The 72,089-nt window shown below is 40.0% G+C and overlaps 1 protein-coding gene across 1 annotated transcript; it reads left to right on the top strand.

The window, feature by feature from the left end:
- Positions 1–21,703: 21,703 nt before the first annotated feature.
- On the top strand, positions 21,704–54,729 carry CLPP5 (nuclear encoded CLP protease 5). Its single transcript, XM_087667632.1, has 9 exons — positions 21,704–21,920; positions 22,376–22,498; positions 22,588–22,705; positions 22,802–22,894; positions 53,434–53,479; positions 53,576–53,648; positions 53,737–53,771; positions 53,904–53,992; positions 54,144–54,729. The coding sequence occupies exons 1-9, from the start codon at positions 21,796–21,798 to the stop codon at positions 54,363–54,365; spliced, it is 924 nt and encodes a 307-aa protein (XP_087523758.1). The 5' UTR covers positions 21,704–21,795; the 3' UTR covers positions 54,366–54,729.
- The last annotated feature ends 17,360 nt before the right edge of the window (positions 54,730–72,089 follow it).

Here is a 72,089-nt window from a genome sequence, read left to right as displayed (position 1 = left end):
CATGAGGTGACAAGGGTAAGGTGATGATGATAGGGGATGGAGAAGAACTGGTATAGGAATTTGGGTTTACTTTAGTGTAGGCGGATGGGGTGAAGAGAGTGGCAAGATAATTCACAAGGAGGTCAAGGCGAACCAATTGATATTGATTCTTGAACCAAGTTCACATTCTTAATCAATTTCTCACTCTCCTTCTCTAACTCCCTCCTCTCTCTATCTCTCTCATTGTGGCTTCCTATCTATTTTTGTATATGTATATATAAATGTAATTAAAACTCTCTCTTCCTCTCTATCTTCTCACTCCATCCTTCCATCTCTCTCTCTCTCTCTCTCTCTCTCTCTCTCTCTCTCTCTCTCTCTCTCTCTCTCTCTCTCTCTCTCTCTCTCTCTCTCTCTCTCTCTCTCTCTCTCTCTCTCTCTCTCTCTCATCGCAATAAAATCAATAGCTTTTAGCCTCACTAGCTAAGGCTTATGTAGCCTTTGGATTGCTTCACTACTCACAACATGCTTTGCATACCGTGATTTGACCTTTCTCCTCACTATTCATGACCGATCAATCTAATGATCTTATCAATATGTTTTTCACCTTGAACTAACTAGTCGAATTGATCGTCATGGCTTTGTGAAATTGAATCAGTAGCACCATAGATTTTGATTGATTTGGGGACGTTATTTCAATGATTAGATTTGTTCCTTTCACAAGTGTGATGATGATGGAAGTGACGATGGTCATGATGAGATAGATGACCAATGATCAAACAATAGTTAGCTAAAGATTTAAGCGCAACAAAAATTCTTAAGGTTTATCATTTCAAGGTCAAGCCATTACATGTGCAAGGTAGCTATATAGCTTACTCATCTAGTGGGAAACTTGGGCATTGCCACAAGAGAGGTGCCTACATTACATTGTGATAGTTTGAGTGCCATTTGATTGATACAGAACCTTGTCTTTCATGTAAAACAAAACACATTGGGGTGAAGTATCACTTAATAAAGGAGGTTCTTGAGGATAAGGACATTGAGCTTGTCAAGATAGATCCACATAGATGATAACCTTGGAGATCTTCTCATGAAGAGTTTACTTTTTGAGTGTTTTGCACACTATAAAGTGCGACGAGAGTGGGATAGTATCTTCACTTTCTTCTTATACTCCCATAAACTTGCATTGCCCTTTAAGTGGTAGGTTATTGGGATAAAGGCCAATGGCCAATATTTGAGCAAGCATCCATCGTATAAGTACACATTATATAGTCATATATGAGTGAATATAACAAAGAATAAGGGTACAACCCATGGTATCTACTAAACTCTCTTATGTACTTCTATCTCTCAACCCTCTTTCACTGCATAGCTTCCATTTTGTACACCATCATTGCTTCCCTCTCAAATCAAAGGTAGATGGAGTGCTAGGATAGCATCCCACTTGTCTTTTCTCAAGTTTAGGAGATTATAGCTAAATTTGATTTGTCAAGGGAGGAGAAGAATTGTGTTTGTATGACTTGTGATTGGCTTAAAGACTAATGACACACATCTTACGTTAAGAATAAGTTAAACAAGGACTTTGGAAGGTAGAGATGCACCATCTATTTGAGGATGTGGGAAGCCTAGAGGTGTTGGCATACTTTCCTTGCACGAACTGAATGACTTGAAAATCTGAGCTCAAGAAAATCAGATCTACCACTCCCTTGTATCAAAGAAAGCTCTTCTTACTACGGAGAGTTCTAAATATGAGACTACCCACCAAAGGTAAGCTATCAAAGTATTTTTATGAGATCTCTACTCTTCTTGCCTTGTGTGAAAAAGAGGAGGAAAGTATGACACACATCATTTGGAAATGTAAAGAAGAGGCCCAACTACTAGCTATATATGAAATGGATGGTGGTGGTGGGCTTTGATGGATGAAGGATTGCTCATTTTTATGATCAAGGAAAGCTTCATAGGAGACTTGCAAGTTGTGGAACCTCTAATGAGGTTTGACAATTAGATCCATCTAGTCATCAAGGACCTATAAAGTCCACTCTTAATAGTGATGCAAAGTTCTTAGGCATAGTTTTGTTTCTCTCCAAAAGGAGACATTATTGATGTGTAATAGACTTAATTGTAAGTTGTTTGTCTTGAGAGTTGCTTCCAAGAGGTTGGCTAAGTTTATGTAGTAATGGCATGAGTAGTAGTAAGAGCCACCCAACTTTGTTGAGTCGAGGTGATGTGCATATTTACTTACTTCTTAATACATTTTGCATTTTTTGAAAAAAATGAAATGAGAAACCAAAAAGGAGAGACTAAAGGGGCGAGGTATGAAATCACCATACATATGTTCGTAGCATAACCTTTCGCAAGAACTTTAGTGTCCTCCCTTATATGCATGATATGTTGAATCATGTCACACTCCTATATACATATGCAATAAGGAAAATATTTAAGTAATAATAAGATTGCCTCTCAATGAACCCTCTTGAATTTTCTTTCATTCTATTCTACTACATGTGCTCTTAATAGATTCACATGTTCACATGCACACCCCCCCCCCCAAATGCATATATATAAGCATGCACATGCAAGCACTCATATGTGCACGTGCACACACACACACACACACACACACACACACTCTCTCTCTCTCTCTCTCTCTCTCTCTCTCTCTCTCTCTCTCTCTCTCTTTGTGGGCTAAAAAATAGTGTGTATATCTACTCATTCTGCAAATGTTATTTTAAGACAAACAACACTAAGCCTATATGTGCATCAAAAAGGGCTAAAGCATTTGTTTTTTCAATCATGACAAACGTTTCTAAATAGTATATTATAAAACAACTTGTTGCAAAATGAAATCTCCCTAAGGAGAATTGGTTCCAAACACAAATACTTGGCATACCAACCGTGAAAGTTGATCGAAAAAAATGCACAAGTGATTAAGCACGCCCCTAACATACATTTTCTTCGTAGATCCACACACACTTATGTTCACATAAAATATAAGTATGCTTTTTCCACATTTTAGACAACTTAAGAGATAAAGACTTTCTTATTCAATCACCCTCTCCCTTTTTTCTCACATGTCTACACCAAAACTAAAACCAATAAATACATCACAACACAAAATGAATGGATGAGAAACAGCTTAGTCCTCTCTCTCTCTCTCTCTCTCTCTCTCTCTCTCTCTCTCTCTCTCTCTCTCTCTCTCTCTCTCTCTCTCTCTCTCTCTCTCTCTCTCTCTCTCTCTCTCTCTCTCTCTCTCTCTCTCTCTCTCTCTCTCTCTCCGCGTATGAGATTGTAGGACTTGGACCAACAAGTAATTAAAACACACATCAACTAAATGTTAGATCGTCATTTCTCTCCTCTTTGCAGACTCATATTGCATTATAAATTCTACATAAATGTGAATGTAAAATTATGTTTACATTCAACTTTGTATGTTGAAGAAAATATGTATATATGTGTTAACATTATAAGGAAGGAGGGCTGCAGATGAGCAACTAGACATATTTTTTGAACTTTTAAAAGAACCTATATGTGTTTTTTCATACAATGCAACATATGTATCTAGAGACTCCTATGTTAAACTAAGTGTAAGCCTTACAACCCTATGCTAGGTATAAGTGTAGCTTTTGCATATGTGTCCTTCACTAGGCATATATGTTAAGCTCTAACTTATGTGCTAGCCTATAAAGACATAGATTCATATCACCATGTGTATATCCTTGTAAAAGCATGAAAGCATCAAACTTGGGGTACCATCTCCTAGGAGCTTGCTTAAGGCCATAATAGCTCTTTCTCAACTTGCACACTGAGTGTTCCCTTCCTTTTTGTTCAAAGCCCTTAGCCTAGTGCATATAATCCTTATCATGCAAATTAGAATGTAAGAAAGCCATATTTACATCCATCTGATAAAGGTTCAGATCTAACTACATAACCAAAGCCAACACCAAGTGTAGGGTGGTTATCTTGACTACAAGAGAGAAGACCCCATCAAAGTCAACACCATGGTCCTACTTAAAGCCCTTTGCAACCAATCTGGCCTTATATGCTAGCTTCGGGTGTCTAGGGGTATTCTTCAACTTGTACATCCACTTGCATAGCAAAGCACGCTTTCCACTAGGCAAAGGAACCAAATCCCACCTTTGATTTTTCTGCAATGAGTCATACTTTGACTACATGGCCCTCTCCCAAGAGTGACTATTATCTTTGTGTATAATCTCATCGCATAGGTAAGAGGCTCACTAGCATCTATCACCATAACATAGTCCATGGAGGGTGTAAACTGATCAGGTTGATGTCTATCTCTAGTAAATTGTTGTAAAACAAGCTATGGGGCATGTGCATCTTATTCAACATCATGATCACGGGCTACTGGAACATCAGTTACTACAAGTTGTCTAGCTAGTTGTACGATAATAGGAGGCTCCTCCTAAAATATCACTTTACGTACCTCAACTAATTGCTCAAGCTACTTGTGCATCTTCTCCTCATGGAAAACAACATAATGGCTACGAATGACTTTCCTAGCTTGCGGATTCCATAGGCAATAGCCCATCTCACATGCATCCCCATAACCAAGAAATATGCATTTTACTAATTTAGGATCCAACTTATTGTGTTTATCCTTGGGAACATGGCAAAAAGCTTCACATCCAAAGATACACAAATGAGCATATGACAGAGGTTTTCCAGTCAATGCTTCCACTGCAACTTGACATCCAATAGCAATGCATGGGGATCTGTTTATCAAGTGTATGGCAGTAGTAACTGCCTCATCCCAATAATGTTGTGGTAAGTCTACTTGGATAAGCATACTATGGACTCTCTCAATCATCTTATTCATGTGCTATGCAACACCATTCTGGGGTGAGGTGTAAGGGGCAGTCAACTGATACTTAATATCCCCCTCATTGAAAAACAACTCAAATGCTTTACATACATATTTGTCCCCATTATCTGACCTGAGATATTATTATCATAAAGATTACATATATTCTCCCATAACTACCAAGCATTATCTTCAAGTACCACAACATTGAAATAAACATGTTTTGATAATGACAATATAATAGTGGATTTGCATAGCTTATCCAACTCATCCCAAGTATCATGATCAATGCCTTCAAGCTTTACACTCTAAGTTTTCAAAGGCCCAACGTGCTTCTTTTGAACCAATACCTGTCATATCTACGTCTTTCAACAAGTGAAGTTTGTGCCAACAAGCTTTTCAATATTAAAAATAGCACTATCATTCAAAGAACCGGCCATAATGACAATATACCAATGTAAAATCCAAGAGAATGGGTTGTTGTAAATGATTGCAAATCAAAGGCAAAACAAGAGGGAATATCAAAGTATAAAGTTGTCCACCAACTACAGGCAATAGATTGCCAAAGTGCAACAACTGCTCTTTAAGACAATGCTAAAAACTATAATTATGTGGCAATGCTAAAATAAAGATAGTTATATATGACAGTCCAACGATGGGCAAATAGCCAAGAAAGCAAGCTTCCACTACGAGGGATATCGGAGTAGCAACTAGGATATAAGGAATAAACCAGTAGTGACTAAGCATAGACCACTAGTACCAAAGACTATCACAAACTCAAATTGTCAATAAGCCATACATCCCATAAGCATATACATCATTGATAAATTGTAGACAAAGGTAAGTATTTATGTCCAAAGCATACAAATTCAAATCAGGCCACAAACAAAGGTAACTACATCCAATAACATATAAGAGAGCATATACATGAACCAAGAATCTCACTGTCTCAAAGAACCAAGCACCATTGAGTAAATACAAGCATCTCCCACTAGAAGCAAATCCAAAATGCAAATTGAGCAAGAAAAGTTCAAGATATATACATCAAAGCATCTGAGAAGCCCAAGCGCATCATAAATATATCCAAGAGCATAAGTGTCAAATGAAGCTTCAATGCCCGTAAGTGAATAAGTAAAGCCAAACACATCAAATTTAGCTCAAATCCAAGTATCAAAGTATGTTATAACCATATATGGGCTTATACATCAATACTAGGCATCATCATAGACATGTAGCATACCCAAAATACCATGTAGACATAAGAACCATTTAAAGCATGAAGCTCACTATTGTATGCTTGCTCTCCAAACTATTATGATAGCAATAAACCTCTATAAAATTGAGGTAATCAAGCTCTAAAGAATCCAAATAGCATCGTAAATTTATGACCATACCATCATGGCACCAAAATAGCATCCCCGAAATATCAAACATGAAATGCAAAATTTGTTGTTTACTGTCCAAACTAGAACTAATTTGTTATTGTGAAATAAATAATAGAGAACTTCATAGAATCAACTCTATGAGTGCTCAAATTTGTATGTCTCATCGCACTCTTTGTTTCTAGCTATAGGACGCTAGAATGCAATACCGTAATCAAAAGTTATGGCCAAAATATGACAGTAATGTAAAGTTGTCATAGCTATCCACAACTTCTACATCATGCTTTGTATCAACTCAAAATGGATAGAATGGCTGCTCCTCATCTCAATAAGCACTCAACGAGGCTCAACTAAGCCCTAGGAAACTCCTTGACAAGCTGAGACCAAGTTGGAACAAGCTAAATGAAGGAAAGACTCAATGCATATCTTAGGAGGAAGAATCAATGACTGGCACAAAACCTTGAGTTGAAGCTTTGAATCCAAGATGAAGCAAAGGATGAAGAAACTTCTCAAATTGTTAGCTTTGATACCAATTAAAAGGTAGAGTCCAAGTGGAAGCACACAAATGAAAATAAGAGCTATGGCAGATGGAGCAAGAGAGCAAGAAAAAGTGTGACCGGTCTTCCCTTATTCAATAGTCACTAAAATAATAAATAATAAAGTGACAATGATGGGTGCTTATCATTTGCAGTAAACAGAGGTGTGTGAAGTAAATGTAGGGTGGCATAACCACATGCACCTGTACTCCCAATTAAAACTAGTAGTAAAAACATTTTATCCTTTATTAGGAGACAAAAACACCCTTCGAATAGCACTATCATAGCCTCCTTTTATAGCAGTGCCATCTAAAAATCCTTAAATTCTTTGGTATTTGATGGCATTGGATAATTCCTAAGAGTCTCTGTATTATGTGGATGATTAATACACAGAATCAAGAATTGCAATGCTCTTCTACCATCTTTGCTCCTAACACAAGCATATGAAGACCCATCATCAATCACCTTCTTCTCCATCATTGTTGCCACAATGTATGGCTATTGAAAGATAAATCGAATAATTGCAAGTATCTTATGTGAAGTAATGTTGGTCATACTATACATCTCCAATAGTCACTCATACATTGGGGCATGCACCATAAAGTTCACCAGGTGAGTTATTAATTACTTACATTCTCCAACCATGGTCTACATCCATTGGCCAACCACCATTCTCATACAAATTGCGTATCAAAATATTGATTTTAGACCTATGATCCAATAATGCAATACGTAGAGTTTCCCTTCACGTATCTTCACAATTTTAGTTGTAGCTCTTGCCTATTGTGTGCATGAATAATGACTTCTATGAATCAAACTACCTTTCTCTTCTTTATGAGAATGATGTTGCATAACATCTCTATGAGTAGTGCTACTCACAATGACATTTTCAGCCAATACATCACTCTTGCTATCCTTGTGGTCACTTGAGAGTTTCAAAAATTGTTGTGATTTTGCATGTTATTTGGGAAAAAATGGAAGGCATTTGCTGTAATCGCCTCAAACAAAGTCTAAGCTTACAGAGGTGAAGGAGGGGTTTGAAGAACTACACTCATTTCCAAACTATTGTTGTGCAATTGATGTGACCAACCTCCTAATGGATCTATCTCCCCTTGAAAAAAGTATTGATTGGTGCAATTGGTATGGATACTGTAGCATGATTATCTAAGGGATTGTGAATGCAAGGATGCATTTTCTTAATGTCAACATAGGTTGGCCAAGCTATGCTCAAGCCAGAAGAGTGCTCTATAACTTCACTTTCTTTAAGGTCTACCACCCACAGCCAAATATGACTAGTAAGCACTCCATTCAAATTTGGTTATCTCCAAATAAGGGAATGCATCATGGACAATGGAGGGTATCCTCTTCTTCCATGGTTGATTACTCCATTCCAACATGACAAGCTCACTGAGGATTTCAGGCGCAACTACAACTACATGTAGTCTTCCACAAGGATCGTGGTTGAACATGCTTTCAATAGGTTAAAGCGATCGTGGCTTTACCTTGACAAACCATTCAAAACCCTGACTTGCATCCCTTACCCAAAGTTGTAAATGCATGTTGCATCTTCCACAATATACTCATAGACCATGATGAAGAGGAGGTGGAGGCCCATGAGTAGGTGGACTTGAATGATCCACTTGTTGATATCATCCCATTTTCATATTCAGTTTGCTTTATGGTAGCAATGGAATCATCAGTAGATTCCCAATGAATGCCTTACAAATCCATTTCCTCATCAACATACATCAATGCTCACAAGGCTCTCCCACAAACCGTCATTTTCTTATAATGATATCAATTATTTCATCATGAAATTCACGCTTAGCAATGCCAAGTACCTTGCCAAGCATAAACTCAACCCTATTACTAAGGATGCACTCCTCAAGCACCTTTTTAATTTATGTAGCAATCTCAATATCGATCTATAACTTATACCCAAGTTACTTCCCTTTTTCCCTTCCATCCAAATTTTGATCGTGCACTACATCTTTCATAGTGTTTAGGAACGACTTTTTAGTAGCCTTTTGTTGCTTCATTTTACTTCATGTCATGCACTTTGAAGTACTTACAATTTCATCATCTCTTCTCCTCGTTTCCTCTTTAATACCATCCATATTTTGCACTTTTTCCAAATATGCATAGGCTATAAATGAATCCACTAGAGCATCCATCATGTCATACTCTATATATTTTGACTAGCACATGACAATTTAGCCTTAGTTGTCTTTCACTTCTCTGCATAATTCAAAGCATAAGACCAAACTTTACATTTCATGGCAATCTTGTATGTACCGAGAGAACCGAGAGATTCTTTAATTTGCAACCCATATGTAATAGCATCTATGGCTACAAATGCATTTCTTGTTGTTTCCAATTTCTCAAATTGCTTTTGCATACCCCCTGTACCAAAAAACTTTTCAAGAGGCAACCTTGTCTCTCTTGCATGGATTCTACCATATTTTCAAATGACCAAATTTTTGGCTTACGCATCACTATAAGCCACACAATCATGCTTTTCATGCCAAATACTATCACACCATATACATTTGTGTTTCAATATTTCTCTAATAGGCCTTTGGGTTGCTACCCACCATCCCCTTTCCTCCACTTTTTCATCAAATTTTGCAACATTCAGACTAAGATTACACAATCCCTTCAGTAATTTGTCCATTACATCCTCTTTGACAAATGAACTAGCAAGCATAATTGGCAGATTAGATGTAGAAACAGTTGGCTTTGCTACAATTTCCAATGCTTTCATAGAGATAGCAGACACAGTCCCTAAACCTAACCTCAATTTCATTCTTTCTCTCTTTACAATCATATTTACAACTTCTATTACATGTACCCAATCAGTTTGTGTCTCATTTCTAATATCTCATCTTCCAAATGGTCAATCAATTTCTCTTGCAATATTGGATCTATGACTTTCAAGAACAATTCAAATTTCTGGCTCTCTACTGACTACTGGTCTCATCAACATCCAACAATGCATATTAGCTTTCAAATTCGAAGTGTAAAGGTATAATTGCAAGCCTTTATTGGGTCTACCTACCCAATTTGTGAAAGTTTTATGTGTTAGCAAAACAATATCTTCAAGGAAAAACTCTTCTTTGAGAGCTTTCTTAAAGGCAATCCAATCCGGATCCTTTCTATACAAATCTACAAGTTGCTTTTTCAATGCTTGCACAACAAGACGAGCAACTCCATGCATACTAGGGAACCCCATAAAAATCCATTTTCAATGCATATACCCCTACATACGCTAATACATTCTACCCATTAATTACTTCATCATCTCTTGTTCAATTGCCTACAAAGCATTCATAGCTTTGTAGCCTCAAGCTTCTTAGAAACCTACCTTCTTTATTATTGTTGTCATTGATGTTGTTATTGTTGATATTGTTGTTACTACATTTGATACAACATAGATTCAAATGTTGAGTCACTTGTTGCCATACACCACCCACACCTGATCTTGAAGCTCTTGAAGAATCATCCATCTTGACACTCCTTCCACCAACCTTCACATCAGGTTCACCATGTTAGAGCATGTAAGATAGAAGGTCTACCATAGAGGTATGAGACATAAGGTTTTAGAGAATGTGAAATTGGGAACAAAAAGAAAGGAAAAGTATTGTGTTTAGATAAAGTGAAAGAAAATGACAGAGACCCAACATAGTGACTCTATTCCATATATGGTCTAGCAATATAACTCATATATAACCATATAAGATGCCCAGATCCTAGGCATGCAAACACACTTGAGATGATTGCCCAACACACAATCTAAGACTATAGCTTAGAAAACCTTTGATATGCATCAAGACCTCTATTGTACATAGATTAAGATCCTTGGGTAGCACCTCAAAATCTCATGCATACATTAAGATTTTTATGATAGATGATTGATAACATCCACCGAACACAAGATCAATCAATGGATTGCACTAGAACCTGTGATTACCCTCTATGGGCCTTCAAAATCCACTTCATCCTTGTAAGACAGTTTTATTACAATAAGAAGATAATACTCCTTACTACCCATAGATATAATAAAAACTCGATCTTTGATGTTTTTACAATGGTTGCCAATGGTATAGAACAAGAATCAAGCATTTGAACACTTGGGAATCCCTATTTTAGCCTCAAAATCCTATGAACAGCTTCATGCCCTATTTCTTCCCATTGTATATACTTCAAAACAGCCCATAAACTCTCCTCTTCCCCTCTCAATGCATAAACCACAATACCCCTCACTATCCTTGGATGTAAGAGCACCTTTCTTCTGATTGTTTTTCTCTAGTTGCATACTTGAATCTTCAACATTGTAGCCACATTGTGCAAAAGGTCCATTTAGTCTAGGTTGCATCAAAAAAATGTGCTAATTGCTCCTTGTTCTCCTCGTGCTTTTCTTCCCCACCACTACAAACTTCATTTAGCCACTTAAATGACTATACAAGCCATTACTCTAGGCCACGCATCAAGGTGACTTCCTAGACTCCATCTTGCTTGATTAAGTTAAGCCTTTCACAAGTAAATTGTTAAGTCAAGTTTGCTGGAAGACCAACACTACTTGTCCTGTAATGTATTTAGGTACAAGTACCATGCTTAACAAAACCAAAACACATAGAAGTGATGCTAACTTTATTCTTTCAACAAACATCCTCCTTCCAAGATTTTTCAAGAGTGAATGCATAGTGTCACAACAACATCCACCGCCTTTGAACCTATGCATCCTTTGGATGTGCCAACCTTTAATCATCCATGGGTTTAGAGTTTTCATCTCCATCCTTTATTTCAACCATCCCTAGCCTTCCTAGTGTATAGGCAATAATTAGTCTCACTTCTAATGTACCCCTAAGACCACATAAAGGCATTGAACTTATGCTAACATTCCTTGGGAGCTTGTTTCAAACCATATAAGCTCTTATGCAGCTTATATACCAATTGCTCCTTACTTTCCATAACAAACTATATAAGCTCTTTTGTAACTTATACACCAATTGCTCCTACCTTCCACAACAAACCCATTAGGTTGCTACATATAAATATCCTCATGCAAGTCCCCATGCAATAAAGTAGTCTTTACATTCATCTAAACTAATCCTACATCCTCTCTAGCAACCAAAACAAGGAGCATACAAAGAGTGTTCACCTTGACTACTGGTAGTGAGAATATCTCATCAAAGTCAATTGCCTTCTTCTGCTTGAATCCTTTGGCCACCAATCTTGCCTTATACTTAGGCAATGCATCACATGGAGATACATTCAATTTGTAGATCCACTTATATGGTAGTGCATGTTTGCCTTTGGGCATTCTTTTCCAAAAATTTCATATTTGATTGCATAGCCCCCTTCCACTCATGAGTGTCATCCCTAGTCATAGCATTTGCATTACAAAAAGGCTCCCCACAATCCATGCCATGACATGGTCTATAGATAAAGTATATCTATCTGGTTGTCTAAAAGTGAGCTAAATCCCCTCATAGACTTGTGTAAAAGTAGCTCAATAGGAGCCTCTAGTTGTCTCACATGTCTATCCTATAAGATACGAGGATATTTGCCATCCCATGCACTCCCATCTTAGCATTTTTTGGTTGTCCAAGACATACATCACGTGGAACAAGTTGTATTATCTACTTATATGTTGGTTGCACATCCTCTTGAAACACCACTCTATGGATCTCAATTGTTTTGATAGGCTACTTATGCATCATATCCTCATTAAATATGATATCATGGTTGCATGATACCTTCTTTGATTCAGGATCCCACAAGAAATAGCCCATTTCACTTGATTCTCCATAACTAAGGAAAATGCATTTTTTAGACTTAGGATCAAGCTTACACCACTTATCCTTAGATATATGTATAAATGTCTCACAACCAAAAACATGCAAGTGATCATAACTAGGTTCCTTACCACACCATATTCCCTCTAGTATATTGCCATCCAATGGCTTGCTAAGAGACCTATTGATCATATGCATTGTTGTCTTTATAGCCTTGACCCAAAATCCATTAGTCAAACCAGCATTGGAGAGTGTACTATGAACCCTTTCCTAAACAGTCATATTTATATTCTCAGTCGCACCATTTTGAGCAAGATTCTCAAGAGCTATCAAGTCTCTCTTGATACCATGACTTGCACAAAAGTTTGTAAAGGCATGCAAGGTGTACTCTCCATAATTATTAGTCCTCAAGCACTTAATCTTCTACTTGACTAATTCTCTTACAATTGCCAAGAACGTTTAAAATGCATCCAACACCACTCTTCTTGTGAAGAGGATAAGCAAAAACCTTCGTTGTGGCATCATCTATAAAGGTGACAAAGTATAAAGCTCCATCCAATGAAAACATGGGTATTGGCCCACACAAATCATTATGAACCAAATCAAGATATTCTAATCTTCTACTCCCATTACATCTCTTATGTTACATTTTTATTTGGTTTTGAAATATATAATGCTCACAAAAGGCAAGATTTAAAAAATATAGACAATGATTGAACTAATCAACAAAAGCTAAGAACGAAAAAATTTAAACAAGGAAGATAGAGTAAATAGCATAAAGATTTCGTTCATGTGATTAACATGTGCCCCAAATGATGATGGAATAAATAAATGGGTGGTGATTTAGTGATATACCTACAACATGGCCTTTAATGCCAAAACCATAGAAAGGATACAAAGTACTATATTTTGGTCCTTTGGCCACAACAAGTGATCCCTTGCAAATCTTCCACACATGATCACCAAAGATCACTCTTTAACCATAATTGTCAATATATCTTATACTAATCAAACTTTTTGTCAAGCTTGGAACATGTTGTATATACCACAAGACAAAAGAAGAACCATTTGATAATGACAAATGTATATCCCCCCAATGCTAACTATGTTGCATGCATAGTTGTTTCCAAGATAGACACTTCCTCTCTTTCTAGCATCATAAGTAAAGGATCACTCAGTATGTGGACTAACATGCAATGATGCTCTAGAGCCTATAAGCTAGCTTTGAGACATACCATTATCCATGGCAACCAAAAAAGCATCACCATAAGAGGACACAAATAAAACATCACTATTATCAATGCCATGTGCATTAATTTCCTTAGTCTTTGCCTTGCTTTTCTCTTTGGTATCATCCTTATTTTGATTTTTTCCTTTTTGTTTGTTCTTCCATGTGTAGTAGTCCTCTTTAATGTATTCTTTTTGTTATAAAAGTAACTGTCTACATCCTTTTTGCTCGTGACTTGCCTCTCTCATGTTGGCATTTGACCTTCCTCTCACCATAAGTGCATGAGAGTGTTAACATAATAATACAGTGCGTCAGCTTGTCCACTTCTTCCCATACATCAACGTCCATATCTTCAAGCTTAATCATACTACATTTGCTCAGCTTCATTTTCATTCTGATCAACCAATACATTGTAGATTTACTTATTTCAATATGGAAAGTTCATGCCATCAAGGTTTTCAATATTCAAAAATATATTCTCTGAACTCAATGAAGAAGCCATAATGACAAAAGTATGTCTATACATTGAAAATAGCAAGGAATACCCAACTATAAGCTCAATATGGACCAACAGATTACAAACTAAGTGCCTTGCAAAAACCAAGAAACAGCTATCCAAATATCAAAGAAGCATAAAATTGATGCAAAAATGATATTTCAATATTCCCAAAGGCATATGAATTTTCTACAAGCTTTCCCAAGCAAGCATAAAACAACCATTAGAGACCAAGTACATGCAATTTGCCTTCACAAATTAATTTCAATCGCACAATCTCTATAAAATGAGCATAAATTAGCATGACAAATCCTCAAAAATAACAAATCTATCAAAATATAAGTGCAATTTAAAGCTTGGAGTACTTTGGGAGCCTTTGAGTATCACCAAAAGTATTGTTCAAATCAAAACTATATTATTCTGTAAACTAGGGTAAGAGTCATAGAGGTGACACTAAGGTTGCACCAGACAGGTGAACCATAAGACCTCCTTGCAAGCCTCAATAGTTGCAATGTTCTCAACCTTGGTAGTAGTAGATAAGATAGTGTATTTTTACACCCTTGACATCTAAGAAATAGTACCTCTAGCAAAGGTGAATACATAGCTCAATACATAGCCAAAGGTGAACTTCCTTACATCTGTATGTCCTACATAATATGAGTCAATGTGGCCCACGACTCTAGTATCCTAGATATCATAGTAAATGCACATCTATAGTGCCCTTAAGGTATCTCATGATACCCTTAATAGCATCCCACTATCACCGACCAAGTGTCACCACAATGAGCCACAACTCCCTCTACTAATCTTATGTTAGGTCTAGTGGCTATCATAGCATATATTAAGTTTCCCATTGTAGATGCATATGGAATCTCGGTCATCTTGGCCTTCTCATCATTTGATTAGGGACAATCTAATTGACTAACCTTCACATGAGAAAGTAATGGGCTTACCACCCTACATATGGAACTGCTCAAGGATTTTGTAAATGTACTCCTACTACAAGTAGAGGAGTCCCTTAGAACAATTGTGTATAATACACATAACTAAGTATATAATAAGCATGTCCCATATTTTTCATCCCAAAGATCTACTTGAGCTGAGTCTTCAAAGTATCTAGGTCATCGTGAGCACTTCCAACGATTAGCATATCGTTGACTTAGAGTATCAAAATAATAAGACTACCATCATGGGCCTTCTTTGTGGAGAGACATGGATCCATAGTGCTATGAGAGTAAGACTATGAATGCATAAAAATATGAAACTTATGAAATCATTTCCTAGGTGCCTACTTAACTCCTTGGAGACTCTTTCTCTTGCACGCTAGGTGTTCCTCACCCTTTTCCACAAAACCCTTAGGCTGTTGTATATGAATGTCCTCATGTAGGTCTCCATGTAAAAAAATAGTCTTAATATCCATCTAATGCAAGAATAGATCTAATTGTGCAACAAAGGCCAAAACCAAGCAAAGGGTAGTCATATTGACCATAGCAGATAAGATCTCAACAAATCAACTCCATTATCCTATTTAAAACCCTTTGCAACCAAACAGACCTTATATACTAGCTTAGGGCGATGAGGATTACTCTTAAACTTATGCATCCACTTACATTGCAATTCATGTTTTCCACTAGAAAGGAAAGTAAGTCCCAAATATGACTTTTTTGCAGTGAGTCAAACTGAAATTGCATAGCCCTCTCCCAATAACAACTTTCACCTCTGTGCATAGCCTCCTTACAAGTAAGGGGCTCATTAGAATCTATGTCACCATGACATAATGGATAAAGAGCTCATAAATGATCAAGAGGGTGTGCGACTTTAGTAGAGCATTGGAAAATTGGCTTGTGAGCCAGTACAACTTATCCTCTCTATCCATTATCAGCATGATCCTACTTAACAAGTGGGTCCTGGGCCACCAGAGCATCAACAATGGAGGCTATCTAACAAGGGCTAATAGTATAGCAACAAGAGGTTCCTCTTGGAAGATCACCTTTTGCACCTCAATTATCATGGCTATCGATAACGTTCCTAGCATGTGGATCCTAGAGATAATAGCCTCTCACCTGTATCACCATATTCAACAAATACACATTTGACAAACTTTGGATCCAACTTGTTGCACTTGTCTTTTAGAAGATGGTAGAATGCCTCACACCCAAAGACTCTCAAATGTGCATATGAAGGAGGTTTATTAGATACCTCCTTTGTAACTCTATCACCGAGAGCAATACATGGCGATCTATTAATCAAATGAACTATAGTAGTAACTGCCTTAACCCAAAATATATTGGGGTAAGTTTTCATGTCTGAGTAGACTATGGACCCTTTTCTAAATGGACCTATTCATGCGCCTTTTGCAACATCGTGATGGGGTGGGGTGTAAGGGGTAGTTGACTTGACGCTTCATGTCCCAATTATCACAAAATTACTAAAAAGTGTGCGAGACATGCTCACCTCCATTATGTGATCTTAGGCATTTTAGCCTATGCTCAACGGACTCATTCTCAACCAAAGCAACAAAGCATTGAAAAGTGGTTGAAACCTTATATTTCTACTTTATAGTACATGCCTAAAGTTTGTGTGAAAATTCATCAATAGATATGACCAAATACTTAGCACCACCCAAAGACTGATAGGACATGGGACCACAAATATTAGAATGAACAAGAGCCAACGGTTCACCCATATGCATAGAGTCACACTTCTTATGAGCATTACAAGTCTGCTTGCCATATAAACAATGATCACAATAATTGAAAAAAGAATAGTCTAGAAGATCAAGAGATACAACAAACAAGTCAAAACTTTAATCCCTACATGTGCCCAAGGTGAGGACGCCATAGAGATACACAAGGAAGATACTTGATGGTGGCCAATACATGATAAGATAAGCAAATGATAAAGGCTACCAATTTTGGAACCTCTACCAAAAATAAGGTTGCCACATATGATTTTCCAAGTAGAATTTCCAAAAGAAATACGATAACTAGCATCATCCAACTATCCAATAGAGATATGGTTTTTTGTCAAAGCTAAGATATGATGGACATCATGCATGACAAAAAAAGAACATGTAGGAAACTAAAAGCATACATCTCACGAATGCCAATAATATCACATATATGGTCATCTCCCAGTTGTTCAAAACTAGAAATGGTACGGTAAATATAAAACCAATTATGATGCAAGGTCACATGGAAGGAAGCCTTTGAATCAAGTAACCAACACTAAGAGAATGAAGACTAACTATTAGTCAATTGTTTGGTACTGAGTAAAAAAGCTGTGTGAATATGTAATCATCTCAACTATACTTTGATACATTAATCTCTTCAATCTTGATGACTATGGATTTAGCGATGCATTGATCATTCAATGATTTAGGATTATCCTACACTTTCCATTCTCTTTATCATGCCTATCCTAGTGCATCTTATGGCACTATGGCCATATATGTCCTTGCTCCCCGTAATAATGACATGTAAGAGAATACTTAAGACCACAGGAGTTCCTGTGAGCCTACCCATGAGATCTAGACGCGTTCTCTTATGGGTCTCTACCATGACAATCATAACTACCTCTAGCATCATTCATGTCTCTAACTAATATGAGAGCATGATAGGTGTAGGCTCCATCAACATTCTTCTTGTTAACCTCTTCACTAAGTAAAGCTCCCTCTATATCTGAGCATTTCAAGCCAACCTTAGGAGCATTAGTTCTAATGGTAGTAGGAAAGGTATCCCATGATTCAGAAAGAGTGACAAGCCAAAACATAGGCTTCATATTGTCATCAAATATAATATTCTTTGATAGAAGCTAGCGACAATTAAAGTAAAACTCATTCAAATAGTAGGTATAAAAGTGCATTTTTTCATATAAAGGTCCATAAGCTTCTGTGAAGCTGGGGTTTTCTTATCATAAAGATTGCATATTTTCTGCCATAACTGCCATGCACAATACTCTCAATGACACTAAAATATACTTGATAAAAGCAAATACAGAATGATAATGGACTTATGTACCTCATCAACTCCTCCCAAACATCAATATCCATATATTTTGGCTTTATGCATTTGCATTTCAATGGCTTGACTTGCTTCTTTTGGACCAAGACTTGCCAAATATGGGTCTTTCGGTAATTAAAGTTATTGCTATCCAACTTGTCAATGTTAAAGATAGCACTATCCCTAGAAACATTAGAAGCACCTGCCACAACGACTATAAAATAAAGAGGTAATGTTATCCACAAAAATAAAAGTACTGAAGTGACCAAGACAAGTGTATGTCCTTAAGAAAATAGCTCAAAGGTAAATTACAATAGTGCTATCCATAAAACTAAAGTAAATGAGAGGTCAATGGTGGGAAAATATCCAATATAAAATGCTCCCATTGCTAGGGAAGTCTAGATAGCAACACGACTTGCAATGCAACTTAGCAGTGGACCAATGAAGAGCATGCAACTCTAAGTACCAAATACTAACAAAGAACCAAAAGTGTCAGAGACATAGATGCATCTTGAACTAAGGGGTAACCAAGTACATAAGCTAACTGTGTATAAGAGATCTCCAAGCAACAGTGAGATCTAGAAAGCTTCTGCCAACTCAGTACTCATGAACAATGAAGCCCAGTACATAACAAAGCATGTATCCACAAAATTGACAAGCTACCTGACAGGTGGAAGTTTCAGATAACCAAATATCAAATGAAGATAAGCCACGATGATCAATAACCAAGAATATAGTGTATACATAAACCAATAAGCATATATGAGAGATCCCATGTTCTCTAAAAGCTAAGCTCCACAATAAAATCTGAAAGTACTCCCAGTGGAAGAAAATCAAAGTATCCAAGAGAAAAAGAAGCTCAATACCTATATTTCATAACATTTGAAAGGCCAAAGATACCAATTAATATATTTGGGAGCATATAAATGATATAAGTATAAATAGTAGATCAATAATCAATGCAAATCTCTACCAAATATGAACATAAAAGATTTAAATTTAAAGTTCAAAGCTTAAAGAAGAGCATATCTAGCATAAATAGAACCATTTGAAAGGGGTAAGTAGGAATGAGGGTGAGACGAGCAAAAGCAAAAGCAAGAGCAATGGCTATGGAGGTTTAAACTCAAGAGTGTAAGGCTTGTGAGAGGAGCTTCAACAATCATAATGTGTGACTTGCCTTCCCTTTATTATTCTATCATAATGAAGATATCAAGACTAAAGACGACAGTGATGGATGGTTGCCGCTTGTAATGTATAAGTGTGCAGGCAGCTTAAGTGATCTTCAATAAGGGCGCGCTATCAACATTGTTCTTTTTTTTGTGCACGAGAGAGAGAGAGAGAGAGAGAGAGAGAGAGAGAGAGAGAGAGAGAGAGAGAGAGAGAGAGAGAGAGAGAGAGAGCTCCCTTTTCTTTAATTTTCTATAATAAATTCTTCTTTCTTGAAAAGCAAGATATCCACACATTTCATGGCTAATCGGACCACTTAATGAAAGTTAATAGCGGGTAAATTTTTTGGGACCTACACCATCTTGCTACCGCACCATTGTACAAGCATATGCCATAAAGGGCAATGCCAACAAATCTCTCTTCTTCTTGAATTAGAAGTAATGTAAGATCTTCTAATGAGGAAAACTTCTCCTTTGTTGTTGCAAGAGGGGTGACAAAGTGCTTACACTCCTTCTCAATCCCTTTGAAGATATCTTGAATCATGTCCTCAACTTTGACTTCTTCTCCCATTGTTGCAAGTTCACATTGTATGTTTCTAAGTTTGGGCAAGTCCTCATGCACACTTTCACTTGAGCTTTTAGGAGTGTAAGTGAGCATGGACTTTAAATGCACGATCTTGATGCTGCTTTCACCTTCAAACCTTCTTGCAAGGATGTCTTAAGCTTCCTTTACTAATGTAGCACTTCTTATGTATCCTACCAAGTGGTCTTTGACATTGATTGTGATGAAGCCTTGAGCTTAGATGGCTCTTTTATTCCAATCATTCCTTTGATATTCTCCATGGGCTAGTCTTTAGTCTTCACTTGTCAAAATCTTCCACATGTTCTTGATCATTAGTAGAGTTTGCATATAGAACTTCCAAGATGCATAATTGTTTTGATTCTACTTGCTATCTCATCAGCAAAGAAGGGTGATATCACATGGGGCCACTTTGTGTAGTAGTTTATTATAGACACGCTCTCCTCTCTTGACTAGAATCCTCACACTTAGCTAGTGTAAGTAGCTTGGAGAGCTAAGATTGGACCTCTAGCCTTTCAACTTATGTAACCTTGCTATGATCTTAACTCAAGTAAGCTTACTCAAATTCCATGTTAGAAAGGGCTTTTAGAGAGTGCTTTTTTAGTACTAAATGGTACTTTTGGGAAATCAGTTTAGAGTATGATAGTAGGATGAATCAAGAAAGGAGCTAAGTGCTTATTTAGAGCTTAATCAATATAATCATACCCACAATGATCACAAACTCAATTAATGTCTAGTAGTAATAACCAAAAACACGAAGATTAGGCTCTGATGATATAGATGAACTGGCAGGAGAGTAGGTTCTATCCTTGAATCTAGAGTACTTAATTAAGGCACCAATATGGTCTTTACAACTTTGTGATAGCCCTATTATAAGTAGGTCTTGGAGATCTCTTTATATAGGCTTTCAAATGTAGGTAGTTATTAGGTATGGTTATAGAAAGGTTGCCAACTTGTAGGCTTTCCCCCATGAGTATGGTATTTACAACTTTGTGATAGCCCCATTGTAGGTAGGTTGCTGACTTGTAGGCTTTTGCCCCTTGGATATGGAAAAATAAATGCTGCATCCATAAATTGAGGTAGGAATGCCTTATCAATGCTTAAGGGTGGTAAGTAAATGAGGTAAGCACCTAAGGTGACTTACCATGATGATATTCTACCATGCCTTCATGTATATTCATCCCATGACAAGGTACCATTTCTTTAACTTCTTCAATATCATTGAGCCTTTTCACCCCTGACAATTTTTGATAGCATCACCAAAGCATTGTTGTGACAAAAGTCTAATATGGAGCACAAATATTCTAGTTAATAAATCACCATGGGATGGAAAATATTTCCAACTTCACCATGCTGAAGGTATGGGTTTGTTAAGAATTTCCTATAGATTGATGCAAGTTGAAGCAATTAATCTCTTTGTGGCAAACTTAATTGAACCAACAATGATTCACATGAGTGACATGCTGATTATTCTGATAACATCTCAACTTTGGACATTATGAACAATGACATGCGAGCGACAAACCAACTATTCTCATACAGTTTGATTTTGGAGATTACCACAGTGTCAACATATCATAGATGGTATATGAGTGGGACTTAAACTTGTGACGTCAACTATCATAAAGGGAGGTCCTAGGAAACACTAGTAATTCTAGAAGGCTATGTGGATGCCTTAGACCACAAGTGGCTGTTTGTGGATGGATTAAACCACAAACATTATTTGTTGATGGATTGAACCATAGGCATTTGTCTCAAAGGGATATTTGAGAGAGAGAGAGAGAGAGAGAGAGAGAGAGCGCGAGGTGCAATGATGGCGCAGCAAGCCTTGTCATTGAAGACCAGCTCGGGCGGCTTAGCTTCGGCAGATCCATGCCTCCTCAAGCACAGTCAGCTCTCGCCCCTTTCTGTGCACAAGCCAGCTCTGTGGTCGAGGTAAGCCGACATGTCCTTATAGAGCGAAATAATACAGAGTTTCCATTATTCTGGTCATAATAAGGATGGTCGAAACCTGCAAGCTGCGCACAATAATGGTGGCCTGTTCGGCAGGAAATTAGAATAGCTCCATCGTCAAAGGAAGCTGTTTGTAAGAAGGGTTTGGTTTTATAGTCGCCTTTAAGTTTTTGTATAACCGTGTCTTACTTGGTGTTTAATGCCAAAGAAGTCTCCGGCTTTCGCCTGTGGTTAATTCTGTTGTGCTACGAGTTTTTGTGGATAAGCAGCATTGCTATCCGACTCATGTGAGCACACAACAATAAGCACTTCAAGCTTTGATGTAGTAATGTTCAACGTACTGTGTTATCTGACTCACGTGACAACACAAAAATAAGCCCTCCGAGCTTTTATGCAGTAATTTTCAGTGTGCGGTGTGCACTTTCTTTTGCATCCAGGAATAGCAAGGCTGTTCGTTTGACATCCGTTGCCCGAGCTTCTCAAAGTTCAGCCCCTGGTCCACGCTCTGAAGGTTTTTGGACACCCTCTTCTTATATCCACAGTGGAGTATGGTCAATCCGGTGCGATATTGTACAATGGTCAATACACTGGTTTCACATTTTCCAGGAGCTTATTCACTCAACCATGTTTCATTGAATTTGATTTCCAGGAATGACTTGGAAGTGCCAACATCATCATACCTTGACACATATGCCCAAGGAGGGCAAGGTCCACCCCCAATGTTGCAGGAACGCTTTCAGAGTGTGATAAGCCAGCTTTTCCAATATGTACACCTTCTAAACTCCTGGCGTAGTTAAAAAGATAAGTAGAATGTTAGCACTGCTGAAATTTGTAGAGAAACGGGCGGCTGATTTGTTTTGCAGAGAATTATTCGATGTGGTGGAGCTGTTGATGATGATATGGCCAACCTTATTGTTGCTCAGTTGCTGTATCTTGATGCAGCAGATCCCAAAAGGGTGAGAAATTACTATTTTAACTAAGTACTTGGAACTTGGTCTATAGTTTTGCTGTTTTCAGATACACCGTACAGGTCGATTTCACTGTATTATATGTTTATTTTGATGCGCACTACTGTTAGCTATGTTCAGTAATGTGTATTTAGCGACACTTCCTTTATTGGCTCTCCACTTCAGTCTTATCCAAAGGATAGAAGGAGAACTATTATGTGCACTCATGGTCATTATAGTTGCCCTTTCTTGTAACGATTTTCCTTGTCCACAATCATCATTGATTTAAATGGTGAGGAGTTTTAGAGAGTATCTCCTTTGGGTTCCCTATTTTTTGGGGCCTACACGTCACATGAGTTAGAGGAAGTTAAACAGGAAGCTTTATTCAAGCTATCAGAGATGCCAAAAAATTGAAAGTCTGCATTGTTGACTTGCCTCATTTGGTCTTCATTTTGGGGGGCTTTATCATAAAAGGTTTTGTAACCTTAGTGGAAACACAACTGCTCTAATGCTTCCTAGTCTAGATCTATTGTTGAGTCTAATGGCATTTTCCCAACATATGCTCTTAGGACTAGAAAGTTTCCTTGGACTCAAGGACAGGATGCGATTGTACTATTGTGCATGGGTGGCTGAATGGAATGCAGTGTAGTACAAATGCAGCAGTTACAACATAGAATAAGATACCTCATTAGGGATTCCGCCAAACAAGTCAACCAAAGGAGATTAATAAGGCTGAACTTTATTTTATAAGTTATTGAGCCCTTGCTAATTATTTGTTTCTTTTCTGTAGGCATGTGTGTATCTATGCTATTTAATTCTTACAATGTAAATATGAATTCGCCATCCACCCCAAGTCATGAACATGAAGAAAAGCTAAAAAAATGAAGGGTTCAATGCCATACTAAGCGGAGCTAGGTGTTAGGTTTCAAGTGGAACTTTACTTGAATCTTGGTTTGAGGGTTGAGGAGGTGCTTGTTCACATGGGGGAGGGGGTTGGACCCATGATTGTTGACATGGAAGAGAGGGCAAAGACTTGTGAGATTTGGTGATGTGTCATTGTGTGGCACTTTTATTTAAGAATATGCACATTCAATCTTGAGGAGATCTTGTGTTTAGTTGTTGCTAGCATTTATTGACACCTATAAGTGGAAAAGGGGAATACCATGTGACAGATGATGTGGCTTTTAAAGATATTTGGATGGTGAATCTATGACCTAGCTAAGGCGGCAAATTCAACGACTTTTTCAACTCAAGATCTAAAGACACAAATAATTATTTTGTGGCTATTCTTGAAGCATATTGCTTCATTTAAGGTGAATGATTTTATGCTGTAGTTGCTATTTCATCTCTGCTTTGGAGCAACTTTGTCCATGGTTAGCTTTTGCTAAGATTAGGGTCAACATTTTATTTTCTCTTTTAGGTGGCAAGGTCATGCAAGCTCCAAGCACAAAGGTAGGGGTAGAACCTTTATGAATGATACGTTAACCATGTGAATATATGCTAGGGTTTTTATTGAGAAAACATAGAACGTATGAACACGACTAAAACACAATAACACAAATAGTAAGGTTGAGATCAGCCTTCCTTCTGAGAGGTAATGACTTGATTAATCAACAACCACAGCTATCATAAAATTCACATAAACTGAAAATGTGAATGTTACCAATTAATCTTGGGCAACGGACAGCAAGTTGGCCCCAAAATTGGTGCCTCTTGGTATTTCTTTATCTTGAATTGCAATCTAGATAGAATACGTTGAGATCCCTTGAATCTCCTCTCTCCAATTGCCTCTTGCTGTCATAAAGGACCAGTAAGCCTTCCACTTAAATCTCTTGAAATTGCCTCAATTTTAATGATTAAAGTTCAAGTCTCAAGCCCTTCAATTTTTGAGCATGCTTCTCAAGGTGGCTATCAAGCCTTGATTTTTGTTGTAACTTAGGGTTTACAATGAAGAATAGTCAAAATCTCCACTCCCAATGGTTGATTTTGTCGGAATTTGTTGAGAAAGGATGAGAATAGATTGGAGGATGAGGGAGAATGCTGAAGAGAGAAAATTCAGACTTTTCTTGTGAGAAATTGGAAGAATTCAAAAGCTACTTTGTCTAGACAGCCATGAAAGTTATCTCCACTGATGGAACACCTTGAATATGATGTAGCTTAGTTGAAACAATCCTTAGATTGCCGTTACCTTGTTGTAGTCCCTTTTGGACATGTCACCAGCTCTTGTAGGGTCTCTTGGTGGCTAGACATGGCTTGCCAAAAGTTATAGCAGCAGTGACAACTCTCTCTCTCAACTTGCACAAGTGTGGATTGACCCTTTGTCTCTCTCACTATTAGCCTCAAAAACGTTTTTCTCAATTGCATTGGTAAGTTTTGCCAAGTGGTATCTTTTCAAAACATTTTCAACATTATTTAGCTTTATTAAATTAATCTTCAAAATATTAATTCTGAAAATTAACTTAATAGTTGAAAAATAATTAGATTGGCCAACAATTTATCATCCAAATGATCACGGATACTCATTAATTTAGAATGGCATTAGCTAATTAATTAACGTCAATTTACTAGTATTACCATTGACACTAATGGCTAATTAAATGTTCTAGGCTAGCTTTTGACACCAGGTACCAGCTAGTGCCTATCAAGCATAACTTATTACAACTTTTGCCAGTGTCACCCATTGATCACTAGGGTTACTAAGGTCTCGTCACTAAATTGACTTGCATTTCATGTGCACCTCACATGTGCACAACTTAATAATGTGAAAGGAAAGCATTAAAAATTACACATTCTCATGATATACTTCCCCCTTGAAATCCTTGCAATCGTCCTCGATTGCATTGCCAGGTGACGAAAGCAAACTAATATTGAATTAGAAAAAGCATACGCATTATGGTTAAAGAACATCGGTCGTTGTTGTTCTACTATGCTACTACCTAACTCATACTGAAATTTCTAGCACTTGTAACTGGTCAAAAAGAAACTCTAGTTGCTATTACAACCACTGTAGATGCATCCGTTAACTTCATCTAAAAAGTGCTTTGGAAACAACTATAGTAAAGCATACACTAAGCATAACAATGGCTGCACTATCAATGGCATTCCTTCACATGCTGTTGTCTATAAAAAAGATATGAATACCATTGAAAATGAATGACCATATGCTGAAAACCGGCAACTGGTAAACCACCTTTAATGATCATAATCTGATGACCATATTCTAATGATCATACATTGATGCTTATGTATAGTTTCAGAGCTGTTGTGAAAACCATACCCATCTACATATTAACTACAGTGCCTAGTACAGTGAATAGTGACCTTCTGGCAAACATACTATTAGCAAACAGTATCCTAGATGCATGCTGAATACACCTGAGATCCACTTTCTACTGGAGCTGTCCATCATTAGAGGAGTGGAAGTGCTACCTCCCCCTTGAGCATCAGGCAATGGCAAATGCTTTGGACCTTCTAAGCTCTGCTAAGTCTGACTGAGCCCTATCTAAAGTTGGCTCCAATTGAAAGGGTTCAGAGTTTTTGTTTGTAGTTGTTTGCCTTGTGTGGCCATCTCTTGTCTGAGAGCCTCAGTCCGAGTTAGACGAGGATATTAGGAGCTTTGACACTATATTCATATGTCATTTTATGTGTTTTAGACACTTTAGATGGAGGGCACATTAGTGCATTTCTTTTTGGGCACTTTTAGCGGTCTTGGGTACCCTATTTAGGGCTTGGCCACTTTTGGCCCCAGTTTGCTACGCGTGGAAGTTGGAGATCTTGAAGAGGAGCGTGTTGTTTATGATGAAACTTGCTAGGTGCCATCCATATGCATTGCAACCCTTGCGTTTGTCATCAAACTAGGTAGGGCAGCCTACCTCTAGCCCTTTAGGCTGCATTTACTTGGGTAGATTTGTGTTTTGACGTGGGCGGCCATCAGTCAAGCTAGGCAGTTTTCTTCTTGCATCCAAGTAGCTTCCTACAGGCTGGGTGGCCTTCCTACAGGCTGGGCAGCTCCATTTCATCATGTATAGGCTTGCTTTTCAAAGCAGCCTATTGTCTTTGATTTGCGTTGTCATGGGATTCTTTGCCCATGGTCTAAATATAAAACTTTTATCCTTTACATATATCACTTAGTCACTCGTAATCTAGACATGCTACATAGAGACTTACCTAGTGCATTAAGTTTTAAAAACCTAAGTCCACCAGCATATGGCATGGTGTAGTAAAGAAGAGGCTTTGCCTTAAAATACAATAAATTTATCATGGGTCCTTGACAAGATGAGTGATTTTGGTTACTAACTCTTATCCATCCTTGCATTGTTGAAGATGCTACAAGTTCTGTAAGCCATGGAACATTAAACAAGAGAAATATGGTTAAAAGCAGATGACTTGGCAGGTTCCCTTGGGTTACATTTTCCAGGAGCCAATGATGTGGTTGTGTACTTATGATATTCAAAAGTTTTAAGTGTATGCTCCCCTTCAAACTGGTATTAGAGCTGTGGCAAGAGTGCGCGCGCTTCTAGAGGATTGTATGGGTTAGTTTCTGCATGCGTGAAGAGAACGGTAGGTTGTCACTTTTGTGTGCAGGCGATGACCTTTCGATGGCTTCGTGACTAGGCGAAAAGCAGGTGGCAGTTTGAATGATCAGTCGGTGGTCAGTTCTGACTTGCGTGATTGCAGGCGGCACCAGCTCTTACCAAGTGGCAACAAATGCAGGTCACGAGAGCCAAGTCACAAGGAAGATGGAGTTATCTAAGTTGACTAAGCATAGGACATTGTATATGTCTTGTACCTTGCTTGTGTGACTAATAAAATAGTCAAGGAAGAAAAGAAGAGGGCGGCGTGATCAGCGCCGCATTTTTGGGGCAGATCTTTGGACTGAATAGGGCGCCATGGATGGAGGAGCGATTGAGGTGTCCAAGCCACCACACAAGTAACTTCAGAAGACTCAACTTGAACTGTAAGTATCTCTCTTCCCATGCATTAATGAAAATGGAAGGCCACTCTTGGCTGAGTAAAATACGGTAAATATGTATAAAAAGGAGGGCAGCAGCCCATTTAGGGATTATTATTCATGCTCATGGAAGAAGAAAAGAGGAAGCTTTGAACATTGTTTGTGCCTATATCCATGGAGTAACAACTCTCTCCTTTGAAGTGAGCCTCATGTTCCACTCTTGATCTTTCTTATCAAGACTTGTGGGCTGAACTGGAAGGCCCAAGAATGCTCTTTAATGGACTGAATTTCTGTTTTACAAAGCATCTCTTGCATGGTTCAAGAGGTACATGCATTTGTGAAGAAAATGAGAAGAGCATTGTCTTATGCACCTATCTCTTAATGTAAACTCTCTTTTCTATCAAGAGGAGATCTTGGGAAATGTAAAGGCTCTGTTTTGGACTGCTATATGCAGCCCATTCTCTCTTTGTGGGCTGAATCTCTGTTTTGCAAAGCACCTCTTGTATGGTTCAAGAGGTACATGTATTTGTGTAGATGAAAAGAAGGGCAATTCCTTATGTACCTACCGCTTGATGTAGACTCTCTTCTCTACCAGGAAGAGATCTGTGGGAGACAATAAAACTCTGATTTTAGACTGTCATATTCAGCCCATACATTCTTTGGGCTGATTCTTGTCTTGTTGATGTTCCAATTTCTACTATTATGATTTATGAAGAGAACATGCTCTACTTTCTCTTGTAATTGTTGTATCTAAACACTCTTGCCTTGAAAGGGCATTGAAGACACTCTTTGGGAGATTATTTGTGTCATCTTAGATTATTCTTGGCTGCATAAAATAGGGAATTAATGGGCTGAAGCTTTATTTGTGATCCACTTCCTTAATCTTGGTAGAACATGGGCTGCTCTTGGTTCATATGAGTGACTACAAGTTTTACTCTTTGTGAGTAAATTTCAAGGACATCTTTTGACACTGTTAAGAGATATCTTTGGACTCTTTTTCTTGGCATAAAACAGGGTATTCATGGGCTGAAGCTTGTAAACAAAGGTTCTACTTTATCTCCAATCATTGCAAGTACAAACTAGACGTGTAATTCTCTCTACATAGTATCTTGCTTCCTTTTCATTCAAGGGCAGTTTTAAAGAAGTCTTTTGGTGATTTCTTGCCATACTTTGGAACTAATCTTGGCCGTCTATGACAGTCAATCTATAAGATGAAGCTTTTATGCAGCTGCTTAATTCGAAGTACATTGATCTAAGTCCTGAAACTCATGAACTTTTCATGAAAACCTAACAGCAGTGATGAACCTTGATTCATTCAAAGGCTAATATAGACAGTCTTCTTCTTGATCCTCTATCTTCATTGTACTAATCAGTTGAAAAGAGAAAGTGTCTTGAAGATCTTCTTCATGCCTAGACTGAAATAGGTAGCTATATTCATAGGCAAGGCAGGGCAAGACTATTCTTGTATCAATTGAAGTTGTACTCTTGTTTACAATTCATCCATATTTGTGATCTTAAGTTTCAAGCTCTTAACCCATTTATTCAACCGTCTTATGTATAAACTTGTCTTTTCAAGATAAGCCAAAGGATATGAAGAATTGAAGGTTGTGAAGTTCCTCTTGAACCCACAAACATTCACTTGTATCTACCTATCTCTTGAAGACACATCTCCATCTACCTTGTCCAGTTTTCTTGCCAAATCCTTGTGGTGAGTTTCAACCCTACGTGCCGCGACAACGTTTTGTAGTAGGGCAACTTCCTTTTAGCTAGACGACAGCTTTTTAGGTTGGGACATGTTTATAGGCAGACAAAATCATATTTTTGCTGTGTTTTAGATTGGCCGGTCTTTTTTGACTAGGGTGACTTTTTCTTGGTGTTGGGTGGCCTCTTTCTCAAGCTTGAAGTAGGGCAAATATGTGTTTATTGCAGGCATTGCACTTCTTGGCACTCCTCAAACGCTACTAGCCCTTGGATCGGTTGTGTTTATAGGTTGTAGACTTGTTTTCGTCTTCATTTACTGCTCTCTCTCTTTACTCCGCATCGAGTTGTCTCCCTCACCTTGGATGCTCCCTGTCTACATTGCTATGGATACATCCTTTGTTGACTTGCATATCGATGGACCTTGTACAGGTTGAGCACATCCCAGTGGTAGCATCTTTCTTTGATTTCTTGTAGGCACTTATTGAAGGATGGATATGGCTGATGTGTATGCTATGGGGGATCGTGTGGGTTGGGATGATTTAGACTGACCACCATCCTCTTTTTTCAGTTGTATTCCAACCAGGGATTCAAGTCCTTGGTTGGCATTGACAGCATCTCTTGAGTAGATGCTAGTCCTACCCTCTATATTTGCATTCGACAAGCTGGATGGGATGAACTACCCTCTGATTGTGCCACATGGAGTGCCTCCTCGATGACTATGACCTTCGGGATTTTGTTATTGTCCCTACATCTCGACCTATTGTGGATCCTCATGATGGTGTGACCGCAAATTCAGTAGCTTTACGGGATTGGTTGAATGCCAAAGGCTACTCTTTTCTCTTTTTGAGTTGTACAGATTCTGTGCTCGTGCATGTTGTCAAAAGATGATGTACCAGGGAGATAGTAGGGTTGGTGGGGAGGAACACGGAGTGAACTCGGCAAACATGGAGAAGAGAAGAGAAGAGAGAAGAAACTCTGATGAATGGAATGATGAAGATCTGAATCATGGAGTGAATGTGATACAAGGGAACAAGGGTGCCGTAGCACAAGGAAGATGATGAAGACGGCCACGAACCACGAACCGCAATGTCCTCCTGAAGGGGTGTGAGGGTAGTGGAGAGGTTGGAGAGAAGAGGTGACTGACTGAATGAATTAGCCGTGAGGAATGAATGAGAGAGTGGCCTATAAATAGGCATAGTTAGTCTAGGATGGCGCCCCTTTTTGGGGATGCAAATCCTAAACGCAAAACGCAGAAATGCAGAAACGCAAACTACGGGTGAAGGGTTTCTCAACACCCCCTCTCAAGCCCAAAAAGGGGAACAAGAGAAGAGTGAGGTGGAGATGCAATGCTACATGCTAAAGAATGCTCATGCATGAGGTGCCACTTGGACAGTGTCCCTTGTGGAAAAATTATTCACTTGCCCAAGCGCCCTAGTACAAAGATGATGAAAACATGCAATGCATAGGAGGAATGTCGAACTTTGTGTGGTGCCGAGAACCATAAGGATATATGCCCGTACTTGATCTCGGGAGGTGGTTCCATGCCAACCAAGTGACCAAGACAAGAAGAGAAGAGGAGGAAGAAGATGTAGAGGATCCCTAAGATCCAAGATTTCCACTGGAAAGGGAACCTGCAGTAAAGACCAGTAGACAGAGTGAACTGGAGAACTCGAAACACAACCTCGGGAGAGAAGCCACTAGCTCTGTGCATCCATGCTAGAAGGAATACAAAGGCCTCCTCACCAAGTCGCGGCTGAACCTTCGAGGTCTCGATCTAGGTGGTACCTGAAGATCCTGGGTATCAGTAAAAGAGATGATTGATCGAAGACAGCCACCCCAAGAAAGTAGAGGATGGGTGAAGAATTGCATGTGGAGTAGGTTCCCCCTCTGAGGTGGGAGGTGGAGAGACCCCTGTTGAAGTCGAAGAAGTAGATGCCCCCTCTGAGGGCAAAGAAATAACATTCCCATTTGAGTCCCCCTCTGAAGTAGATAGGGAATCCAAAAACTTATGGATTACGGACTTTGAAATGTCTGATGACGAAGGAAGTGCCACCGTTATGCTGAAGAAGATATCTGGTGTGCCAAAGAGCTCCCAGAGGTAGCCTCTCGAACGTGAGTAGTGGAGGGTAGGGAAGGGTGGGGTTCAGAATGAGCAAGGGGTGGGCAACAGTTGCTGTCTCTCAGTGGAGCGGACTGGGTAATCGAAGAAGAGAGAGGAATCGAGCAGCCAGCGTCTCTCGAAGGAGCAGACTGAGGAGGAGACGATATCTAATAATCATTGTCTCTCAGTGGAGCGGATTGTAGAGCCATAGGTCGTGGAAGCCACTGTACTTGAAAATAAGTAGGAGAAGACTGCCGTTGACATTGCAATGATCCCTAGGAGGTCGTAGCGCCAATCAATCCTCCATGTGCTGGAAAGGACTTAGTGCGCATTGGATGTATCTTATTGCCTTGAGCATAGTACTCTGATAGCCGATGCAGAATGATCTCTGTGGCCCAGAAAGGAGAGGTGGCACAAGGAGTGCCTAGTGGAAGACGCATATACTCTGGGGGGGTGGGGAGCAAAGGTCGAAATCGGCAAGCATCGGTGGTGTGTCCGGTGATGCTACAGTAGGAGCACCCAGTAGTCTGGTCATTTGTTGGTAAAGAAGCCATGGATACCAGTGTGCCTTGCTGAAGAAGGAAGAGGTTAGCCACCATAAACCACAAACCGCAAAGTCAATCTCAAGGGGTGGGAGGGCAGTGGAAGGGTTGGAAGTGAGCTACCAATGGGAGGAGGATACAACCAACAGTAAGAGATTGCAGCCAATAGAAAAATGCAGGTGAGGAGAGAGAAATACTAAAAATACAAGCAGCAGGTGAGAGAAAGACTAAAAACGTAGGCAGGACAGCTTACAGGAGAGAGAAAGAATAAAAATGTAGACATGACAGCTTTCAGGAGAGAGAAAGACTAAAAACGCAGGTAGGACAGCCCGCAGGAGAGAGAAAGACTAAAAACGCATGTAGCAGGAGAGAAAGACAAAGCGCAGGCAACAGGAGAGAGAAAGACTAAAAACGCAGGAAAAAACAGTAGCAGCAGTCAATATGTTGAAATCAGCTCTGAACAGTGTGTGATAGGCTGGAAACAGGTACCGGACTGTTGTAGACAGCAATGGCCAGCTTGGACCGCGATGTCCTCTGTGTTTGGGGTGTGGGCAGCAAGCTGAAATACCTGAAATCTGCAAAAACGAGATTGCTTTCTGAATGGAGAGTGATCATCAACAGTCGTTCTGCTGTAAACAGTTGCAAACTACGGGTGGAAGGTTGAAACAGGTGCTAGACTGTAGATGACAGCAAGGGACGGCTAAGATTGCGATGTCCTCTGCGAAAGGGGTGCGGGCAGCAAGCTGAAAACACCTGAAATCTGCAAAAACGAGATGTTGATGTAGCAGAAGAAGAAGAGAAGTGGATGTTGAACCTGCCACCGATCTTTGCCTTCACTGGAGTGGAGGATCGTTGCCGTTGTTTGAGCAAATTCAGCTCTAATAACATGTCAAAAGATGACGTACCAGCGAGATAGTAGGGTTGGTGGGGAGCAACACGGAGTGAACTCGGCAAACATGGAGAAGAGAAGAGAAGAGAGAAGAAACTCTGATGAATAGAATGATGAAGATCTGAATCATGGAGTGAATGTGATACAAGGGAACAAGGGTGCCGTAGCACAAGGAAGATGATGAAGACGGCCACGAACCACGAACTGCAATGTCCTCCTGAAGGGGTGTGAGGGTAGTGGAGAGGCTGGAGAGAAGAGGTGACGGACTGAATGAATTAATGAATGAATCAAGCCGTGAGGAATGAATGAGAGAGTGGCCTATAAATAGGCATAGTCAGTCTAGGATGGCACCCCTTTTTGGGGCTGCAAACCCTAAACGCAAAACACAGAAACGCAAACTGCGGGTGAAGGGTTTCTCAACACATGTTAGACGTATTTGCACTGTTGCAAAGATTTGATAGAGATTGGCATCTCTGTACCAGATCTAGACATTTGGGCGTTGATTATCTTGAGTTGAAGCTTCAAAAACTCTTTGTCACAAGTTCCCGTACGATGAGGGATCACATCCATAGGATGGAGCTTCGAGATAAGCTTTCATCCCTTGGTACGAGCATTTCTTCAAAGGATCTAGCTATGACACTTCTCTCACATCTTTTGTCATTGACATGTGATGTGTTCTACACTAGCCTTCTCGCTTCTCGTAGCTTGGAGACTCGCTTGGAAGGAGCTACTCCCATTGGTGCTTGAGCAGGATGTGCATCACAGGGAGTCAAATTCTTGCGGAGCCTGTGCACATGGCTGTGCTTATGCGGCCTTATCTATAGGTCCAGGATAAGCCAAGCAAAAGAAAGGGAAGAGGAAGCAATTGGAGTCCTCTTCCAACTGCGATATAGCTTTTGTGGGGCAGCCTAGAGGATATCCCATGTGTCTTCACCATGGGAAGACCTCACACCCTAAGGCAAAGTGCTAGAGGAAATACCCTCACCTTTATTCGGGAGCGAAGGGTAGATCTTCATTGGAGTCTTCATCTACCTCTTCTTTGTCACTGGCTATTACCGCCAAGTTTGTGTTTCTATGCATGTATTGGGTGGAGGAGCCTTCTTTGATTGTCTGGACTTTTAAGCAGCCTGGGCTGCTTGACAGTGGTGCATTGAGTCATATGACTCCTTGAGGTGAGCCGTTGCAGGATCTTGGTTTGTTAGAGGGTATCATCATTGTTGGTGACATTTCTTTGGTGCCTTTTAGTGGTGTTGGGCCCTTGCATTGTCTTCACTGAGCTGGCCATCTTTGTTAAGGATTCATCTATAGGAGCCCCTTTTGTGACAAGTTGGCAAGAGAGGGCGTTATCCTTGCTCCATTCCCCGTGCATTGTGCAGGGCCCTTTGAGGCAATCTTCTATTGCCGCACCTATTCCCAATTGTGCACCATAAATCCTATAGGTCCTATCCCATCCCCCACCATCTCCTCTAGTGGTTCCCCCATACCCCCTACCCCTTTTAGAGGGGGATGATATTGGTAATGCAGTTGTGGATTTCTTGGCCCTTCGTGTTTCAGAGGAGCTTCTCAGGATTGTGAGGAGTTTCTTTAGGGTTTCCAGCCTACTTTGGGCCTTTCCTTTATGTGATGACCTCTTTTCTTCACCATTGAGTCACCATTCCCTATTGCTTGGCCCTTGGTCCCTATTAATTAATTAATTAATTAATGCAAGTTTCGGATTAATGAGTGCCCAAGATCAGTTGGGTGATAAATTGGCCTAGCCAATTTTATTGTTGGCCAATTAGATTATTTTTCCGAGCCATAAATAAAAATTAAATTAGTTTTTAAAAATTAAGTTAATAAAATCAGATAATACTGAAAATTGTTTTTCGAAGGCTGCCACTTGGCAAAACTTGCCCATGCAAGTGGGAAGAACTTTTGTAAAGGTTGTGAGAGGGGGAAAGAGTCATTCTGCAGCGCACTAGTTGGAGAGAGGTGGTATGAATAGGTCACTTGTTGTTGACAATTGGATATCGTTTGTAGCCATTAGGGGAGGCTTCTAGACTAGGCAACTGCAGCCCAAGGCCCTATGGATGCAGGCGACAACAACTGGCCCTAGATGATAGCAGTTTTGGGGCCAACCATGTTTCTATTGTCCAAAATTATTAAGGTAAATTGTGCATTTCAATTTTTATTTGCTGATTGCTGTAATTAAGTGGTTAATCAGGGAATTACCACCCTTGCCAAGAAGGAAGGCTAGTTGGATGAATAGACTTGACTAAGAATTTTGATAGCCAAGTTTTGAAGCTCAGGCGAGTCTGCTCCATAGTCCTTCACCAAGTCCAGCACCAACGTGGAATCTACAAGATAAATGCAATAATGTATATCCACTATTGATTCAAATTATAACACTAAAAGATGCCTACATAAAGACTTTAAAAAAATAGACGAGATTACCTATCACGTTGAGTATCAGGCCACCCAAATATTCCGTCATTGCGAGAGTTTGCAAGTTGATCTTTCACCAATCTATGTTCCTCCGGAGTATGAACCAACTTTTGAAGAGTTGAATTCTGATCTCGTGCCACCTCAGCATCTGCTTGAAGAACTCTTCTCTCATGTTGAAACTCAGGATCCAGGGCATAAGCTGCCCAATGTAGTGGAGAGTAATACTGATTCCACCTACGTACTGCAAGTTCTTCAATCTCTTGCAGTCTAGCTTTATCAGTCTCAATGGATTGGATGTTTTCTATCATCCGATGCATTGCCTCGTATATCTTCCCAATGTAGGGAACATCACTGTCCACATGAAGTAACAACTTCACAATGGGTAAACAAAGAAGAAGCAATGCTTTACCTCGGGCCAATAATCCTTGAGTGATGGTGGTATAGCACAATTGTGCCATAACTGTGCGAGAAGTAGGCTGCTAGTGGCAGCCACAGGTCTGTTATGCTCATAACTGAAGACTGTTGGTAATATATATATATATATTTAGAGAGAGAGAGAGAGAGAGAGAGAGAGAGAGAGAGAGAGAGAGATTCCACATCCACAAACGAATTGTCCCTGCTCTAGTCCATGCTGCCCATAAAGGATCTTGGAATAATGTGCGCATGTGGACCTGGTGCACAACATGTTTCTCCAACAGTGACTGAAAGAAAAACAGAAAAATGGATAGAAACAGCCAACATTTTTAACTATCAAACATTAAATCTTAAGTATTATTTAGCATGATTAGTTTTTAAGACAATGCTACAAAACATTAAACATAAACATAACAATTAAAGCATTCGGAACAGAAAACAATTAAAGAGACCTGAACACGATTAAAGAAAACAATCAAAGTGTTCGAACGTTAAACATCATTATTCACGTTGATTATTTACGTGAACATAATGACTTTAAATGTCATTATTATTCATGTTAGAATTAGTCATTTCAAACATTTTAACAAAAACATTTCAACTTGTGGCAAAACGGGGCAACATGAAACGGTTCCCAAAGGGGGGAAATGCCACGTGGCACCCATTCCCCCAAAGCGCAAATGTTTTGGACAGGGAAATGTATTTCGGGGCTGCCTCTGCACGTTTCAGCGTTTTGGGTCCTGCAAAGGGGTGTTTTGGGGCGTTTCCTGCTTCTATGGGGAAGGCTTATTGGGGGTGGTAGAGGCTGATTCCAACCAGTGTGAGAGGTGTCGAGGAGAGATTGCTGTAGCAGCAGGCATCAGCTGAGAGGAGGCATTTTCTTGTCATGAGGGAGAAATCCAAGGCCAGGCGACAGCAAGGAGAGGACTTTAGATGGCTGGTGATTACCACAGCATCTGGTGAGGCTACAGCAGCTGGTGACTGCATTTGTAGCTGTTCTGGCAAGGGCAGCATCAGATTTCACCTGGTTTTGGAGACAGAAATCAGATTGGGGAAGGCTGATTGGGGGTGGTAGAGGCTGATTCCAACCCTTGTGTGAGGTGTGGAGGAGAGGTTCCTGTAGCAGCAGGCATCAGCTGAGAGGAGACATTTTCTAGTCACGAGGGAGAAGTCCAAGGCCAGGCGACAGCAAGGAGAGGACTTTAGATGGCTGGTGATAACGACAGCATCTGGTGAGGCTACAGCAGCTGGTGACTGCATTTGGAGCTGTTCTGGCAAGGGCAGCATCAGATTTCACCTGGTTTTGGAGACAAATCAGATACTTCTCTCTCTTTAGCTTCCTCTCTCATCTACCAATCATCCCTCAGCAATTCTCAGCCATTTTCAGCTTCAGGTACTGCATAATTGAAGAAACTGCAGTATTAGGGTTTATCAGCCCTTGGAATCCGTGCCCATTTACTAAAGACCCTGCACTTGGTGTAGCAGTCGAAGGCGTTTTAAACTTTTATGCTTGCCAGTATGCTTGACTCTTAGTATGCCTAAGTGCCAAATTCCAATATGCCTACATGCTTGTCTAAGATCATGACTGCATTTAATGCATGTCTAAAGAGTGCTAGTCTACTCATCATCATAAGCTTGCTTGAATCTTAGTCTTCCTAATTGCTAGTATACCTGCTTGCTTGCATAAGACCACAATTGGCTTGTTAGCTTATATAAGACTATGATGGGGAAGTCTACTTGCTTGTTTGTATGCATGTCTAACTGTTTTCCCATCTATCTAACCTACAAATTCAGCAGTAATCGGCCATTACTTCAGCCCCAAATCTTTGGCACAATCGCATACAGATCTACCCAGATTTTGCCCTAATGTATGTACCAACAGTTGCTCTCTCCAATCTTCGCATTCTAGGTGACAAAACTGTTCCAAATAGCTCCAACATGCTGCAAGTGCATTCACAAATCTGCTCACTACTGTGAGTGCATGGCTTGATTTCTTTGCCCAAACTTTCATAATTGAATCAAAGTTCTATTGTTAGAAACTCTCTCTTTCAAAGGTTTTGAGCCTATTCTTTGGTCTTGCCTTTGTGCCACAAGGCCTAGACTCTACCCACTACATGTCCAATTCCCATGTTCCTTCTGCCAATGCACTAGCCACCATGCCTAGAGCTAAGGGACCCAAAAGTAAAGTAATCAGAATATTATGTGATATTTAATAAAATGTTAAGAGTTGATTCACATTTCACATTTTGGTGACACAGGCATGTCAATCGCAGAGAGCACATGAGGTGTGAAGGATGAAACAATAAACGGCTCTTGATTTGATATGTAGGCAAATTATGCATTTTTGGTCACATGCTCTAATAATCCTTCATTGCATATGTAGTGCGTATGAGTGGCTGAAACCAAGTGTTACATCCTTGGATATCTGGATAGACGCTAGTAGCATACATTGGACTTTATCCTTAGTTACTCGCTATTTTTATTGGCCACATATTAAGACTATGGTTTAGTCTTATGTGCGTGAGTTCCTGTAGTGTTAGCTTAATAAAGTTGAACGGTCCAGATAGGGGGGGATGTTGCATTCTTTAAAAATTCCCGATAGAAAGTGGAGTAGCATTTCTATGGATTTTGTAGTAGGATTGCTTGTAGAAATCAAGTTCACGACCTAGTTAGGGTTGTGATCAACTGATTGACGAAAATGGCTCGATTTATTCCTACATATGTAGTCCGTAGCTAACTTTTTGGATGACATAGTTGCATGAATACGTGTTTTCCAAGGTAGGAAATGTATGAAATGGGTAAGAAACGTTTCTTACCTTTTTCAGGCGTTTCTTATACATTAAAAAAAAGGGTCATTGGTTGGAAGTTACGTTTTGATCCCAATAAGTGTGCCTTTTCATGAAACACATTTTTTCCTTTGGGAAAGTGGCTGAAAGTGATGCTTTCTCTTCTGCAATCGTGCCTTCAGCCTTGGGATTTGTGGATTGTTGTTGTAGCCATATCAATCTGTTTGTGACAGTCTTGAGCCGTGACCTTTGACTGGACACGATTATGATAGTAGACCACCTAGGTGTGTGTGTGTGTCTCTCTCTCTCTCTCTCTCTCTCTCTCTGTCTCTCTCACAGAGTAGTATACTACAGTAACCATTCGTAGATCCATCTCTTTTGTTTTCATACAACTCTCTCTATCTCTCTCTGTCTATGTGTACTTAAGTGTAGTTTTAATTTTGGAATTTGCAGTATATATTACTGTAACACAGAAAATCTCGGCTCTCTCTCTCTCTCTCTGTGTAATTGCATGCAGGTTTCACTCTCGAATTTGCAGTATATACTGACTGACTGTTATACAGATATCTCTCTCTCTCTCTCTCTCTCTCACATAGAGAGTAATATATTGCAGTCTGGATTCTGCATTGCTGGAGAGAGCAGATCCCTCTCTCTCTCTTTGTGAGTAATTGGCTAGTTTGGACTCTTTTTTTCTAGCATTATTCATAATTAAATATTAAATTTTAATATTTAAATATTAAAAATCAATCTAATAATTATTTCAGTGCTCAAAAAAATAATCAGATTGGCCAATAATTAGATTGGCTAGGCAACTTTCATTTGCAAGTGTCTTTGCGCCATCTTTGATCATCAGATTGGCGTTAAGTACTATTAAACGCCACCTCTCTAGTGTCATCAATTGATACTTATGGCCAAGTGAATGGCCTAGGCCAACAACTGACACTAGATACCACCAAATACTTGTGCAACATGACTTATAACAACTTTTGCCTCTGACATCCTGTGATTTTCTCGAGTCCTAGGCTCGTAAATTTACTCCAGCTCCAGTTACACCTCACATGTGCAACATTTACTTAACCATGTGATTAAAAATTAATCCACATGTTAAGTGAGCGTTCAAAAATACATGTCTTCATAAAGGTTTGCGCGCTTTTAGTATACAATTTGATAATTGGTCATGTAGATAATGGACAGGTGGATTATTTCTTTCAATATTTTATATATATGGATTCTATAACCTGTAATTTTTTACTATATAAGTAAGAAACGTTTTTCAAACGTTCCATAAAAATTAATATTGTAGGAACTTGTTTGAAACCCGTTTTCCACCTTGCCATTTTTGAAACTCCTGGCTACTATGTGTTGGGTGTAAAGTCCCTTAATCTCCGTGTGTATAAACATATACGGGTGTGAACATCCTTATTTGTACCCTAACATATAAATACATTTGGGATTCTCTCACTCTCTCAACACTGCTCCTGCTGCATTTTTGTCTCACATTTCATTGTGCACTCATCCCAACAAACTAGTATCAGAGTTGCGGTAAAGGTGCGCGTGCTTCTTGAGGTAGGGAACGGTTTGCCGACAGTGCTTCAGGCTCGTTTTTTGCTCGCTCAGGTCGGGTTGTCATTTTTCAGATGTATGTATCAAGCGAGGCAAGCAATAGGTCAAGTGTGACCAAGCGAGATAGGCGATAGGTTGTTTTTGACCCGGTTGACCAGTCGAGGCAGTTGATAGTTCAGTTCTTGACCAGGTGCATCAAGCATGAGTTGCGACAAGTCAGGCGTGAGCAAGCGACAACTTTTTTGGCTTGTGGCAGTCAATCCCAGGCAAGTGATAGCCTCACGTAGACCACGCGATAGTAGGCAAAATGCACAGCAGGGCAACGATGTTACATTTCGGCAATTTGTTTTCGTTAAATTTTTTATTCATTTTTGCAATCAGTTCCTCTTCTTATTGACAGGGGTTTGCACGCGTAAGCACAATTTTGGGATTTGTGCCAAAAAAATTGGAGGATTTTATAGATTTGATGTTGTTCATGCATAACAGTGACATTGGACTCGGAAATTGCAGAAATTGTTTGAAAATTTTGGGGCTTTTCATGTATTAGTGAAATTTTGCTCTATTGAGCTGAATTTATTGACATTGGTGCACATTCGGACCCGAGAAATTTGGGGCTTTTGCAAAATTTTACTAAATTTTTCCGTTTTATACTCTCAAGAACATGTATTAATGCAATTGGGGCAGATTGGTCAGTGAAATTTTGGGGCTTTTGCTGAAATTTGTGAATTTTGGCAAAATTGATGTGTGAAATGCATATTGGGGACATTGCTGAAGCAATCTTGGTGCTATAAGCAGTGAAATTGAAGTTTATTATTTCCCACTTGTGAGATTTTGATGAAATTGCAGAGAATTTTGGTGTTTTTTTGTGTATCGGAAGTGCTTTTGGGCACATCTGTATGCAGTACACATGTTAGGCAGCTCCTATTGAGTTGATGTATTGCTGAATATTCATGGTGCATCAGTCTTAGTGATTATTTGTAGATTTGGGATTGTTGCAAATGTATTTTTGGTGATATTGCTGAAGTGGGAGTCACCTTGCAGTGATATATGCATGGAATGTATGCTGAAATTTTAGTTATATTGACGAAAGTCATTCTTTCTACTGCTGTACATGTATTTGGATCAAATCTTGCTCTTATCTCTTGGAATTTTGGGCTGAAATTAGCTGAATATTCAGCCTGTTATTTACTATCATAAAATACAGCATTGATACTTGGCACTTTGCTGAAAAATGGCCACTAATGCCTCTAGTAGCAGTGATATTAAACCCCTTCTTGAAATCAAGAGGTTTGATGGCATTGACTTTGATATGCAGAAGGACAAGATGAAAGGCATTTTGTTTCTCAAGGACTGTGATGATGCTCTTTTGGAAAACAAGCCTGTAGCTATGATAGATGAGGATTGGGCTAGACTCAACAAGAAGGCCATTGCATACATTAAAATGGCTGTATTTAATGATGTGCTTACAGACATTAAGCGTCTTGATACGGCTTATGCCATATGGAAAAAGTTAAAGGACACTTATGAAAATACAACTCCAGTAAATCGAGTGTATCTCGTGCACAAGCTTGTGAACATGGAGTTGGATGAGTCTAAGCCAACATTGCAGCATTTGAGTGCTTTCACAGGGATTTTGAGTCAATTTGCAGGATGTTGGTTTGCAGCCCTTTAATGATATATTGAAGGCTATTTTCTTGTTGATGAGTTTGCTTGATAGCTAGGAGTCTTTGATTCTTTCACTAAGCAACAACCCTACTTTAACCTTTGATGGTGTTAGGGGCTCTATTCTCAATGAGGAGATTAGAAGAAAGTTTGGTGGAGAAAGTAGTGGTTCAACCTATCATCTTAGAGGTAGGTCAGAAATGAGGGGTAATGCAAGAAATAAAGGCAAAAGCAAGAGTATAAGCAAGGGCAAACAATAGGATGTTACGTGCTAGCTATCAATGTGGGTGTAAAGGGTATAACAAGCTTGATTGTCGGTACTACAAGAAAGCGCAAGAAAGAAAGAAAGAAATAGCAAGGAAAGAAAAAGGAGGATGACAAGAAAGATGATGACAGCTCTTCCTCAAAAGAAGTTGCAAAGGCAAATGTTGCATCTGGTGTGGTCATTGAAGAGCTCTCTGACACTAGAGAGATACTTGTTATAGCCTTATGCGATAATGTAGATGTTATGGCAGTAGAAGGTGATATGCACATCACCAAAAGAGAGGTGATTGATGCTTTACTTTTAGCTCATGATGGGCTATCCCAATCATGGATAGTGAACAACGGTGCCTCTTTGCATGTTAATTCCTCTTTGGAGTCATTTTTAGAATACAGTGTAGGTTGCTTAGGCAAGGTTTTACTTGGGCAACAACTATGCATGTGAGATAGAGGGTGTAGGTACCATTCATTTGGTTCTCGAAAACAGCCAAGAGCTATTTGTGTATAGTGACTTGCTAGTTCACTCACCTTGGGATTCTCTCACTCTCAACACTGCCCCTACTCCATTTTTGTCTCGCATTGCATAGTCATTCCAACACTACGTTGGACAATATGCAGGAGATGTTTATGACTGCTAGGGAAGGTTCTACTTCGGGCCTTTAAGTTGGAGGTTGTTGGATGTAAAGTCCCTTCTGGTGTAAAGTTCCTTAATCTCCGTGTATGTAAACATATACTGGTGTGAACACACCCTTATTCGTACCCTAACATTATTCTTTGTGTATCGTGACTTGCTGGTACACTCACCTTGGGATTCTCTTACTCTCAACACTGCTTTTGCTCCTTTTTTGACTTACATTTCATTGTGCACTCATCCCAACACTATGTTGGATGATATACAATAGATGTTAATGACTTCTAGGGAAAGTATTAAAATGGCGCAAGAGTCCTAAAGGACTCTGATTCAATGACTATCAGCATGTGCTATAAATTATTTTGAGCGATTGTGGTCCTTTCCAAATTACCAAGAAGATAAGTAGCATATCCTATGAGTTGGATTTACCTTTAGAAATTGGAGTTCACCTTGTGTCCATGCAAGTCGTTTGAAAGAATGATTGGGACAAGATGAGTTGATTATCCCAACTTAGGAAGTTCCACGGCTTGAGGATACTGTTGCTATGTTCCTCTCGAACCTGAATTGTTTTTTGACCTTAGGATTAAATGGTCTTGTTGGACTGTTTATCTTTGAATATTTGGTCCAAGTGGAGAAACCGCACGGAGGCGGAGGCTAATGGGAGTTGGTGCGTTCCTTGAAGAGTCGTTTTTCTCACTTCAGTTTTAATGTGATAATTGAATTTAATATTTATTTAACATTTAATATTAATGGTTACATTGACATTAATGTTAGTTCAATTTGTTAACTTTAATGCTGCTGTTCACAGCTATATTACTGTTCCTCTTAATGTTAATATTATTAACATTACTCTCAACATTAATCCTGAATGTTAGTACAATTTGTTGAAATTTAATGCTGCTGTTCACAGCAGGATTACTGTTCTTCTTAATGCTAATATTATTAACATTTCTCTCAACAGTAATCCTTAACAAGGTGTTGGGGAGAGAGAGAAATGAGAAAGATTCTGATGTTGGTGAGAGAGACCATGTGATGAGAGAGAGAGAGAGAGAGAGAGAGAGAGAGAGAGAGAGAGAGAGGCCCAGTACGTGAAGGTGACATCTTGACACTTTTTGAGTCAGAAAGAGAAGCAAGGAGGCTACGCTGAGTTTCTTTTATTTCACTGGATGAGTCTGAATCTATAGAACATCATTGAAATGTACCGGCTTTATTTAATGGAACACTTGAGTGTTGGCTATATAGTTAGCTGACAGTATTTAGACTGAGTTTTTGGGGGTATCCTGGTTTTGAAGTTAAATTTATTTCACTGGATGAGTTTGAGCATTAAGTTTGGGGTTAAACTGGCCCTGAAACTCCACTGGTTTTGGTGTTTGTATATGACTCGTTTGAGCTGCTGGTTATGAATAGTAATGTGATGGAATTGCACCAAAAGAGAGAGAGAGAGAGAGAGAGATGGACTGAAGGGTTGACTGAACTGGGTGGATTGCGAAATGAAGGAAAGACAGATTTTCTGGGCACCACCTGAGGGTCTGTGTGGCAGTGGGGGTGGACTTGTGAGCTGGCGTTGCAGCGGGGACGGACTACAAAGGACAAGAAGGGTGAACTTGCTGCGAGGGACTAGTGTGGCAAGATTGTTGAGTTTTCTCGACTCTTCCTTCCCTCTCGTGTCTTCTCACCTATTGATGCGTTGGCCCACATGATCAAAATAGTGAAGGGGTAGCCACATGGCACCTAAACATAACATTTAGGTGTTAGTACATCAAGATTGCATATTTGTTTATGCTTGTCTCTTTTGTTTAGCTCCTCTCAAACCTTTATTTTTTAAGAAGCTGCCTCCTTGCTTATATTTAAAAAAAAAGTGAAGTTTTGCATTGAATGCAGATTATTTTTACTGTGATTTGCTCTTCTCTCTCGCACTCTTTGATATTTGAATTTTGCGTCTCTCTCTCTCTCTCTTTAAACCTTCTATGTTCCTTATTGCTATTCATACCATGGCTTCTCACAATCTTTCTCCTTTTGATACACCCGCTGCTACCGAATCTCAATATATGGAGGATTCCTCTTTGGTTTCTTGCGAACTTGAACACATGCACGGGCAGCATCCCAGAGAATCTATTTCTATTAAATATGATGAAGATTCATTACTAGTGATGTTTCTCCAAGCCCAAATCAAGGACATGCAATGACAATTGGTTGAGATGCACACTCCTTGTTTTCCATTTGTATCAACAACCATGAGGACATTGCCACTTTAGTTTCAATCCCTTCAAAAGAGAGAAGAATCAATGTGATGAGATGAATATCGATTCATGGCTGGCCAAATGGATGGCTTACTTTGATTTTTCTTAGTTTGATGATGCTCAGTGTATTGGATAGATACAAATCACGTTACAAGGGAAAACCGTGAGTTTTTGTTGTTGTTGTTATCATCATGTTACTGAATTTTGGTCTTTTGTGTTGATTGCAAAACATACAAAGGTTTGAGACATTCTGGTTGCTTACCTGTGCACTCAGCAATGATAATGAGATGAGGATGAGGATTGTTGTTGAAGTTCCATCATAATCATAATGCTTATTATTATGTCTTCCCTCTTTCCCAACTTTTTGTGCCTTCCAGAAATCCCACGTCTTTGTGGCCTACACACACAACTCCTTTGACAAACAAAAACCAAATAAATTCGACCATGGTTTTATGGGCTTTGATGGTTCCTCCCAATAGTCTCCAAGGATTGGATTGGGACTATCTTGGATCTAGCTCATACTTCCTCATCCCCAACCATATCCTCACTCTCCCCTATTACGGCATCGACATGATTGTTTATGAGTCATACACACACCAAAGAGGAGAGCCCACCCCATTGCTCTAGTTTCTAGCCAAGTGGGTAGAATGGCCTTATAGAAATTAGTTGGGGCTATGTTCCAAGATGGAAACATGGATAAATTTTTAATCCGTTTTTTAGAAGCGTTTTGTAACTGATGATCGAATTTCTATCTTTCTCTTAAGGGGCATTGCCAAAATGATTATCATTTTGGTAAAATCTAGCAACTAGTTGAAGAGGAATCTAGTATCCTAGGAAGCCTTGGCAGACTAGACACTCGAAAGCTGGCTATTGAGAGAAAGATGGCGGAAAAGTTTGATCGATTACTTTTTAAGCAAGGCAAGTGTGTGTGCCCAATGAAGATATTGCAAAAAAACTTGTATGAGTGTCATGATGCATCGAGCATTGGATATCGTGGCATATACGAGATTTTGGCCTTGATTACTCGGTACTTTTACTGGCCGCACATTAAGACTATGTTTGAGTCTTATGTGTGTGAGTGCCTGTAGTGTCAGCTTAATAAAGTTGAATAGCACAAACAAGTAGGGATGTTATTGCTAGCAAACATGTTTGTCATGCCTTGTCATCTCCTGCTTGTGAGCCTTAGTTTGAGTCAGACGAGGACTTTAGGAGCTCTAATGTGTCCGTCACTTGTGACAGAGAAGGTAGCTCATTTTAGAGCAGCCATTTCATTGCCTTTTAGTGCATTTTCTCCTCTAGTCGGGTGTTTGCATTTCTTGGGTAGTTTTTGCATTCATTAGTCTACCTTCACCTGTAGGACATTGTCCACATTTGCTAGGATTTTTCTTTGCGCATCTGACATTTTTCTAGCATTATATGCTAGTTGACCCATTTATAAGGCCTAGATTGAAGTCTGGCGAGCTTTGGGGATATTTGGCTATTTATAGTCTCCCCCACTCACTTGGTATATCATCTTGCTTCTTCCTTGGAGAAGCATACTCCCACTCTATCATCTTCCTTCGTCTTTGGTATTGCCATCATTATCAACCTGATTTGGTGTCCTCGTTGATCCAGTAGTCGACTGCGTGTAAGGATTGACCTGTCCTCTTTTTGTATTCAACATTTGTTCCTTGCTCAGTGCAGATTTATTTCTTCTTTTCTTGTAGTCTCTCTCTGTTTCTTTGTCTTTGTGTTTGTGTTTGCTTTCTGCTACGCACTCTCATATGGTATTAGAGTCTAAGTAAGACACAAAGCTGATTTTATGCAAAGAAGACCACCTGAGACAGCGAGGCAGCCCTTCCATAGCAGTGTTTTGCTGAAAACGCAGCTTTGTGCTTGAAGGCGTTAGCTTTTCTCGTGCTAGGTATCTATTTTGTTGCCACCTCTCTGTTGCTGAAGGCGACAAGCTTCCTTAGTGAGGCGACAATCCTTTGTAGCAAATGCACGTGTTTCTTGGCTAGGTGACCGCTCTCCTTGCCAAGCACACAATTCTTTGTGTAGGTGACAATATCTCTTTCCCAAGTTGACCCTTTACATTGACTTCCTTGTGATCCTGTAGCTGTTTCCTCATGTTTTGGGGCTGTCTATAGCCAAAACGCAGGTTTCTTGTGAATGTTTTGCAAGATATTGAAGATGTCTTACAATCAACTTCACGGGTTTGATGATACAGATCAAGAGCATTCTCATCACTCCTTGGATGGCGGTGAGATTATTGCGCGGATTGTGAAGAAGGAGATTACGTAGCCCTCTTATGCGGGATCCCTCTTCTCCCCGTTCTCTCCATGTCTCTTAGAAGGCCCATTTTATTGGTCTCAAAATGCCATCCATGGCACCCTCTATACAGGTGTCTATACTCCCTTCTTTGCCCAAAGAAGACCAGCTTAATGGTTTAAACTACTCGCTTTGGTCGTGCTTATCTACATTGATGACATTTTTGTCTTTTCAGACACTGTACAGGAACATGTGGAGCATCTTTCTTCTTTGTAAAGGCAGTAGAAGAAGCAGGTATAGTAGTATCACCCACAAAATTAGTGATGTTCCAAACATCTGTGGAATTTCTTGGTATAGAAATCAACCAAGGTCACATAAAGCTTCAAGAGCATGTATTGACCAAAATTATAGAGATGCCAGATATTTTCACTGCAGTAAGACAGCTTCAGCAGTCTTTAGGCTGTTTAATTTGGGTGAATTTCTCTACTCCAAACATAGCCAATTATTCCCAAGAACTTTATACTTTGCTTCGAAAAGACAAATTCAAATGGAAACCCATACATACTATAGGAGTTTAAAACATTAAGAAGATTATAAAGAATCTTCCTCCACTCTGGTTGCCTATTGGTCTACCATTATTTCTTTACACAGATGCTTCTGACACTGGTTGGGGTGCCTGTCTTTGGAAGAAGAATTGTTAGAACTACATCCATACAGATATGCCTCATGAATCTTCTCTACCACACAAAGGAATAGTTTTTCACTTGTGATTTGAGAGAAGAAAGGTAGTAAGTGATGCTGTGAGGTATCGCTTATAAGGCACTGAGGCCTGTGTGTGCCGTGTTCGCCGTTGAAGAGCATTTAATCCTCTGTTAAGTCCAAAGATTCATAGACAGAAGGAAGCAAATCAGGTTTTAGACCAAATGCCCTTATGCATTGATTTTTCTGAGAAGGATAATGATGAGCTTACTCGCCATGTACACAAAAGGCTTGATTCACGCATTATGAGAAAAAGCATAGAACAAAATTCTCCAAATCGATCATCCTCAGAATTACCTGCATGGTACTACCATGACCAAGCACATTTTCGAGAAAGAGCTGCATTCACTACATCTTCTTCAGATGAAGACAGAGATAGTGCAATTGAAGAGACTTTCGTCCCTATCAATCCACACCGATAATCATCTATCAATCATCTCCTACAACAGTCTTACGTGCCCAGATGAATGCGCACTTTTCCTCTGCAAGTAACTTTTATTCTATTGTAAATCTTGTCAATGCTACCTCTACGTTAACATCAAAATCCAAACCCTCCTATAATCATCATTAGACCAATCTGGGAACATGAGTTCCAGATAATCAGTCAGATCTGTTACAGTTTTCCCTGACTTAAGAGGTTTTTGAAAGTAAAAAGAGATATTGGCAGGAAGTCGCTCTTCCAAATCATCAGTTATAGGGCAATAGATGCGTTGCACTTCTTTAAGAAGAATGCTTTTCAGATCATTATCTTGATCATCTTCTATATTTGAAAATGATTCATAACAATACATATCCTTGTCTTCTAAAATAGATGCATTTGCATTAGAAGATTTTTCTCCTGTAGGAATTATTCTTTTTCTTTATCTTTTGCAGAGAGAACATGGTGAACATTGAGAGTTCCTATGAAAGGTGAGGCAAAATGAGATGTCCATCCTTTTTGTAATCTTTTATTGGAGAAAGTGGACCAATCAGTCACTGTTTGGGAGGAAGGCATGAGTGCAATAGTAGACTGAGTAGTGAGTGCTGGAGTAGACCTCACAATAGTAGTCTTGTGTAACTGTTGACAGATATTAAGAAGTTGATCTGCAATTTGTTGCAAAGATTCTATCTTCTCGATCAATCCTGTAAGGGCAAGATGAGTCCAATTTTCAGCCTGGATTTCTGCTGTCCAAGATGAATTGTCTTGCGGACGCAGATAAGGGGCTGCCTTGTATTGGTTACCTTCATACTCAAATTCTTGGATGTTATTGATAACTCCTGAAGATGAACCAGCTTTTTCTATCAACTTTCGGCAATATTGGTATACTCCTTGGATAATTTGGTCATGATTACATAACTGAGTATGGGACTTGAGAGTATTAGCTCTTTGGGATGGTGAGATCTTGAGCTGAGGTTGTTGGATGACGGCCTTCTGAAGGGATGGCTCTAGTAGGGGCAAAGAACCATTCTCCAATTGCTTCTGTGGAAGTAACAATGTCTTTCCTTTAATATTTTGTACCTTAATCACTTTTGGTGGGAGAAGCTCGTTCTTTTGGATAGAAGAGATGTCTAGTTGCCATTCATGAGGCAACTCTATTTCAGACCAGTTCTGACTTCATAATAATTGTTTGTCCTTTATCGTGTGATGAATTAACTCCTTCCACAACCCTTGGTATCGCTAAAGACATACATCTAAAAACCATACGGTATTGAATAGCTAGATGAGCTGATGAAGCTTTCATTTCTAACCCAAGAGTTCTAATATGCAACATTAGAAGTTTAGGCAAGTAGGGATAATCTATAGCTATGACATAATTGGGATGAAATTTAAAAAAGATAGGGCCATTTGAAAGGGGTGAAATAGCGGCTACTATCATACCATGTAGATTAATATGACGGGTGTCAAGGATTGCTGCTATATAAGAAGCATTTAGGCCACGCCTAAATAGAGGGATTATACCTATTGCTATATATCCTAAGTGGATGTATGGATAGTCTTTTTTAGCTTGTTGCTTTTGTATCTTAGGGTAAACAAGAGAGAAGATTAACATGTTGGTCTTGGGAGAGGGAGTCTCCTATAGTAAGTATACCTTGATCCTCAATGTAAAGCGTAGATGCTTTAAACTTGAATATACCATTTTCACCATAAATGTGAGAAGCACCGATTTCTGGCAAGATCCATTTTGAGCTCGGTTGGGATTTGTCAACAATGATGGTTGAATTCCCCAATGACTTGTAGCGCTCAGAAAGATGTTTGAATGCAGAAGAGAGGACATTTCCACTTTGCTTTGAAGAAGCCATAGGACTTTACTGGACTTAACAGAGGATTTATTGCTCTTCAACGGCAAATGCTTATAACAATATTAAGCATTCAAGTATTGGTTATAGCTCGTTTATGCTCATATATAGTTACGAGCCCAAATTATTGATTGTTGCGAAGCTCAAGGGGGTGAAAATGTAGTCCCTGGTTGACTTTTTGCACGATAGGCATGAGAAGTTGATGAATGTTAGGAAAAGCATCACAACGGCCCAAGATTGTGACACGTTTTATGCCCTTCTGGAGCTCACCTTAAAGTCCCAAAGGACTCTGATTTGATGATGATTGGCAAGCCTTCTAAATGATCTTCAAGATATCGTGGTCCCTTCTAGAAGTACCAAGAAGACAAATGGTGGATTCTATGAGTTGGATTTACCTTTGAAAATCCAAGTTCACTCTGTGTTTCATTTTAGTTGTTTGAACTATGATAGTCGTTTTAAAGAACAATTGGGACAAGGTGAATTGATTGTTTGGTTTGAGAGAGTCCTACAACTCGAGGATCTGCTTAGTATTGTTTATCTAGAGTATCTCGTCAAGTTGAAAAACCGCCTAGAGGCAGAGGCCACTTGGGAGTGGGTATGTTCGTTGAAGGGTAATTTTTCACACTTCGTTCTTGAGGATATTGTTGAGGACAGCAATCATTCATAAGGGGGAAAGTGTTACATCCTTGGACATCTGGATGGGTGCTAGCAGGATTGGTCATAGTGGTTGTGACATGACCTAGTGTTTCATTAAGGGCACTTCGGGGTTAGGGCAAGCGAGTCCTATAAAATGGACTCAAGGCTCCATTGTGCACTTTCATTGTGTGATCGCCACTCGGACTCTTGGCGTGTTGGTCGATGCATTAGTACATCAGGATGGTGTGTGCTGGTGGTATGGGACGCAAACCCTCGGGATGTGGTCATGACCCGGAGTGTTTCTAGCTCCCAAGCTCAAGGATGTTCGTTGGCTCTATGGTTGGGAGGTGAGTCTGATGTTCAATTCCTTTTATTTGTAGATATGGCTTGTGTCGTGTCTCGTGTGCAAGATGGATCCTAGGGGGATGTGGAAAATTTTAAAGGCTCTTGTGTGGAAATACATTGCCTCAATTGATGTTGACTGCAGCCCTCTCCCCCCGTTAAAAAGAAAAAAAAGCATGTGCGTGTGTTGTGGCAATCAACTTTGTTGCATTGAGGGCATATTAGCTTTTAACGCGGTAACCTCTCTTCTTCTATGACTGTTGCATCTTCTGCTAAATGCCAATTTTTTAGGCAAGTAGGGATCATCTATAGCTATGACTTAATTGGGACGAAGTTTAAAAAAGATAGGGCCATTTGAAAGGGGTGAAACAGCGGCTACTATCATACCATGTAGAATAATATGACGGGTATCAAGGACTGCTGCTATATAAGAAGCATTTAGGCCACGCCTAAACAGAGGGATTATACCTATTGCTATATATCCTAGGTGGATGTATGGATAGTCTTTTTTAGCTTGCTGCTTTTGTATCTTAGGGTAAACAAGAGAAAAGATTAACATGTTGGTCTTGGGAGAGGGAGTCTCCTACAGTAAGTATACCTTGATCCTCAATGTAAAGAGTAGATGCTTTAAACTTGAATATACCATTTTCACCATAAATGTGAGAAGCATCGATTTCTAGCAAGATCCATTTTGAGCTCGTCAACAATGATGGTTGGGATTCGTCAACAATGATGGCTGGGATTCGTCAACAATGATGGTTGAATTCCCCAATGACTTGTAGCGCTCAGAAAGATGTTTGAATGCAGAAAAGAGGACATTTCCACTTTGCTTTGAAGAAGCCATAGGACTTTACTGGACTTAACAGAGGATTTACTGCTCTTCAACGGCAAATGCTTATAACAATATTAAGCATTTGAGTATTGGTTATAGCTCGTTTATGCTCATATATAGTTACGAGCTCAAACCATTGATTGTTGCGAAGCTCAAGGGGGTGAAAATGTTGTCCGTGGTTGACTTTCTGCACGATAGGCATGAGAAGTTGATGAATGCTAGGAAGAGCATCACAACGGCCCAAGATTGTGAAACGTTTTATGCCCTTCTGGAGCTCACCTTAAAGTCCCAAAGGACTCTGATTTGATGATGATTGGCAAGCCTTATAAATGATCTTCAAGATATTGTGGTCCCTTCTAGAAGCACCAAGAAGACAAGTAGTGGATTCTATGAGTTGGATTTACCTTTGAAAATCCAAGTTCACTCCGTGTTTCGTTTTAGTTGTTTGAACCATGTTAGTCGTTTGAAAGAACAATTGGGACAATGTGAATTGATTGTTTAGTTTAAGAGAGTCCTGCGGCTCGAGGATCCCACTTAGTATTGTTTATCTAGAGTATCTTGTCAAGTTGAAAAACCGCCTAGAGGCAGAGGCTATTTGGGAGTTGGTATGTTCGTTGAAGGGTAATTTTTCACACTTCGTTCCTGAGGATATTGTTGAGGACAGCAATCATTCATAAGGGGGAAAGTGTTACATCCTTGGACATCTGTATGGGTGCTAGCAGGATTGGTCATAGTGGTTGTGATGTGACTTAGTGTTTCATTAAGGGCACTTCGGGGTTAGGGCAAGCAAGTCCTATAAAATGGAGTGCACTTTCATTGTGTGATCACCACTCGGACTCTTGGCGTGTTGGTCGATGCATCCGTACATCAGGATTGTGTGTGCTGGTGGTATGGGACGCCAACCCTCCGGATGTGGTCATGACCCGGAGTGTTTCTAGCTCCCAAGCTCAAGGATGCCCGTTGGCTCTATGGTTGGGAGGTGAGTCTGATGTTCAGTCCCTTTTATTTGTAGATATGGCTTGTGTCGTGTCTCGTGTGCAAGATGGATCCTAGGGGGATGTGTGGAAAATTTTAAAGGCTCTTCTGTGGAAATACATTGCCTCAATTGATGTTGACTCCAGCCCTCTCCCCCCGTTAAAAAGAAAAAAAAGCTTGTGTGTGTTGTGGCAATCAGCTTTGTTGCATTGAGGGCATATTAACTTTAACGCGGTAACCTCTCTTCTTCTCTGACTGTTGCATCTTATGCTAAATGCCAGTTTTTTAATCGTCTTCTTTGGCTATTTGCAGGATATTGTCATGTATGTAAACTCTCCTGGTGGTTCTGTCACAGCAGGTTGATAGCCTGAGGCTTACATCTATTGTCAATCATGAACAGTAAATAGTGGTACTGTGCTGAAATCCTTACTGCAAAGCATACACTTTTTTGCAGGAATGGCAATTTTTGATACTATGCGACACATAAGACCAGATGTCAGTACAGTATGTGTTGGGCTTGCAGCTAGGTATCATGCCAGTTTTTGCTGTTTTGCTAGTAAAGGAAAAATAGAGTAAAAAGAATTACCTAATTTTAAATTCTCTGTTGGCTTGCAGCATGGGTGCTTTCTTGTTAAGTGGAGGGACAAAAGGTTTGTTGTTCAACATTCCCTTGAGTTCAAGCATTTTCATACTATTATTGTTATTTAGTGCTTGATGTTCTGTATAGATTGTCTTTATTACGTTCTGGCTGAGGGGTTCTGACCCCCTTTTTTCCATGGCAGGCAAGAGATACAGCCTTCCTAATTCTCGTATCATGATTCACCAACCTCTTGGTGGTGCACAAGGCCAGCAAACAGATATTGAGATTCAGGTAACACAGAAGATGTTGGCTTTGTGATGAGTCATCTAATTATCTGATTGATTCTTGTTGGTTTTTTGCCTGTGCAGGCTAATGAAATCTTTGGCTTTATGATGAGACATCTAAATTTTTGATTGATTCTTGTTGGTTTTTTCCTGTGCAGGCTAATGAAATCCTACATCACAAAGCGAACTTGAATGGCTATTTGTCTTATCACACCGGTCAGCCTTTGGAGAAGATTGTTCAGGACACTGACCGTGATTTCTTCATGAGTGCCAAAGAGGCCAAAGAGTATGGTTTAATTGATGCTGTTATTTCCAATCCTCTTAAGGCACTTTCTCCACTTCCGCAGCCAGAGCCGGAGCCAGAGCCCACTGCTGCATAGGTTTACATTGTAAATTGTCTGTGTATGCTCTTATGCACACTAGAAAAAGCTATATCACTAGCAAAGTTTTACCACATGAAGTAATTTGCACAAACATGGATCCAAATGTCCAAGCAAGGTGTTAGCAGAAAAATGGAGCTTATTGTTTGTACCATTCATCCATAGTTGTTATAAAGCTCACAAGGTTTTTTAGGGAATTGCAGCGGTGTAGCAAATTCAGTACATTGAGCAAATTCACTACTCACTTTCAAGATTTTGAGCCTGTTTATACTACGGAGATCACAATGCTGTCAACCGATTGATTCGTCAGATTTTTTGACATGGGCTTGATGATGTTCAAACAGTAAACTGATTTTGATGTTAACCATGCTTTTTACCTGATGTCTTGCTCATAGATAATGTTCATCTATGAGCCCATTAAAATAATCAATGTGAGTTTTTGAAAACTTGATCTGCAAAGTAAAGTATGGCTATCACTTGCGAGTAATGAGACTAAAGCTGCAACGGAGAACCATCAACAAATTTCAGCATTTGGGAAACTGGTTCACAATTAGCCCTAGCCTCTATGTTCATCATCATCTGAGTTTGCCGTGGCGAGTACCCACAACTAAACTAGCTATCAACTCAGAAAGAAACTTGCTGCACTCAGAAATTTTGATGTCAAGCAAGCTTTCTGACTTAGAAGTCTATTTGGGTATTGTTCTTCCTTTGGATGCATGTCCTTGTCTTACAATATGGTCTTTTGTAAACATATTTCGTGTGGGAAGGCTGAGAGGACTTGTATTTATGATTGGTATGCCTTGAAGATGAGGCACTCTTGGCACAGATCTCCAAAGAAATACCCTTTACTCAAGAGCAATGTATTTTTGCATAGTTGTCAATACTTTGTCTTCCACCTTTGTAGTGGTTATTCAGATGCAGAAACAGCACCAACCTTTTGATCTGCCTTGGATCTTTATACACAGGGGTCAATGATACAATCTAGGTCCATATTTTTGTTGGGGCACAGAAATGGAAGCACTTGTCGTACCTTAAAAAACATTATGCCTAGATTAGATATGTCGACCTATCTTAACTTGGGTATTTCACCTAAGGAAATCAAAGTCCACGTTTATTTGAGGCTCAATTTTGAGCTGCTTCAAGAGGGCTAACTTGAGTGATGGATATCAAAATAACATGGATTAGGGGTGGGAGAAAAAAATCATAAGTTTGATATTAACATTGGTTTTTTTCTGAGTGAACACAATGTGCATTCATATATTTGTTTCTTTTGTAAGAGGGATATTTTATCTTCGAACATAATGTGAACATATATTTGTGAGTGAATATAATGTGCATTCATATATTTGTTTCTTTTGTAAGAGGGATATTTTATCTTCGAACATTGGAAATTATATTTGCTAAGACTAATGAGGGAGTTTTTCCTATTATATACCATGGCATTTATCGAATTTCTAATCTCTATCTCTAACCTTCCAGGATATCTATTTATGTATGTATCTATTCTATATATAATTTAGAGATTTGCCTTGGGGATCCCAAACCAGCTAGGAAATTCCCAAACCTATGTGACACAGGGAGGAGAGGTGTGGTATTCCTGAAAAACAAGAGGTTTTTTTTTTTTTTTGGCAAAAGTAGAAGATTCAAATGCATGACTATGCCTTAGTGTGAAGAGTCAAATCTCCCTAAAGCCTACAAGAAGAATTGAAGGCAAAGGGAGGAGGATGTTCTTTATGACCAACTTCTTAAACTTTAGCTCTTTATCATCAACACAATGGAATGGGTTGGCAAGCCTTAAAAGACCTAAGAGCAAATACATGGGTGCAATCTACCCATTTAATATTTTAGACATTTTGTGTTTGATGCATACATGACTTGTGGTCATTATGTGAAGCAAGTATATGTTTATAGGGGATCTCAAGTATGTATGACAATTGAAGATGCTACAAATCAATTAAGCATGAAGATGACTTGTAATTCCTATCTCAAAGTGATGAAAGATAGTTTTAAGTTTCGTTGCTTTAGTATCATTTTGTTGCGACTGTTAGATATGCAGAAGTCATGATGGTGGATGCAGTTGATAAGCCAATGGCCATTCAAGTCCTATTACGAAATCATGAAATGAACATGGGAAGTTTGTTTGAAGGTGGCAAGAAGGAGAATAAATTTTCAAGTGATAAGAGGAGAGTTCACTTCCAATGAGTTTGTTGATTACTTGAAGGTGAATAGTATCTAGCACCAACTCACAATAGCCTATGCACTTGAGTAAAATGGTGTCACGGAGTGACACAATCTTACTATTGTGGAGATGGCAAAACATCTCAAGAGACGTACTTTGGTAAGAAACCTTTGTTGCACATTTTAGAACATTTGGATGAGTGTTATGTTCATATTCTAGATAAGATGAGTACCAAGCTAGAAGCCAAGAGCAAGAAATATGTCTCTTAACTACAACTAGGAATCTAAAGCTTATCAATTGTGGGACTATGAGGCTAAGAAGTTAACTGCTACATGTGATGTGTTGTTAAATGTTGAAGTTTTTGTAAAGAAGGAGGATATCTTAAATCATGAATTTCCTCAACCACAACCCACTTTGATGCTACAAAGGGAGGCCACTTTCCAAGTGGGCAAAACAACTATTTGATAAGAAAAATCCAATTTCTATAATTGAGGAGCCACTTGTTGATGGACTTCCAAGGTCAAAGGGGATAGAGGAGCAAAGAAGAGCTTATGAACACATTGTCAATATGGCATTGTTGGTTGAGATCATGCAAGTAAAGGAGCATACAATGGTTGAAGCTAGGGATAAGCCAAAGTGGAAAGATGCCATGCAACCATGAGTACAATAGTATCATAAGAAATTCAATTTGGGACTTGGTTGATCAGCCATTACATCAGAAAGTAATTGGTACAAGATGGGTTTTGAAGATCGAGTTAAATTAGATGGGTCTTTGGAAATGTAAAAATTAGATGGGCCTTTGAAAGATCAAGTAAAAATTAGATGGGACTTTGGAAAAGTATAAAGCTCGACTTGTAGCACAAGGCTACTCACAGATAGAAGGCTTTGATTTTTAGGAAATGTTTGCACCTATAGCTATGATGATTGCTATTTTTGTGGCATTAGGCTTAGGTTGCTCGTAAGAAGTCACCAATCTTTCAATGGATGTGAAAGCTACATTCTTAAACCAACACCTCAAGGAGGAGGTATATGTGGCCCAACCACCAGGATTTGAGGTGCTTGGTTAAAAAAAAAGGTCTACATGCTTATAAAGACATTGTATGGGTTAAAACATGCCCCTAGGGTGTGGTATCAAATGATAGGATTTTCAAAAGCATTAGGTTCACCAAAAGGAAGAATTAAGAAAAGTGAATGTGGCAACCTATTTCCAATGTTACGTTATTAGAAAAAAAAACTAACCTTATAGCTATGGGGGTTGTTGAGGTGCTCTCTCACAGATAGTGTGGCAACATTGAGGTAGACAACCTCTCAATGGTAGTCTCTACTTCCTAAGTAGAGAATCATATAGCTTTGCATGCCCTCATTAATCTCCTCATGTATTAAGCCGTGTCTACATGCAACATTGAGGTAGACAACCTCTCAATGGTAGTCTCTAGCTCATAAGTAGAGAATCATATAGCTTTGCATGCCCTCATCAATCTCCTCATGTATTAATTCGTGTCTAAATGTAGTAGCCTTCGTAGTGCTATCAATAATCCATCTCTAGCCATGGAAAATATCTAGTAATTTGAAAAATGATCCATTGAAAAAATTGCAATGAGTTGAGCATTACAACAAGAATGTCTTCATATAGTGAGATGGGAGGAAGTAGTGATGATACCTCTTAGTAAAATGACACTCATAATGGGCAACAAGTAGTTATTGTTTATTTTAGACTAAAATGTGGATCCTTCTAGGCCTCTTGGAGCTAATAGGTGACAAGAAGCATGCACAAAGGTGGCAATCAACAACATAAAGGTAGTAGAGAATTGTATATAAGGCAGATGCGATACTCATAAAGAGGGGGGGGGGGTGGGGGGGAATCGTACATCTTGTATCTCATCTAGGAGTGTGAAGCAAGCATATTGTATTCGTGTATGGGCCAAAAGTTCACAAGCATTGCTTCTACCTCTCTTCCTTTCTATAAATTTGTTCTTACTTAAAATGAATATGTACTCTCTTTTGCATAAGTCAATTTTTTTTTTCTCATGTATGAAAATTGAAAGCACCTATCTTAATTAAAGACATAAATCAAAACCTACATAAAACTTTTGAGTCAACCAATCAAAAGAAACAATGGCCTCAATAAAGCATATGAGGTATAAGGAATTTTAGAGAGAGAAATACTTGCCACTAGCTACCACATTCTACTTGATGATGCTTTCTCCATGTGATGGTGTGTTCTGTTTGTTGTTTGGTGTGTGTGTAGAGAGGGAGAGCACAAAAAAATAAATGAAATAAGAAGCATATGCTCACAGAAAAATTTGTAAGCAAAAGTGTTACTTATGAGCAACACACCTTAATAGACATCACATAAGCCTTGATCTCTAGTTGGCATACATTGCAAATTTCATCTCACAAGCAACATCTTATAAGCATCACTCAAATATCGTTGTTTATGGGACATTTATGAAGGTAATGTATGTGATACTTGTAAGATGCATCACATGAGGGATGCCCAACAATTTTACTAGGGATCTGTCGCAAACACTACTTCTAGTAGTGTAAGGTGATTTGTGATCTTGTACAAAAGATCCATCTTATTTATTTAAGACTCCTTATGTAGAGAATATAATTACTTTAATGACATATCACATGCATGTAATATGTTATTATCTAGGAATGGGGATTACTCAAAGGGATTGTTACCTTTAACCCTTGAAAAGTTGCATCTCATCATCCTAGGCCATGGTTCAAATGAGTCTTCTCTTCCTCCCACTATCTTCATCACTCGCTCTCTCTCTCTCTCTCTCTCTCTCTCTCTCTCTCTCTCTCTCTCTGTCGCTCGCTCTCTCTCTCTCTCTCTCTCTCTCTCTCTCTCTCTCTCTCAAAATGGTAGTAATAGCAACTGAGTAGTAGCTTAAGGATGAAATTAGGTTGTGTGTGTGTGTGTGTGCGCGTGCGCGTGCGTGCGCGTGCATGCATGTACATGTGCATGCATGTGTGTGTGCGTGTGTATGCATGTATGTATGCATGAATGTTACTTCCCTTGTTTTTATCATGGACTTAGGCAGCTCTATGATGGACTAGTAGATGGTGACAAGGTGGTAGTTGTCTTAGATGTATGTTAGAAATGATGGTGGCTCTATCATCTACTTTCTCGTTTTTATCACGGGTTGTATGCCGGATTGGATAATACATTAGTTTGCATAGTGGCTCATCTCAATGATAGATGGTGATTTGTACAAGGTGGTGATAATGTTAAGGATGATCGTGGTGGTTATTTTGATGATGAAGGTAGCTTCGCAAGATGTGCAATATACATGGCGATGTCCTTTTGATATGACTATGAACAACTCATCATCCATATCATAGGACATTCAAGTTGAGGCCTTTAAGCCCTTTTAATAATCACTTACTAGGCACTTTGCACCTAGGCCACACAAAGAACGCCATTACAAAAATGGAGTGAGCTTTGCACCCTAAGCCACACTTTACGTGACCAGACAATTGTTGGCCAAATAAGCTTCAACATAGGCATCATAATTTATTCTTATGCACCATAGATTAAAATGTGCTTTATATATAAGAATATAAACTTTGTAGAGAACCCATAAACATGTGTGTACTAATGTTTCATTGTAAAGCACAAAGGCTATTTGAAGAAACCCTATGTACATGGCAATTAGATAAGGTGTGGGTTGTTGGCTTATTAGTGAATCTTGTAATAATGCATCCATTCAATGTGTTCAAATCTTATGCACATTGGCGAAATTCTCATTTACTACTGCCATTGCTTTCAGAAAGGTAGCTTGCTCCCATGCTATCATAGTGGTCGTTCTATAAAAAATGCTATCCAATATAGTAGAATCTACCACCTAATAATAGTAAGCCATATATAAGGTTCATAAATAACTTAATAAGAGAAAACCATGTGCAAGGTTAACATATAACTTAGCATGAGTTGAGGCCCAACACCTCACATCAAAGCAAGTCTTTACACCAATTGGGAGTAAGTAGGGTGAAACCTATATAAAAACATTCTAACAAACCCCTTTCTCCACCATCCCCAACCATCCAATTACTATTTATGTATTTGAAGAGAGCTAGATGGCCCATAATTTTAGACTTGTCTTAGATTGCTCTCGAATCTTTGTATATTAAAAACTTATGGGGGCAACCCACATGAATTTAAGGCTATGAATAAAAAGCATCTATGAAGGCCAAGCCGATGCAAGAAAATTTGTTTACATTTCTTCTTCCACAGCTTGTGTAATGTCACTAAATTGATTGCTTTTTACTCATTCTCTATTTAGTAAATTTATGTCAATAAACTAATGACTCACTTTTTTTAAAGTGTTGATGATGATCTAGCATGGTCGTGAGACCATTTAGAGACTAGTATTCCTACTGCATCACTTAATGGGGTGATTAGAGCATTGTGACGGGATATCTAGTACATGCAGTACAAGTTATAAAGGGGGAAGGAAGTGTCTGCCAAGTGTAAGAGTGTATACAAGAATCAAGGAGTTACACATAAATGAAGATGGATTGAGTTCTAAGAAGAGGAAGTGTATTAGCATTGTGTATATGTATTTATGTGTGCATCCGGGGATGCCTGGAAACGTTTACTTGAGTGTAGTGAGGATTGCATTCATTTGGGGTCATCCTCTCCCTTACAAGTCAAGGTTTGAGGTCTTTTCTTTCATTAAGAAAGACGAGAGAGCTAATTCTCTCAGTAAGAAAGACGAGAGACGTGATCCTCTGGAAGTGAGGATAGAAGCGATTTTCCCTTTCTAAGGTCTAAAATGACACAAGATTTTGTGTGGAAGTCAATTTTAAGGTTGAGCCTAAGGCAATCTAATGAATCCTCCTTATTTATGGCTCAAGGTAGTTGCATGGACCATAAGTTAAGAATAACATTTAAAAAGCTACTTTTCTTAAAATAGACATGGTGAATCCATTTTTAAAATATCTCGTGATAGAAAGGCGATCTCTAAAAATGGCCAGGTTGAGTTATCGAAAATGGCAAGATCTACAACTTTCGTGTTGGACGTTTTTCCATCCGAGCAACACACAGAGAGATATTTCGAAATTGGTGCTACAGAGTAGGTCCCGGAACAACCACATCTTGCATGAAGATCAACCTTTTCAATCTTCGCACACGAGTCTCTCTCCAAGAAGAGAAGCTCTTGAAGCATATAAAAGAGGAGGCTCTCCTTGGGTGTGGGAGAGGGGAAGGAAGCAACACTTTGTGTGCATGCAAGAGAAGGAGAGAAGACGATTTGAATCTCACAAAGTGCTGTGGAAGCTCTGCTGAAATTAAGTTCCAAAAGGAGACCCCTACACATATTGTGTAGGTGAGAAGGTGCAAGTGCTGCAGAAGCTTTACTGAAATCAAGCTCCAAGAGGAGATCCCTACACATATTGTGCAGGAGAGAAGGAGAGACTGAAGAAGGATCAAAAGGTGCCAACTTCCAAGTTGTGCAAGTATTAGCTGGTTGTATATCGTGCAAGGAACCGTGATCTTGATCCCAAGATCTACAAGTAAGAATTGATTTATGTGTAATGGAGGAGCTTGCTCCTTGTCAATAATGTAACTCCACAAGGGGGGGGGGGGGGGGGTGGGGGGGAACTGGCCCATCTTCGAGTCCCTAGTGTGTTGTCAATCTCTCTCTCTCTCTCTCTCTCTCTCTCTCTCCATCTTTCTTTTCTCTCATCTATTCTCTCTCTGCGCCAGCATAATATTTACCATATATCTTTTAAGTATATAAGAAAGTTGAGTGTGTATCTCAGATCTTATAACACGTAAAGAGTCTCCTCTCGGATGTAAATGGAAGCTATATAATCACGATAAGATTAGGTTGCATAATGTGCCATAAACCTTGTAAGTTGTGGCTCACGAAAGAGCTTTCATATAGGGTTGCAAGGAAAAAGACTATTGTTTCATCTATCTTGATGTTTGTATTAAGGAGTGAACCTCATTCCCCATATTGATGCTCTCTTGCGAGTCTTTTTTATTTATTGCATAACCATCACCATACATGTTGATAGGGACTTGGAGTAGGGGGAGCGGATGTTACTCAAGAGCCATTTAGAGCAGGCTTTGTAAAACTAGATGATGATTGAGTAGGGAGAGATCGTTCATGACATTAGCAAAGACGGGTATTGACCCATAGGTGTCACCATCCCCAATGTTAAATCTATTGTAAGCTTAAGAGGTTGGGATGAGAGAGAGAGAGAGAGAGAGAGAGAGAGAGAGAGGAAAGTTGATTCGAGAGAGCTGCATGGAGCACACTAAAATTCACGCATCATGGTATGGATGATATTCAATGATACCAATAGTCACATATATGATAGTACATATCATAGTTAACTATGCTACATAGTCTTAGGAGTAATAGTCATCTTCACCATTTCAAAAATAAATCAAAGTATAATGGTCAATATACAATTTATATTTACCTTGAAGTATAATAGTCAGTATACAATTTATATTTACCGCGACCATGAAAAGTTTAGTGTTTTACATTATATATTTATAATAATTGACCCGCCCGGTTGGTGCACGTCGCTGGCGGTTGGCCAGTCGGTCTGTGCGCTGATGTGGAGCCTGAGCTGCTCGAAGGCCATCTCGTCCACACTCTCCTCTTCCCGCATGAAGGCCTCGAGAGGCTCCATCAATGTGCTCCAAATCTAGATTTAGCTACACATATGCAAATGCAGCTAAATTTAGAAGGTCAAAGGTGTTGTTTGTGCAGCCTATAGATGCATCAAGATATTGTGCCAAGTGCCTTAGACAACAAGGTAATGCAAGAGGCGTGAATGGACCTTCCACTATCTGAATTTTCAAATAATGGTCAATTGTGCCAATGTAATGCATATTGCAACACTAAGATATATAATAATATTATGCATGCTTCAGTAATAAGAAGTTTTAACAACGACTGCAAAGCTAGATTGATGGCAAGCACCATATTAGGCCCTGGTAATATGAGAACAAACTATCCTCAATAACAACAAAATCATAATTTGCCAGCCCTTCTCCAAATTAACTTCTATACATAGGAATTAATGTCCAACTCTAACAATTCTAGATCTATGCATATTTCCTAGAACGACTTTTACTACAATCCTGGGCAACTATTTCAGACATATATGATATGCTCCAATCAAGTAAGACATCTCCAAATTCATTGGAAAAACAATCACTACAATTTTGGTGTTTCATAACACCTAGAGATCCTAAAAAGATTCCTAATCGAACAATTTTGGAGATAAATGAAGAATTGACCAACAAATAATGCAAGTTTCTACATGCATGTTTTCATAAAAACAAAAGGCAGCCACATATAAGGCAATGCATCATAGACTATGAGTTACTATAACAATGGAGCTTGAACATGCTAGATGAAAGGTGAGTTGGTAAAAGGGATTAGGCAAGAAGTTTTATGCAAAGCAAGAAGAAATAGATAATCCGTCTGATAGATCCAAGACATGTAATAGAAGTAAAGATCCAATGCATGAGATAGCGGATATAGCCATCTATTATTAATTAAAACCACAATGCACATAACTAAATCCTAGCGAAAAAAGGGATCTTTAACGGATCTATATGATCTATATTTCATTCGAGGAGGAGTAGCCCATAACCCACACCATCCTACATCACCCTTAGCCTCAAACAACATGCATTGTTTGAAGCCCTTCTTTTAATGGATGTGGATCAGGCCATAAAGATGAGGGCTTTTGAGAGAGAGAGAGAGAGAGAGAGAGAGAGAGAGAGAGAGAGAGAGAGAGAGAGAGAGAGAGAGAGAGAGAGAGAGAGAGAGAGAGCAAACGGGTATAGCTTAGTTGATTAAGTCTAATAGGGTGGTGAACAAAAGGTCTTCAGTTCAACTCCTACATCCTGCATAGTCACTTAGTATAGGTGTTAGCAAAACAAAGAATTGAATGCGAGTGAGTGGGTTAATAAAAACAAGTGGCTTACCACTTGATTAATTAAAAAAAAAGAGTGTGCATATGTGTGTGTGTGGGTTGAGGAATTCGTTGATGGAGGTATAATGATATTTGGAGATGAATAAGAGGCCAGATGATGGTGGGATAGTTTTGTTGGAATCCTCTAAGTGCTTCTTCTTTGCACTATGCGCTCCTGCTCTGGAGACATTGGTGGATGATAGTCTCGTGTTAGCTCTAGCCATTGCAAACCCCCAGAATTTGGTTTTTGCATACCCTACTACCATCAATTTTTATAGTTTGGTGTTAGAGTTTAACTAATCTCTAAGTGATTAATCAAGACCTTAATACTAAGGTTTATAATAAGAATTTTCCACAAAAAGGTTTCAAAAAATAAACTTGGTTCCCTATGTGCCAGAAATTGGCTAAGGTACTTCTAAGTCACAAATAAATAAATACAAGGCTAACTACCTTAAGCTCTTATGCTAATGTGCATCACCCACCCCAAAGAAGAAGATTATTCATCACTATTTACACTAAAGCAATGAGTTCAATTCAAGATAATGGAGACAATAATTTTTGGCTAAGTATGCATGGTTTATTGGTGGTACTGAGGCTCTAGTAATGGAGAGAGGCCACTTGACAAGATATAAAACCCAACTCCTAGTTTGATGGCATGATGAAAGCATGGTTTGGTGGTATAATATGGACTATAAAGGACATTAGCTCTTTTTGGTAGAGCACACCTCAAAATTGGTTTTTGTTTAGTAATATATGGAAATTATTTTTAAAAAAAATTAAAAAAAGCATTTGGTTTGTAACAAGTTATTTCCCACCTCCCCATCTCTCTCTCTCTCTCTCTCTCTCTCCCCCCTTGTGTGTTGTCATCGCTCTCCATAAGTGACACAACTCTCTCTTGTGGTGTTGAGCTAAAGGTTCAAGCCTACACCATAAACCCTAACTCTCTTGTAGTGTGACAAGCTGAACACACACACACACACACACACACACACACACACACACACACACACACACACACACACACACACACACACACACACACACACACACACACACACACACACACACACACACACACACACACACACACACACACACACACACACACACACACACACACACACACACACACACACACACACACACACACACACACACACACACACACACACACACACACGTGTCTGCGCGCGCGCACGCACGCACGCATGCACGCGTGCGCACGTGCACACACACACACACACACACACACACACACACACACACACACACACACACACACACACACACACAGAGTGTGTGTGTGTTGTGCTAACCCCTTTCATAGTCAATGCTGATAGTAGTGTCTCCCTCTCTCTCTCGTATGCTGTCACCTTCCGTATTCGATTCTGTAGATCTCTCTCTCTCTCTCTCTCTAGTGTCTTTACCTTCCATTTCTTGTTCTGTAGCTCTTTCCCTCTCAAGTGAGAATACATAAGGTATTTCTAGCATTGATATTATCCAAGGCATTGAAATCACTGATCAGACTATGGAAAGGAATTCAAATATCCTCGAGAAGATGGAATAACGTTTCAGCAAGATAGCTTCTAACTGCCAATAAAGGAGAACAAAGGTGGAAAGAAAAAGAAAGCAAAAAGTTGAAAGATCCATCTTCAATGGATTAAGCAAAGTAAAGAAAGCATATATATTCATTTATGGCAAAGTTTTGGCGCAAGCAAACATTGAGGGCTTGCAACAAGCACCCAGAGAGATTTATTCAAATAATTCTTACTTCATCTAACATTTCAGAATCTCCAATCATTACAATAGGTAATGTTGAGAGTACTCTTCTATCCAATGTTTGTGACATGCTCAACCAGCTCAAAGTGTCTTGCTTCACACATGAGCTCTTCTCAAAGAAATCATGTTTAATAATAGTATTGAATAATGCTGATTGCACAAATGAACCATACAAAAATAGCATGTATTTTGGGTATTCACTGGAGAAACATTGATATAGCTAGTTCTCGTGTTAAGATTAAAGATGATGAGGAGGTTTTGCCATTGGATGCTTGTCAAAGACAATTGCCTTGACACAACATCATCACAATTGAAGTAGGAGATCTAGTGTTACATGCCTTTTGGAGCACGGTGACTCAATTTTTACCTAACAAAAAGGACATATGTCAGATGTGGACTTACACGCGTCTAGTATTCGTGGCAGCTTACTTAATACCGATAGATATTTTGCCACATCGAGTAGCATGGAACCTTGTCCGAGTCTACTCGCTATATGTAACTCCTCCTCAGTGAGAATCTTATCAAACAGAGCATTCTCTTGGCTAGTTCAAGCTAAGTCCATACCTCGAATGGCAGTTAGCACTCGAAGGGAAGTTGGTGCCACGTAGGTTGGGTCTTTCTGAGACCGCCACTTGGCCAATCGCTCCTCTGAGACTGTCATGATCTGAGCCCCTAGTTCGGCCATTACAACGCGGCTTTCGCACCAACGCTGCTCAAATTGACTCTGGCCTGCTGATAGTCGCTTTAGTTGCTCTATGTCTACGAGATTCAGTCGGCAGAGCATTTCATTGAACGTGACGGTTAAGCGCAGTTCGTCAGCCTCCTCGTTAGGGATGAGTCGCATGCGTTCATGCAGGAGCCTGTCGTAGTGCCCGTTAAGATGTTCTTGTTCTTCCCATGTTAGAGGAAAGGTCAAGTAATCTCCGAGTTGCTCTTTGGGGATTGTGCCCATGTCCGCAAGGACGTAGACACATGCGACCACTTTGAGCTTAGCATCCAACTGAGTTAAGCATTCTGTGACACTTCTATGTTCAACGAGGGCTTTCTCGGTTGCTATCTCATGCAAAGTTCTAAGAGTTTCCTTAGGCTTTAGCATGGCTGGGGGCTCAGGCCTAGATGAGCAAGACTGGTCAACGCTAGGATTTCTTATGCTCTTGGGGTTCTCACGTTTCTCCTGAGGTTTTGCTGCTCTTTTGTCATGGTTCTTCTCAGATGTGATTGGTATAGGTTTGTCACCTTGTTGTGACGATGTTGTATCCACTCTTGATTGGTCAATGTGAGTTCCATTGTCAGTGGATAGAGTGTTGCAAGCAACTGTTGATGGCAACGGTTGCTTTGGTTTTTCAGAACACACGGATGTGTCTGAGGTTTCACCGCTATTAGGAGAGGCATCAGTGGGTTCATTGATGGATGGACTCGATGCTTTATTCATCAGCTCTCCAATGCCCTTCGTCTCAATGTTCTTGGGGTCCACAACCACCTGCAACAACTGTTGTTGTTTTCTCTGCTTTCTCCTCTTTTTCTTGGTCAGTGAAGGTGCATCTAACATCTCAGGACCCTGGGCTATATCGACCATTGATGTGCTCGGTCGGGCCTTAGCATTTCCCTTCTCTAGTGTGTCCTTATGGGATATAGCCGTGGTTTGCTGAATAGCCTTGCTCGGTTGTGAGGGCACAACTGCCGCTCTTTTCGGAGAGTCTAGCTTTTCAACCAACTCCCTTGTGTTTAACTACTCTAGCCTAGGCTTTAGGCACTTTGAAAGTGCTGGAGTTGTCGAGGGATTTGGTTGCGACACCTCCTCCACATGTGAACTACTAAGGACACGTTCCACATGGGGCATTGTCACAGCCAAGGGCTGTGACTGCTGTGATCCCTGATTGGAAGTAGTAGCATCTAGTTTAGTGGGCTGGCTACCCTTGGTGGATTGCGGTGTTAAGTCCTTAGGTCGATTGGAAGTGGTCATGTCTTTTGTTGCCCTTTGAGCATTCATCTGTGTGGATCGAGCATGAGTTGATCTGGTCACTTTGGGTTGCACATGCATATCCTTGGGCAGAGAGCTACGGCTAGTGTCATGTCCCCCCTCTTGGATATTCGGAAGCTTTGATGGAGATAGAGATTGGGAGTGAGCAGTCGTCATTGACGACTGCTGTTGTGCTTCCTGTGTTCGCTTGGAAAAAGAGGATGTAGGAGATATAGGACTCTTAGGTGGACTTGGCATTGGCTGAATGATTTGTTCGGGGCTATTGGGCGATTGTGCCATTTGTTTTGTTGAGCGATCAACCTTGCCTTGAGCAATTTTGTGCCTATGATGCTTGTTCTCCCCTTGGAAAATCAAAGGCTCATTGGGCACTAACGATTTTTGTGCATGCTCAATGGCTACATATGACATCTGTCTATTTAGCATGCTAGGCTGAGGCTCTTTCCTTCGAACAATCATGTCTGGTTTCTTGCCGTGAGACCTAGAGTTTCTCTTAGATTCCGTCCTGTGCCATGCTTTTGATGCACTCTGGCCTTCAGCTGATAGAGGCGGTTTAGTAGGGGATTTTGGTACCCAAATCCATTGGTTACCTGCGTAGTACCCTTGAGCACGTAACAACGCTTTGGATAACCATCGCGGCGTTGTGCTGACCCTCCATCGATGCCTGCGCCTATAAGGCTTGGGCTTCTTTTGGGGTCTTCTACGATATTTGTAAGTCCAAAGCTCGTCCTTGGTATTATCTCTTGACCTTCTTGTTTTGGGCATGGCCTCACTCACTGGTTCTCGTTGTTTGACCTGTGCTTGTATTAGCTCTTCCAACAAGTCCTTGCTCTCGTCAGTAGGCTTGGCTGTCATGTCAATACCTTCCTTGCCTTTCCCTCGAAGTTTGATGAGGTCACCTTTGCTAAAGGTTGTGACTATCCTCACACCCGGTAGTGTCAGGTGTATCCTCTGTGCTACATAGTCAGCCTCACATTTGGTCGCCCTTTTGAAGGGTCTTCCTAGGAGGGTTTCTTTCCTACAGCTAGCACTTTTTGGAGGAACATGAAATAGGATATGCAAGCTTTCCGTTTCAATTGTCGCAAGGATTTTGCACTTCCCTATGAGTGCTTGTGGGTGTCCCCCATAAGGGCTAAGAGTTGCACTAGTCGGTGTGAGCTCTGGTTGGCCTAGTAGGGTCCATGATTCATAGGTCAAGATGTTAAAATCTGCTCCTTCATCAATCAGAGCATCGATAGTATGCTCTCTTTTCGCGGTGAGTTTGACCCTAAGATAAGCAAGTGGTACTATGTCTTCATCTTCCGGGTTTTGGCTTGTAAATTTAAGCCTTCTGACCGATGCCCCTGAGTTCTCGACTGCACGACTAGATGTGGATTCTCCACTGCTGTCTTGGATGGTCAGTGCAGTGCTATTCAAGGTACATCTCTCGTCAAGAGTGTCATGTCTAGTCATCTTTGCATTTGTAGCTTGCTGAAGTTGCATTTTGCTCTGACTAGACACGGTTTGAACACAATGTCTTTGTGTTCTCGTGGTGTGGCCTTTTTGCCCTTGATGGCTAGATTGGCCCATTGATGTTCCTGGGTCTCTGTTTCTCTCTGTTCGGGTATGGGATTTTGGTTGCTCTATTGCAAGTGAGACTCCATGCTGGTGTAGGGCCATTACTTCACTAGGGTCCAACTTGGAAGACCTGTCACTGCGCGCGTTTTCTCTCCAACCTACTCGGGGGAGGTGCAGAGGGGGCAGAGCCCCCTCTGCGGGGGTCCGGGGGAGGCAGTCCCCCCCGGCCCGCAGGGCCGTTACGGTAAAAGCCATACACAATTTGGAGGACTGTTTATAGCCAAATTTTGAACTACTTGCTCTAAGCTTCAGCCTAGTGATGGATCTGTGATGTGCCTTTAGCTCTACGTGGTCTTGGGTCAACTTTGGGGTTTAGATGCGTCAAAATTTGTGTTCAAGATACCTGTCCGATTTTGACAGTTTTTGGTCCGATTCTAAGATGTCCGATTTTCAGGAGTCCGATTATCAGAATCGGACGTCCGATTTTGGGTTGGTCCGATCGGCCTAGTGGTCCAATTTTGGTCACGTCCATTTCTAGGAGTCGGATCAAAAAGTGGTCTGATTTTCAAAGTGGTCCGATTCTAGGAATCGGATCGGACAGGGTGGTCCGATTCTGGCAGGTCCGATTTTGAGCTGGTCCGATTTTGGGACTCGGATGACCTGGTCCGATTCTGAGTGGTCCGATTATGGATTGGTCCGAGTGTCCGAGTCGGACAGATTGGTCCGAGTGTCCGAGTCGGACAGATTGGTCCGAGCGTCCGATTCTCAAAATCGGACGGGTTGGTCCGAGTGGTCCGAGTGTCCGAGTCGGACGGGTTGGTTCGAATCTGAGTGGTCCGAGTGCCATGTGGCACGTCCGATCAGGCTAGTCCGATTTTGGGAATCGGACCAGACTGGTCCGACTCACGCTCAGTCAGACGGTCCGATTCTGGGAGTCGGACGGTCCGACTCCAGAACTCGGGTGGTCCGATTCCAGGAATCGGACCACTACAAGTTGGTCCGACTGCGTCGGCGGCAGGCGCGATTCCCGCGCGTTTGACCCCTCCTTACTGTCTGTTGCACACAATCACCACAGACTTCCTAGATCTGATTAGAGCACTTATTGGGAAATACCAGACTCACCTGGAGCAGCACGAATCGCTGTCGCCTAGAAATCGGGGTAGCACTTCCTCGTCCTATGAACCAGAAGCTCTCTCTCTCTCTCTCTCTCTCTCTCTCTCTCACAAGGCCAACCAAGGAAATGAGGTCTGTCCTGGCCTCCCAGGCCTCTTAAGGTCCTTTCCCAGCGCTGCAGAACCTTACAGCTAGTTCCCTGTCCATGTCTCACCCACAAACTTGAATCTGGTCCCCTGTTTCCCTGTTTCAGTGTTTCAGCCTGTTATACAGCAACAGAAAACCCTACTATTTGCTTGTTTTTTCTTTGTTTTTTTCCTATCCTAAATGCATCCAAATCACAAAATAAATACCTATACTACTCCATTCCACAACATAAATCTCAAGAAAGCAAAAAACCTACTTGCCAAGGAGATCGAATACCCTCTTCAACCCCCTCGCTTCCTACCTATCTACCTCAAGCACCGGTTCGGGGAAAACCCTACTCCAATGCTCGATTCGAAGCGTGCAAGCGCTCAAGGCTTGAATCCGTTGGTCCCGGCAATGGAACCAAAATGTGGGAGCTTTCCCTCAACCGCCAAGACCCACGGACCGCTTATTGTTTCAAGCGTTCCAAGCCGAGCACTAATGGCTAGCTCTCACATAGCCGATGCGCCATCCATACCTACGGGTGTAGTGAGCTTACCTCCGCGCCGTTTGAGTTACCTCCTCTCCCGCACACTTCGGTAGCTCCGCGATCCAAGTGCAAGCTCCATCCTCAAGCTCCACGCTCCAAGCTCCATTGCCGCGAGCAAGAGAAGAGAAGAGAAGAGAAGAGAAGAAGAGAGGAGAAGATGGAGAGCTTCTCCTCCTCGGTCCCTCACCCTCACACACTCACTCCCTCGCACTCTCACACTCCCTCTCTCAAGCACAAGCTCAAGCAAGCAAGAAGAAGAAGAAGAAGAAGAAGAAGAAGAAGAAGAAGAAGAAGAAGAAGAGGAGAGCTACTTTTGGCCACACACAAGAATGAGCTTCTCATTCACTTTTCAACTTTATATACAAAACCCTAAATCCCTTTTGGGCGGTCATCCCCTTTTCCCCTTTTTTACATGGCCGGCCATAGCCTAGGCCCTTTTTCCCATTGTCCTTCTATCTTCCTAGCTTCCTGTCCACCACCCGTCTA

Source organism: Lygodium microphyllum, chromosome 26 (assembly GCF_053477565.2).
Source record: "Lygodium microphyllum isolate KBCC chromosome 26, Lygodium_microphyllum_v1.1.10, whole genome shotgun sequence".
NCBI classification, from domain to species: Eukaryota; Viridiplantae; Streptophyta; class Polypodiopsida; order Schizaeales; family Lygodiaceae; genus Lygodium; species Lygodium microphyllum.
This window is presented reverse-complemented; position numbering and strand designations above follow the sequence as displayed.

Coding starts and splice junctions, on each gene's coding strand:
- CLPP5 (XM_087667632.1), top strand. CDS start 21,796: ATGATGGCGCAGCAAGCCTTGTCATTGAAGACCAGCTCGGGCGGCTTA. Junction 53,649..53,736: donor TGTGTTGGGCTTGCAGCTAG/GTATCATGCCAG, acceptor GTTGGCTTGCAG/CATGGGTGCTTTCTTGTTAA. Junction 53,772..53,903: donor GTTAAGTGGAGGGACAAAAG/GTTTGTTGTTCA, acceptor TTTCCATGGCAG/GCAAGAGATACAGCCTTCCT.